Below are 72,089 nucleotides of genomic sequence, written 5' to 3'. Positions count from 1 at the left end.
TTAGTGGTTAGAGCAGGAAAGTAGGCTTTAGCATGCCCAAGGGACTGATTTGCTATGTGACCTTGGGCAAGTAACTTGCACCAAATTTTTCAAACCAGGAGGTCTAAAGTTAGGCATCTAAAACCATATTTAAGCACTTTATTTTCTGAGTTGCTGTGGGTGCTGAGGATCTCTGGAAGTCAGGCCACCTACTGAGGTGTTTAATTTAGAGGGCTAACTTTACTCATTCTTGCTTGAAAATTTTTGGTTATAAACATCTCTTGTCCAACATTTTATCCATATGTCAATGGGCAGAAGAAACGCCTCTGATATTTGTCAAATCCTTGGATGAAGGGAGCTATATACACACAAAATATTAACACTGTATACTACTTAATCTGTAGTTCTTATATAGGCTCAGAGGTATCACACTACATTATATGCAGTCATTTAAGTTAATATCAATTTTCATGGGTGCATTTTAGGGTATGAATTTCATTTCAGGAGCAGCATTAGGTAGCTCTGGCACCAATAGTGTGACAAAAAAATTAAACTGACCCTCTAGTTCTACTGTTAGAGTATTATAAATCATTTAGGTTTTTCGTACCAGGGGATTTTTTTTATTGTCAATATAAAATCATGTCTACTTTGTTTTGGAGAAAATACCCCACTGCAGAAATGTGTAACAGAACATTCCATTAGCACTGACAAACAGTTTTGCTTCACACTAGCCAATCTGCTCTGTGCTGCATTCTGAGACCTTTATTGTCTTGGAGGATGCAGAAAATCTGCCAGCACTGGGAACTGAAGCACACCTTACAGATTTTTACTAAATTGCAGAATCTAAGTTTTCATCTGAAGAAGATAAATTTCTAGTCATCTTGGTTGTGCAGATTAAGTGTCACACTGTACGTGGCTGCAGTGTCTTTCATTTGAGTCTAAAACATTATAGAATAATTGTACTTAGCACTTACATAACCTCTTTATATTCAAAGTATTTTACATAGAGAGAGGGTAAAATTCACCCCTGTGCTTTAAATCCTGTGGGTCCCTTGCAGAGCGGAGACGTTCATCTTAAGTAGTTAATCTATTAGCTCTCCCTCCCCCCCCCCCCCAAAAAAAAAAAAAAAAAAAAAGTATTGCTATCCCTGATTTACAGATGAGGAAACTGAGATACAGAGGAAGATTTTTTCCCAAAACCATAGAAGGATGTAATGTGTCAGACCCAGGATTAAAACTCAGATGTTGTCACTGCTCAGCCCTGTGCTCAAACTACACAATTATCCTTAACACGATTTGATTGTTAGTGTCATGATATTTGGTGTTTTCATTAAAGACCTAGCTCCACGAGTTGTGGTAATGTGATAATCTTTGCTTTCATATATATACAAAGTAAGTTTGTAGTGCTAATGTTGTGAAGAAAAGCTTTAAAACATGACCCAAGTGCTCCATACAGTCTCAAAAGCCCAGCAGGCAAATAAAAAGAACCCAACATTCATTATAAATATCTTTTTTATAAATGTCATGATTTGTATGCAACTCTTGTGAATTTTTGGGGGGAGCCTCACTCGTGATTTTCAAATATTTGGGGTTGGCAATACTGCTAGTATGTAACAGAGAAGTGAGGTTTGTGGTAATTTGATTTTGATGATCAAGTTTCTGTGTTGCACAGTTTATTCTGGGGAATTCTATGTGTAGCAAGATGGGAGAGAAAATGCAAACAATAAACAAAAATCTCTTAACATTTACAATTCCACATTAGCCTTCCACAAAGCTAGGGTTCAGTACTACCATGCACATTTTCCCATTTATTTCAAGGGATTGGATATGCAGGTGAGAGATCTCTGAAGTCTAATGGCAATTGGGCCCTTTTCTTTTTCTTTTTTTTTTTGGCAGCATCCTTAGGCTGCTTTGGTGAGAAGCTGTTGTATGAGGCATATCCACACAGTGTTAGATTTGAACTAACATTATTAATAACAAATAGGAAGAACAGTACATGATAGCATCTTATAACTTACTTTATCTATGAAATCACCATTAGGAGGTGATTATTTCAGTACCTTATTGTTTCCTCAACCAAAAATCTCTAACTTCATGTACATAATATCTGTGTAAGTCTAATGCTGAAATTACTATAAACAACACTAAATACAGTCTAAATTTACTAACTAATAAAATGGTTTGGTGGATGTCTCTCTCTGGTTGGGTAACGTTTGTTTGAAAAATCTCTGAGTGATCTGTTCCTAATTCTTCAGGTACAATCTCTTGATTTTGCTGAGCTGCACTATCTACATTCAGCTCAGGGAATTTCTGTAGTTTGTTCTTGTTTGCCCTCTAAAAACAAATAAACAAATTGAAACCAAAACACACTATTGTACACACTTAAACCCCTAGGGAGAGGATGAGACAACAAAAATGTGTGACAGATGTTAGTCACATTGCTAAACACACTACTAGAAGGTGCTCAGATACTACGGTGAGGAGTGCAATATAAAAACCTATTCAGATCAGAATAAAATTGTTAATGTTAGACCCACACACACACTTAGCCTAGCCATAGAAGGCCAGATGGCATGGATCTGTGGTTTGATGTGTGATTTAATTTAATTTAATCAGTTAATCAATGTTGTGAGGTAAGTACAAAGTATTATCTTTATTTGTGTCCTCATTGGAGTACCTTCCAAAAAAGAGGCTTTCTTTCTTTTGTCACAGAGACCTTCTATATCTGTGGAGGTCTGGATGTGAATTCTTCTGGAGACAACCAGCATAACTCAGCTAGACAAGTTGCTAGAGAGACATGACAAACAATCTTCACCCAGCCTCCTTTGAGTGTCCCATGACCTGATTCATATTAGGAACCATTAGGAAAGGGATAGCTAATAAAACATCATAATGCTGTCATATAAAGCCGTGGTATGCCCACACCTTGAATAATGCGTGCAGTTCTGGTTATCCCATCTCAAAAAAAGATATATTAGAACTGGAAAAGATACAGAAAAGAGCAACAAAAATGATTAAGGGTATGAAACAGCTTCCATATGAGGAGATATTAAAAAGACCTGGATTTTTCAGCTTGGAAAAGAGAGGACCAAGAAAGATATGATAGAGGTCTATAAAATTATAAATGGTGTCGAGAAAGTGAATAAGGAAGTGTTATTTACTCCTTCACATAACACAAGAACCAGAAGTCATTAATAGGCAGCAGGTTTAAAACAAACCAAAGGAAATACATCAGTTGACTGTGTGCTATATGAAGAAGTAACTCATTTTCAGGGTATGTGGTGAAGGCCAAAACCAAAATGGAGTTAAAAAAAGTAGATAATTTCATGGAGGATAGGTCCATCAATGGCTATTAGCCAAGATGGTTAAATATGCAACTCCTGCTCTGGGTGTCCCTAGCCTCTGATTGCCAGACACTGGGAGTAGAGGACAGGGAATGGATCACTTGATGATTGCCAGTTCTGTTCATTCCCTCTAAGCATCTGACAGCAGCCACTGTCAGAAGACAGGATACTGGGTTAGATGGACCCTTGGTCTGACCCACTATGAGCGTTCTTATGTTTTATATCCCAGTGTGTGAGACCAGGCTAAGGAGTGAAATCCAATGATCTCAGGTGATCTCTTGATACACCAGTCACGAGGCCGGTAATCAGATAGTTACATAGTCGAGAGGCTTGTTCTTTTTTTTTAGAACGGCTAAGAGCATTGTTGGCTTTCAGTGAAATATTGGCCATTCAGGCATGGCTTGTGGCATTTCAATACAATTTGCACGAGCTGCGGTAGGGAGTGAGGCCACTTTAATTACCCTAAATACATTCTCAAATGAGGTAGAATTACAAATTCATGTGCACACGGAGGTATCAGATAGTAAAATATGGGGACAGGGCCAGACAGAAAATAGCTTCAATGTATAAATTCATGACTTGGAGGGGAAATTCCTGGAAAATGGAACAAGATGCTCAAATGAATGAATGTTCTTAGCAAATCAAGAGTGCTGTAGAGTGGTGGAGAATTAATCTATGGAGCCCCAGGGCTGATCAGGAAACAATTGTCCAAACAGAAGAAAGTCCTACCTTTGTCGCCACCATGCAAAAGACAGTCTTGGTGCAAGTCTTTGGCCAAGTTCAAGTGCAAGTCTTGGTCTTGGGCCAAGTTCATTGCGGGGGTAACTCCATTTCTCGTCAGCTATGAATTTGGCCCATTTTTCTTATGGGTGGATCCCAGGGAACTGTTTACTAACTCCTACAGATTTTTTTTAATGGTCTTGAGGCAGTTCTTAAGTGCTTTTCAGAATTTGCAAAACACCTTCAATTGCTCAGAAGCTGATGTGAATTAATAGTAATGAGTTTGAACTATTGCTGTAAAATTGCCTGTATTCTGGCTGCTAACAGGTTTCATGCCTGTAGTGTCAGGACTCTTGCAGAACACTACTCACACTTAAAGTATAAAGGGCCTAATTCTCCTTTCACTTACTCTGGTATAAACCAGAAGTAATGCAGTTAGACCAGTTTAAATGAGATCAGGATAGATCCCAATAAGTATGTATCCTTTACAATCACATAGATGGGGTTTCAGGCTGACCCAATCTTCTGCTACTCCGTGAAGATCAAGATCCCACTTAAGCAAACTTCTTCCATAAAGCCTACAAGAAATTAGTCAGCTAAGATCTTTAGTTACCTAATTTCCAAAATGGAAAAAGCAGCATAAATGTTTTTACTCAGTCATTTTACCAGGATGTGGACTAGCCGGAGGTGAGCAACTGCTTAATATTATTGATATTACTCTGTCCTCCCTCTCTTTTATCTCCATCATTTCCAGAATTAGTTTTAAAGTCTTTGGGGGCAGGGAGTATGTCTTTTTTATTTGTATTGTTAGGCATTTAACATGCTTTTGGGGTACTGCAAGAAATATGTAGTAAAAGTAATAAATAATTAAGCTGCACTAGACTATTTCCAGCATAAAAGAAATGGCATTAACGATAGTTCTAAATAAATTATAGAAATCTCTAATTCTTCATGAAAGAGTTGTAATCATTGTATTCCTCTCCAGTGAAGATGTATTTGGCCCAAGAAGAATTCTCCACTTCCCGATGACTAAGTGGCACTCCAGATTATCTATCCCCAGATCATCCTGTTTGCCCCATGCAGGTATCACTGTATACTACAGAAATTCTGGTAAAGGGAATGTGAAAATCACTGGAGCAGGCATTGACACTGATTCCACCAAGGTCACCATTCAGTGCTGCATCAAAACCAGTGCTAAGCTTATTGGTAGAATGGAGGTGTGGGGTACTACCAGTTTCAGAATTTGGCTTTGTTGTGTCAAGTTTAACACAAAAATCTTTGATTCCTCTGGTTGGCAGATAATGTCACCTGATCAATATTTCTTGTTGCTTTCTGGAATCAAAGATTGTCTTTGTTAGCTTTGACATTTTCAAGACTGGAATAGCTGAAGACCTTAACAAGTTGCTTCCAGGACTCAGGTGCAGGTGGATTTAAATGTCCATCGGACCCTTTTGGAAACAGACCTCATATAAAACTTAGGATAAAGCAATGCTCCAAGCAGTGTTCCAATACTATGATGCATCCTGCCAAAAACTTGGAGTGTAAGGTCTAGCTGAGTGCCTTGAGTTAACAAGGAGCAGCTTTGGCACATAATCCTTCATAACAGTTCTGATGTAGGTGGAGTCTCAATACCCAGCTGGCTCATTTGTTTTCCTCTAGGCTTCTGCTTTCCTTGCCTACCCAGCCTGCTTTGCTTTGGGTTTGCAGGAGGTATCAGGAGAGGCCAGAAGATGCTCTGCCTGGGATTTCACAGCCTATGGCAACATTTGTGTGTAAATCCTGGAAATGAGTCAGTCATGGTCCTTCCTGAGGCACATAAAAGAGGGGTTGTGCTTCTCTGGGACAGACATAATAGTATGCCTCTTCTTAGGGCACTCTTTGAAAGATCTTGGGCTCATTTGTTCACCATAAGTTAAATGAGGAAAAAGTTCAGGAGAGAAGAATAGTCACAGTCAACTCCTCCCCTTCCCCCCACCAAAAAGGCTGGAAAAGCTAACAATTTGAGACAGAGAGAGAGCGAGCAAATTTATGAATCTCAATGGGGAAGAGGCCACCTCAGGACTCAAAGTCCAAGTATGTTGTTGACACTAACTACTGAGGAGAATCATACAAAAAAGAATTAAACACACATTGGTAAAAAATGTTGAACCAGCAGTTAGAAGGCACTAGAGGGAAAGATGTGAAACTGCAGTAAATAGGTGAAGGTGCATCAAGCTGAGCCAGGAGGCTCAGGAGCAGAGACAGCTGGACACAGTGACCCTAGGGAGGTTCCTCCATTGATCACTGTCAGAAAGGAATTTGTGGCTGGAGACACTGCAGGGGCACAGATTCCACTGCAGGGCTGATGCAGAATGTTCCCTGATCGAGCCAGTGCCTTAGAATGTTGATCTTCGAGAGAACCTGCCCTGGTCTTGCATGGGAGTGTGAATCTGAGAACCCAGATTTACCATAGCTATCTTTGGAAAACTCAGTGACCACTAATTGAAACAAAAAGGGAAAATAACACACACATTCTGTGTCTACACAGAATACACTTGAGGGTTTTGAATAGCTTTTTATATTTCAATTCCAGATTCCTTGAAGAAAGCTGCTGAACTGCTTGATTGTAATTCTTCTTTATATCCTTTTTGGGTAGAAGGTTTCATGACTGTGTGACTTCTGAAGTTAACAGAAATACCTGTTTCTTCACTTTTCATTCTCTTTCTCTGCAGCCAACCTAGAGACCCCAAATCCATCCTGATAACTTTCCAATAAGAGGGAATGAAAAGAAATATTTAAAATTTAAATTTTGTAGAGAAGAAGATTTTTGGCTGTTCAGCTGGGCAAAGTGGAATCTCTTAAAAGAAAATATTAAAATATTAGTATCCTATTAGGAGACAAGAGGCAGAATCAGACTAGGTTTACTTTGGCTTAACCCATGTAAACCCAGGAACAGGGATCCTGAGATGGAAACTACACAGGAGATTATAGGGGAGGAGATTCAAGATTGCAGTTCTGGAAAATGGCTATGACCTTCCTTTTCCCATGAAGTTGTGCTATTGCCGGTGGAGTTATGGGGCACCAAGCCCTGAAAAACAAGGTGATATACAGAAAGGGTGATAGACAGAAAGCATCTAGGGGATGTACTAAATCAGCAGATGTTGCTGGCAAAGCTGCTATGGGGTTCTGAATGAAAACTAAAACTGCATCTTCTATGCCAGATGATGGCAACACTGCCTTCCCTTAGAGGAATACCTTGATAGGGACCAGGAGGCTGGTACAGGGAGGAGCAATTTATACTTCCCTGTGCCACCTTCATGGAATCTAGCCTGTATATAGAGTATTTTATACAGGTCACTTCCCTCATTGCTGAAATATAGCAATTCTGCACCACCACCATTATGCAACTTTTTAGAAGAAGCCGAGAATTCAACCAATTAAACTTATTAATGTTGTTTTAAACTTTTTCAGCTTTTAAAATAAAGGAACCTTCACAATTTAAAAAATGTTTTATTCACATATCTTATTTTAAATTTTGTTCAAACTAAGGATTACGTTGTGGCCAGTCATTGTCCCCTAAAGATACATCACCTTTTAGAAATATATTTTTTTCAACCTCTTGTACCAATTTTTTAACAATAAAATCAGTATTAAATACTAGCCGCAATATGAACAAATATATGATCATGGCCAACATGATGTGTAAGGTGATCTGCTTTATTTAATGGATTTTTAACCAAGAAAATGGCCAAAAGTGAGTGAGCACACTACAGGTGTCAGCATTTATAAACTCATCTAGCCATAGGATGAATTACTGTCAACTCATTTTTCATATCATACTGTTCACTATGTGGTATTTAAAAAAAACAAACCCTTTATAGTAATAAAATGTGGGGGAATCTGCCAGTAACCTATTCCATTATCACAATAAAATTCTTTTCCTTCTATGGAGTTGGTGATCCTATTAATTTTCATCTTTTGAATGCTAAAATTAACAGGGTATTCTGGAGTTGGAAGGATGTATTTTCTATATAAAGATTAAACTTGGTAGTACAATGACGACTGCTTGAGTGAAAAACAAATGCAGTTGACAAAATGGGATTTACAGGGTTCAAATCTCCTGTTCGGTGTAACATGGAAACAATATGTCTGTTTCCCATTTCACCACACCCTTAGCAGGTAAATAAATCAAGTGTGGTTTCATCTGTCAGCAAAGGTCTAGAGGACACAGCAGTTAAATTTAGTTTCCGGGTTGATACAGATGCTGGGATTCTGAATCAAGCACTGCCTGATATGTCATCACCTCTGTGGCTGTTCTTTTAAGGACTCAGAAGCAAGAAATATAAATCTGTAAGGGATCTCGAGAGGTCATCTAATCCATCCCCCCATGCTGAGGCAGGATCATATAAACTGATACCATTCCTAACAGGTGTTTGTCCAACTTGCTCTTAAAAACCACCAATGATGGGGATTCCACAATTGCCCTTGGTAATATATTCCCATGTTTAACTATCCTAACAATAGTCACAAGGTTTTCCTTATATCTAACCTGAATTTCCCTTGCTGCAGATCAAGATGATTATTTTTTGTCCTACCTTCAATAGACATAGAGAACAACTGATCATTCTCCTTTTTATAACAACCCTTAACATATTTGAAGATTATCAGGTCTCCCCACAGTCTTCCTTTCTCGAGACTAAACACAGCCATTTTTTTTAAACCTTATATGACAGGTTCTCTAAAACTGTTTTCATTTTTGTTGCTGTCCTCTGATTCTGTCCAATTTGTCCACATCTGTCTTAAAATGTTGGACCCAACAGACACAGTATTACAGCTAAGGCCTCACCAGTGCCGAGTAGGGAGGAACAATTACCTCCCATGTCTTACATACAACATTCCTGTTAACACACCCCAGAATGATACCAGCCTTTGTTTGCAACTGCATCACATTTTGGCTCGTATTCAATTTGTGATCCACAATAACCCCCAGACTTTTTTCAGCAGTACAGCTGCCTAGCCAGTCAATCCCCGTTTTGTACTTGTGCCTTTGATTTTTTCTTTTCAAATGTAGTACTTTGCATTTGTCTTTATTAAGAACATAGAAGGTGCCATGTTGGGTCAACCATGGTCCATCTTGCCCAGTGTCCAGAGAATGTACAGAACAGGGCAATTTGGAGTCATCCATTTCTGTCTTCCACTCCCACCTTCCGATAGTCAGATGTTTAGGGTTGCACCTAGCATGGGGTTGCGCCCCAACTGTCTTGGCTAATAGCCATTGATGGATCTATTCTCCATGAACTTATCAATTTCTTTTTTTAACCCAGTTATACCTTTGGCCATCACAACATCCCATGGAAATGAGTTCTACAGGTCAGTGTGCATGGAAAAAAGTATTTCCTTTTGTTTGTATTAAACTTGCTGCCTATTAATTTCATCAGGTGATCCCTGGTTTTTGTGTTGTGTGAAAAGATAAATAACATTTCTGTATTTATTTGTTCCACACCATTCATGATTTTATAGTTCTTTATCATATTGCCCATTACTTGTCTTTCCTAAAATTAACAACCATAAAACTATTGGGTTTTCAACCAGGTTTGCACCTACCTTATAATTTAATCTAGACCACATTTCCCTAGTTTGCTTATGAGAATGTCATGTGGGACTGTGTCAGAAGACTTACTGAAATCAAGATAAAGGATATCTACTGCTTCCCTCCCATTCACTAGGCCAGTAACTCTGTCAAAGAAGAAAATGAGTTTGGTTTAGCATGATTAGGTCTTGACAAATCCATGTTGGCTATGACTTATCAACCATTTATCCTCTAAGTGATTACAAATTGATTGTTTGTTTGAGAGTTCCAATATCTTTTGAGGAACTGAAGTTAGGCTGATTGGTCTATACTTCTCTGGGGCCTCTTTTTTCCTTTTTTGAAGATAGGTACTATGTTTGCCCTTCTCCAGTCTTCTAGGACTTCCTCTGTCCTTCATGAGTTCTTGAAGATAATCGCTCAGCTAGTTCCTTAATCACTCCAGGGTTAATTTCACCAGGTCCTTCTGACCTAAATACATCTAACTTCTCTAAATATTCTTTAACCTATTCTTTCTGTATTCTGGGTTGCAGTCCTACCTCCTCATTGTTAATATAAATTATGTTAATGAGATACTGAATAAAATATTTGACAAACTAGAGATACCGAACCTGCTGCTTTCTGATAAATCAAAGAATCTCAGTCATAATTTATTTGATGACTAATTCGATTTATGTGGGTTTCACTGGAGGGAGAAGCATTCATTTGGCTTTCTGATATCAGAGGCACAAGAAAAGACCACACTCAGGCTTGAATAGTGTTAGGTATGTTAAGCCAAAACCAACTTTCCTGTATTCTTGTTGCTTTCTTTTCTGGGAAAATGAACCCCTTCTCTGTTTCAGACTCAAGTGTTGTTTAAATGAGTTTACCCTGAGCTTTCACAGGGATGTTTTTAAATTCCAGTGAGAAGTCCCAGGGCTCTTCTGCATGTTAAAGGTCCTGATTCTGCAGCCCCTACTTGCATTTAAAAGTACCTTACTGAGCAAGTAGTCCCACTGACATCACCTAGGATGCAATTCCCTCTGATAGAAAAGTTTAGAAGTGAATGATAGAGGGGTACTACTCAAGGTGTCTGAGTGTTGAATCAGGTCCCAAACAATTTTAGGATTCTTTCATTTTCTGACATGGGCTGTGTAATACTGTCTGGAGTGGCTCATGGCCATGCGTGCCTACCTCCGGGCAGACTGTCAAAAACACGGCAGATACTTCAAACTGGTGGTAAGTTCTATCATCAGATTTTACCAAAGCAGTAATAAATGTGAATGCTTGGATGACTATAACAGTCTTACCATGGAGTCATAAATAGACTGGAAAGCCTAAAGCGACTATCTTGCCACACAGGCAAACTGGACTTAATAATAAATGGTCACTTACATCAAAAATCACACATTATTCAGGTTGCTTCTAGTCCCAAGAGACCAGTCACTTATCCCAGATCAATTGGTACCCTAGATCTTACACCAAAGACAGCAACGGTAACAAACTCTCTAAAGATGTATTAACTAGGAAAGAGAAATAAGAGATATATACAGTTTAAAGCAAGCAGACACACACACACATGAATTTCAATCTAAATCTTGAGTGATAGAGTTGTAGTGATCTGTCAATTCAAAGTGTCTTTCAGGGTGGACCCAGGAGGTAACCCCTGGGGATCTCTGGCTTCAGTTTGGTGTATCTGGCCCTGTGAAAGTTCAAATGGCAAAGAGATGAAAAATGTTCCTGGCTTTGCCCAGGCCTACACTACAGACTTGTATTGGTATAACTACCTTGCTCAGGAGTGTGGAAAATCCACACCCCTATGTAATGTAGTTATACTGAACTAATCCCTTGTGCGGCTAGTGCTCTGCTTCTCCCATTGACAATGCTACTGCCTCTTGGGGAAGTGGATTAATGATGTTGATGGCAGAAGCTATCCTGTCGACATAATAATGGCTTCACTAAAGCACTACAGAAGTGCAGCTGCACCACTGCAGAACTGTACATGAAGACAAGCCCTTTGTTTTATTTTCATCATTCAGCCTTCAAGTTCATAGGATGAGCTTCCTTGTGATAAAGCCATTAACCAATCCTTTGTATTGAGATGTTCTTTGATGGCCCATCTGAGTTAGATGGTTCTTCTGGACAGGCATGTGTGAGAAGGGGAACACTCTTCCCATCCAGGACCATAAGTTTAGAGCAAACACTTTCAACGTTAAAGCAAAACTTACATATTTCCTTGTAATAAGGAATACAGACACTACAAATTAGACAAATGCAAATATTACAAATATTCTATAGAGCAGTGGTCCCCAAACTTTTGGGGTTGTGCCCCCCTGATCTGGTCCACACACCCCAGAAGCCACAATCAGGAGCTGAGACCGGGAGTGGGTCCAAAGCCGCAGTTGAGAGCTGAGAGTCAGGACCTGAGCTTTGGCTGGGGAGCTTTGGAGCTGGAGCTGCAGCCATGGGATCCGTGGCCAGGAATGGAGCCAAGGGGCCCAAGGCCAGTAATGGGGCCGCAGAGCAGGGAGCCGGGGCCGGCCAGGAGTGGAACGCAGGGCCTGAGTGCAGTTGGTGGCCAGGAGCAGGGCCGCAGCCGGGAGCCAAGACTCAGACTGCAGCCGGGGGGCAGGGCTAGAGTGGAGCTGGAGGCAGAGCAGGGCTGAGTGGTGCTTCCTCCCTGCCCCTATGGAGGCTACCCCAGGTCCTGCTACGCCCTCCCCAAAGTTTCCTCCATGCCTCCCCTTGGAAGGCACGCCCCACAATTTGGAAACCTCTTTTGTAGAGTCTAAACATGAAATACATTCTGATAAGAACTAATACCTATTTTGAGCAACACAAACACATAAGTGAGCTGGTCTGGTCTCTAGCTATCAGTTCATCAGTTGTTAGATAAAGCTGCAGCCTTGGCAAGAGCGGTCATCTGGCCTGGTAACATCACAGGCTGAATGTAAATCTTCTCTTCCCCCTCTTCCTTTTTGCCTCAAATATCTCATATGCCTGAGTTTTACGACACCATAAGTCCACAGACTTCAGATTTAGATTATTGTAATTGAGATCAGAATTGGGAGTAGGTAGAAAACAATGAAATAGATATAAACAGAGTTTGTACCAGGCATTTCTTAACCATTCATTCTACTGCCAGGAAAACTAGAGGGGAATGTTGATAGATGCAGAATATCTCCTTCTTTTACTATGGTAGTAAGGTGGGAATTGGTTAGGTATGCTCATTTGAAAACATAGCCTTAGAATCAAATCTTCAGATCATTCTTGGGCACATGGTGATTTTACCCTTCATCACTATCAGTTAGCTTTTAATGTGTTAATTATGTAATAGAATTTGGGAAAACAACATAAACACATCTGAAGTAGAATTCATCCACTATTATTTCTCCAGCTGTATTTCCCTTCTTGCCCTCCTTGCAAGTTCTCTAGAACATACTGCTTCTGCTAAATTACAATAGCCAAATAATTTAAATTAGTATGTGATGAGATAGTCATTTTGTACTTGACCTACTTATTAAAATTACATTCTGAGAACTAATGGCATAATTACTCTTATAATTAGTAAAAATAAAAAACCTGTAACTGCTCAGATTGGGAGTGAGTACTGATATGATCAAGCATTACATTTTTTAAAAGAAATATTTCCTTGCACATTGTCATTAGCTCAATATGTTTCAAAGTAAATGGAGATACACACCTGCAGTGACTACAATTAAACAATTATATCTCATCGACACCTTAGCATTTGATTCAGTAATCACTGATAAACCTTTGTCCTTACTTCTCTGTAACTGGGAAAATGTATACTTTAGCCTCCTATAGATACTAAAACATACTTTCTATTACAGTAGTAATGTTTTCCTCAGATAAGAGAGGTATTGTAAGATGAGTGGCAATGAAGTAAGAGGGTAGGTTTTGAGAAGAGATTTATTTTGGTAAAACACCAAGGGCTCAGGCCCAGTCTGCTTCCACGTAAATCTCTAGCATCTCAGTATGTAACACTGGCCTCTGTGCATGCTTAGTAGAGATCACTTTCCTACAACTCCGCCTGCTGTGTGACTTATTGCTAATGAAACAGGTATGACAAGAGTAAGATGTAAAAGTTGGTACTAAAGGAATAATGAGCTTGCTGTAGGTTCCATGGTTCATGTGAGAACTACTCATTTCTTTCTTCTGACTTTTTCTGTCCCACTTCATACAGTATAAAGGATCTAATTCTGCCAATAATACTCACTTTGAATAGTACTTTCCCATGCAAAGAGCCTCCGAGTGATCGTATTAAATGTGACCCATAGTAATAAGAATTGTACTTTTGTTTTCACCTTGTGTCCTTTCATATTATTTCTCTCCTATGAAATATACCTCAGTTGTGTTGTTTGGTTGGTTTGACTGTGGAGCACATAGGAATATTTCTCTCTCACAATAAATAAGCATTCTGGGGAAAAGTATTTTTCAGGTAACATATTGTATATTATACCCATTTCAGTAATATTTCTTTATATTTATTTCTTTGAGCATGTCTAGCATAGAACTAGTTATAGAAAATATTTGTATTACTGAATTAAATGGAGGGGGAAAAAGTCTTTAGATAGATTAGAAAGATAATCCATCTATTTTATCAATCTATATCTGTGTTTTTATATCCTACCTATCACCGTAGTACGTGAGCTCCTGAGAACCTCAAGTGGGTGAGTCAATGTTTTACAGGAATTTTTATTATATTTACAGCCCTGCAATGCCAGAAAATAAATGCATTTTACATGTTTCATATTCAGAGATAACTGAATAAGAGTACTAATTTGCAAAAATGTTTAATTACAGGAGGCAGAAAGTCCTTTCATTTGGCATATTTTTTGCAATCTCAATATTTTGGGCTCCTAGTTCTCTTTTCATGTATGCTTTGTGCACCTTTTGCTTTGAGCACCATTGAAATGGATAGCTCATAACACAGCTCTGTTGTTTCACCTATTCAGAATTGCCATCCAAAAAAGTCCTTGCACATCTTGAACTGTATCCAAGTTACATAAGCTCCAACAAAAAAGGTGGAGATGCCATGCAAAAAGGTGTAACTTATCCAAACAAGCGAGTGACATATTCTGTAAATATAGAGTCTTCTCTTTTAATAACATAGACATTCTCTCCTAAATGGATGTGCATAAGTCAGAATGGGCTCTGAGCAGATTTAATTCATATATTTCTTTGCCTCATGTAATCTAATAATCAAACACATTCCTACTTCGCATTTTCTTTGCAGCCTGTAAATTTGAACAAAACATAAATAGAAAATTATTTTCAATAGCCCAAATTAAGAAGAATAATCTGTTACCTGAATTTATAGTTCAAAATACACATTATATCAAAGATATACAATCAATATTAGAATCATAGAATTATAGAAGCATAGGGTTAAAAGGGACTGCATGGGTCATTCAGTCTAACTGCCTGCCAAGATGCAGGGTTTGTTGTGTCTAAACCATCCAAGACAGATGGCTATCTAGTCTCCTCCTCCAGTGAAGCAGCTTCCACAATCTTTCTAGGGAGTCTTTTCCATTGTCCTACTGTTCTTACATTATGCTGTAGTTTGAACCCTTTATCTCTTATCCTGCCCTCTGTGGCAGGAAAGAACAACTTTTCTCCATCTTATTTATGATAGCCTTTCAAGTATTTGAAGACCACTATCATGTCTTACCTTAATCTCCTATTTTTTAAACTAAACATGACCAATTCCTTCAGCCATCGCGCATATGGCTTGTTTTCCATCTCTTTGATCATCTTTGTCACTCACCTCTGTACCCTGTTCTCTACATCCTTCCTGTATATTGATGAACAAAATTGGACACTGTACTCCTGCTGAATCTTAACCAATGACAAGTAAAGTGGTGCTATCACCTCCTTTGTCTTGCATGCTTTGCCTCTGTTAATGCAACCCAAAATTGTACTTGCTTTTTTTGCAACAGCATTGCATTGATGATTCATGTTGAGGTTGAACAACAAAGATGTTGAACAAAACCGGCCACAGGACCAGCCCCTGGAACACTCCACTTGATACCAGCTGCCAACTAGACAGCAAACCGTTGATCACTACCTATTGAGCCCAATGATCTAGCCAGCTTTCTATCCACCTTTTATTCAACCCATCCTTCTTTAACTTATGGGGAAGAATACTGTGAGAGACCGTATCAAAAGCTTTCCTAAAGTCAAGGTATATCATGTTCACTGCTTTCCCCACATCCACATAGCCAGTCATCTCATCATAGAAGGCAATTAGGCTGGTGAGGCATGACTTGCCTTTGGTGAATTCATGGTATCTTCCTCTCTTCCAAGTGCTTCAAAATGGATTCCTTGAAGACCTACTCCATGATTTTTCCAGGGATTGACATGAGGCTGACTGGTGTATAGTTCCCCAGATTCTGCTTTTTCCTTTTTAAAGATAGGAACTATAATTGCCTTTTTCCAGTCACCTAGAATCTCCCCGTCACCACGAGTTTTCAGAGATAATGGCCAATGACTCTGCAATCACATCAGCCAACTCCCTTAGATGCATTGCATCCAGTCCCATGGACTTGTGCATGTCCAGCTTTTCTAAATAGTCCTGAACCTGCTCTTTCACCACTGAGGGCTGCTCACCTCCTTCCCATATTGTGCTGCCCAGAGCAGTAGTCTGGGAGCTGATCCTGTCTGTGAAGACAGAGGCAAAAAAAACATTGAATACTTCAGTTTTTTCCATATCATCTGTCACTAGGTTACCTCCCCCATTCAGTAAGGGGCCCACACTTTCCATAACCACCTTCTTGTTTTAACATACCTGTAGAAACCTTTCTTGTTACCCTTCATGTCCCTTGCTAGCTGCAACTCCAGTTGTTCTGTGGCCTTCCTGATTTCACCTCTGAGTGCTCGACCAATATTTTTATACTCCTCCCTAGTCATCTGTCCAAGCTTCCACTTCTTATAAGCTTCCTTTCTGTGTTTAAGCTCACTGAAGATTTCTCTGTTAAGCCAAGTTGCCGCCTGCCATATTTGCTATTCTTTCTGCACATTGGGATGGTTTGTTCCTGCGCCCTCAATAAGGTTCTTTAAAATACAGCCAGCTCTCTTGGACTCCTTTCCCCCTCATACTAGCCTCCCAGGAGATCCTGCCCATCAGTTCCCTGAGGGAGTCAAAGTCTGCTCTTCTGAAGTCCAGGATCCATACCCTGCTACTCTCCTTTCTTCCTTTTGTCAAGATTCTGAACTTGACCATCTCATGGTCACTGCTACCCAGGTTGCCATCCACTTCTACTTCCCCTACCAATTCTTCCCTGTTTGTGAGCAGCAGGTAAAGAGAAGCTCGGCCCCTAATTGGTTCCTCCAGCACTTGCACCAACAAGTTGTCCCCAACACTCCCCAATAACTTCCCAGATTGTCTGCACATTTCTGTATTACTCTCCCAGCAGGTGTCAGGTGATTGAAGTTCCCCATGAGAACCAGGGCCTGTGATCTGGAAACTTTCATTAGTTGTCTGAAGAAAGCCTTGTCTACCTCCTCCTCCTAGTCTGGTGGTCTATAACAGTTGCCCACCATGACATCACCCTTGTTGCTCTCGCATCTAAACTTAACCCAGAGACTCTCAACAAGCTTTTCTTCAGTTTCATTCTGGAGCTCTGAGCTAACATACTACTCTCTTACATACAGTGCAACTCCTCCACCTTTTTTCCTCCTGCCTGTCCTTCCTGAACAGTTTATACCCATCCATGACAGTGCTCCAGTCATATGAGTTACTCCACCAAGTTTATTCCAAGATTATTCCAATCACATCAAAGTTCCTGGACTGTGACAGGACTTCCAATTCTTCCTGTTTGTTTCCCAGGCTTCTTGTGTTCATGTATAGGCACCTAACTTAACTAGCCAATTGCCCTATTTTTTCAGTTTGAATCAGGAAGCTTCCCTGTTGCACCCTTCTCCTTGTGTTTCCTCATGGTATCCCACTTCCCCACTTACCTCCGGGCTTAGATGTCCATTCCCCCAGTGAACCTAGCCTAAAGTCCTCCTCACTAGGTTAGCAAGTCTGTCTGTGAAGATACTCTTCCCTCTCTTTGTTAGGTGGATCCCATATCTTCCTACCAATCTTTGTTGGAACAACATTGCATGGTTGAAGAATTCAAAGCCCTCTATCCAACACCACCTGCATAACCATGCATTTTCTTCCACAATTCAATGGTCCCTACCTGGGCCTTTTCCTTCTTGGCAGACTCTCAATCACATCCTGAATTCTAGCTCCAGGCAAGCAGCACACTTCTCGAGTTTCCCAGTCTGGACAGCAAATGGATGACTCTGTCCCCCTTTAGAGGGAGTCCCCAACCACCACTACATCTCCTCCTCTTGGGAGTGATGGTTATGGAACATCCATCCCTAGGACAATGCATCCCATGCTTTCTGATCACTTCTCTCAGATGACTCTTCCAAACCATTCTCCACAGTAGTACCTTTTCAGAGAACATGAAAACAGTTGCTTATCTCTATCTGCATTGGGGATGTATATTCATTCTCCCCTTTCTTCTTCTGGAAGTAACACGCTACCAATTTTCTTCCCCATTTTTCTGTCACATCTGCACTGCCCTCTCTGATTCTTCAGCATGCTGTGCCTTCAGTATCAAATCCTGACTTCTATCCAGAAAACTTTTGTTATGGTCTCCCACAATATTCTTGCCAGCAAGTTAAATAAGTATTGGTTGGATGAATGGACTATAAAGTGGATAGAAAGCTGGCTAGATCATCAGGCTCAATGAGTAGTGAATGGCTCGATGTCTAGTTGGCAGCTGGTACCAAGCAGAGTGCCTCAGGGGTTAGTCCTGGGGCTGGTTTTGTTCAACATCTTCATTAATGATCTGGATGACAGGTTGGATTGCATCCTCAGCAAGTTTATGGAGGACACAAAACTGGGAGTGGGGAGAGTGGTAGATATGTTGGAGGATAGGGATAGGATACAGAGTGACCTAGACAAATTGAAGGATTTGGCCAAAAGAAATCTTATGAGGTTCAACAAGGACAAGTGCAGAGTCCTGCACTTAGGATGGAAGAATCCCATGCACTGCTACAGAGTGGGGACCAACTGACTAGGCAGCAGTTCTGCAGAAAAATACCTGGGGGTTACAGTGGACAAGAAGCTGGATATGAGTCAACAATATGCCCTTGTTGCCAAGAAGGCTAATGACATTATTGGGCTGCATTGGTAAGAGCACTGCCAGCAGATCGAAGGAAGTGATAATTCCCCTCTAATTGGCACTGGTGAAGCCACATCTGGAGTATTGTGTCCAGCTTTGGGCCCCCCACTATAGAAAGGATGTGGACAAATTGAAGAGAGTCCAGTGGAGGACAACAAAAATGGTTAGGGTGCTGACTTGTGACTTAATGACTTATGAGGAAAGGCTGAGGGAACTGGGCTTATTTTGTTTGCAAAAGAGAAGAATGAGGGGGGATTTGAGAGCAGCCTTTAACTACCTGAAGGGGGTTCCAAAGAGGATGGAGCTAGGCTGTTCTTAGTGGTGGCGGATGAGAGAACAAGGAGCAATGGTTTCAAGTTGCAGTGGGGAAGGTCTAGTTTGGATATTAGGAAAACAAATTTCACTAGGAGGGTGGTGAACCCCTGGAATGGGTTACCTAGTGAAGTGGTGGATCTCCATCCTTAGAGGTTTTTAAGGTCTGGCTTGACAAAAACCTGGCTGGGATAATTTAGTTGGGATTGGTCCTGCTTTTGAGCAGGGGATTGGACTAGATGACCTCCTGAGTTCCCTTCCAACCCTAATCTTCTATGATTCTAAGATAAATAATGATAACGTTATGATGAAAAATCTAAAAAATAATCTTGATTTATTCATTAATGTCAATTATTTGAATTAAGTTACTGGTTTGCAAATATTTTTTATTTTCCGGAGTCATATTTTAAATTATATTTGGTACCCTTGTCTATTTATCTCAAACTTTTAGTTTATTGCTGCTGGACATAATTACACCCAATTATATGTAATTATCCAATTATCACCATTACAGAACCAAATCTGTGACATATTTCACTGTAAGATAATTGGTTGTGATACGACATTATTCCACTCTTCCTGTTATCTTCCCATATACTATGGACTCACTAGGTATATGTAACACAGTTATTACCTGACTCTTTTATTAAAAGAATTCCTATTTATATTCTAACATCATTAGAGCCTGTTGTGTGGTTTCTACAGAACTGATGTCTTTACGTTGTAAATAAATTTCTGCAAACTAATAAAACTTCTAAGTAGAAAACACATAATAATTACACATCATTAATAAATAATGAAAATGTGGTATTGAATACCGTTGATGAGTGGCCCACAGTTGTGCCCATTAGTTTTTCTCAAGTTCCACAGTTTTTGTTTTCCAGAGTCCCACTGTGGATTTTCCAGTTTCTCAGTAGATGAAGGATCTGAAATTTGTAGGGTGTACATTAGCCGACTGTATAAGTGGATTTGCTTTTTCTTACAGTTACTGTAGATGTTTAGTAATCCTTTCTTTTTCTATTTAATGAATGGTTGCAATGACTTAATGCTCACATACATACACTTGTTTTCATATTATCGTATCAGAGTCTTATTCTATGTATCACTTCATTTGCTATGACCCATGTTGCTAATAACACCTTCTCACTCATGATAGTATTTTGAGCCCACGTTCAATGAAGTAGTTATCCATGCTCAAATCGCATAAGTTCTTTCAATGTCCATTATTAAGCACAGTGAGTAAAATTACTTGCTACTACCATTTTACTTTGTAGCTAGCAGGAAGATATTCCCCTCACTGTTATATTTATTGTAAATAGTTTCTCACTAACATTACATATAAACTATGAAAATAAGTATCTAAAAAATCACCTCCAGTTTCTCAGGAAGGTTCTTTCATATCTCGGTTCATCACACAAGGGGTCAATTATTGACAATTATTTTCTTTCCATTAATGTTATCTGTAAATGTACATACATATACATATGTTATTGGTAATATGACAATTTCAAAAAAATTATAATGATTTTTCAAAACAATGCATGCAGATATTCTCATTTGTAATGCCTCACTAATAAACACGAGAAAATCATAGTGTGAATTTTTTTTGATGAAACTACTACAGATTATATTCTTTAAATATACATTACCAACATAGTGAGAGTCCTGTGGCACCTTAAAGACTAAAAATGTATTTGTTATTTATTTAGATATCTGACGAAGTGGGTTTCTGCCCATGAAAGCTTATGCCCAAATAAATTTGTTAGTCTTTAAGGTGACACAGGACTCTCGCTGTTTTGCTAAAAACAGACTAACATGGCTACCCCTCGGGAACTCAAATTACCAACATAATAACACGTTCTTCACACTAGTATTTTATTTGTTTAAATTGCACTCCTCAGAATTTCAAGACTTACAATTGAAAATGGAACTTCAATATATCTATAAAACTTGTTGAAAACCCACAATACAGGAAATTATATCACAACTACACAGCTGTATTTGAATCCTATTATGTAGTACTACATTTAGTGCAGACAATCCCAAAGTATAACAATGGAAAACATCTTATCACAAAAACCCAATGACCTAGTGCATTGTAAGGAAGCAATAATATATATCACTTTGCATAATTCCATTCTGTGTTCATTGAAAAGAGAATTAAAAATGCAGTTACACTTGCCAATGAAGCAAACCATGCAATCTATATCATACTGTATTTCCCAATCTCAATACATGCTTACTATTATTTATTCCCCAGCATAGCATTGTGTTTGCTGTTTCTTAAGACTGTGCTTAACTGTTTTTATGAAAATGTACTTTTCCCATGCTGGGCATGAAAGCTTGTTAACATTAACCTTTTTCAGTTTCATTTGTCTTGCTGTGCCTGAAAGAATGCTAGTGGAAATTACTGAAGAGATGGCTTGTATCTGTTGACACACAAGCAAATTTTAATGGATTAATCATTGTGGCACAGAACAAATGTCATGTAGCTCATAAATACATAAATAGAAGGGAATCCTTACTGTAACAAATAAGTTATGTAAAATGGTTTGCAAACCTTTTCTTTTTGAGATCCCATATGCTTTGTGTTACTTTAAAAAAAAAACTGACTAACCAGTTCACATATGGTGTTGAAGTCATGGCCCCACTGAACTGTTTAGCAAAACTAACGTGCCCTTCAACATGTCAGGGATGGTATCTCAGGTATATACCTCAAAATACTTTTGAGTACGTTTGGCAGCAGTAAGTACAGCATAATGCTACAATTAGAGGTTTATATTCACACTTCCAGACTATTTGGACATATTCATCTGATGATTTAATTATTGATATAATTGATATTTCCATGTAGCATCACAATAAATGGCTTACATTTCCGCTTGCTTTCTTGACCTCACAACACAAATACACATCAATAACCTCCAACAGATGATAAAAGAATGGTTCAAATTTGAAAATATTTGATGAATCAATCCAGTCACCATACCTGTTTATTGCTATTTAAATTGACCTCATCACGTAGCCAGCTTCTTGGTTTTAGGCCACGAAATGAAATGTCAGACAAACTGATTTTTCTTACTTTGGCCTCCACTCTCCATGTAATTTGTGGGTCTGTACAAATGTTAGAAAAAAAATATAACACCTATTACATGCATGGTAATCCAATTTTCTTTTCTCTGTTTACCATTTTTACGTTAAAACTTTTAATATACTTCATAAATGGCAGTATGTTAAATTGTTTTTAAAAAAGGTGTGGTAAGCAATTACTTTTGAGAAACCATTCTTTGTCTTCCCCATCCTCCCTAAGCATGTCAGCTACATCACTTGGATCGCTACTTGCATCTTCTTCCACTACACACTCCTCTTCTTCCAAATCTGTGACCTCCATATTTATCACTCTGCTGTCATGAGGCTTCTGAGCTACATCACATTCATTTTTCGAATCTCTTCTGGGGGGGGCTCTTTTTTTCAATGTCACCCACAGCAGTTTCCATTTCCATGTTTTTCTCTGATCTGTTTTCAGCTCCTAATGTTAGTGGCTCTTTAAATGGTTTTAAGTGGGAGATACTGTACATAGGTCCAAAAAGCTTCCCTGAGATGGTTTCGAATTTAACTCTTTTACCTACAGCAATAGTAACTTTGTATGGTCCACAGTAGGTAGGTTGCAGCAGCCCTCCCTTTCTTCTTCTCTTTTTCACATTCAATAACATAATACAGTTCCCAACCTTGAATGTTATTTTTCCATGTTTAGAACTCTTTCTTCTAACATACTGTGTTGTTTTTTCTTGTGCTTTAGATATATTATTAAGAGCCAGTACAGTGTCAACATCCTTTCTAGATTTCAAATTTATGTTGTACTCGTCAAATTTATGCTGTAGTACTGTTCACCAATTTGGTGGACTTTGAAATTTGGTGGCTTTGTAAAAAAAGGAGAGAAGAAGAAATGAAGAATGTATTTGTGAAATGAAGAATCACAGAATAAATTATTTACATGAAAGCTGATGATACTTAAATACACTTACCTTGTAATTTTCTGAGACTTGGCCTGGAATGTTGCTTCAAAGCAATACAGTAGTCAAAAGGTGATTAAAAAATAAAATTTTTTAGTAGTGAGAAAAGGCTTATGTCTGTATAATGTAGACATTATATACTGTACACATCTGGCTTCTTCAGTTGTTGATAACAACATCAGCTCTTCCTTCTTTTCAAAATACCTCGCTGTTGTCATCAAATGCAGCCCTCACAGCAGACGTGCTTGCTCCTGCAGGGAAGAGGAGCCGCTAATTTGACATGGCTGTGTTAAGGAGGGAAATATTATAAATATGTCATCTTGAGACCTGATTGGGTCAGCTGTTAGGTGAATAAACAGGAAATGAGCTGCCAGATGGATTGCCCACAACAAAAACGGTCTATGCAAATAAATAATAAAAAAGCATGTTTAGTAACTGTCAAGCCCTACTTCTGGATGTTTCTGAGGAACTGATAGCCCTGTACTCTGCGCATATGCAGACACATAACATCACAGATTTCTAAGTGAATTGAAAACATCTTTCTTGCAACCTACAAAATGTGTCCTCACATCTTTGGAGCTATCACAACCATCAGCTCATAAATATTGCTACAGTAACTTAAGAAAGTTGTAAGAGACAACAGACTGTAACCCACTAACACTGCTTTGTTGTCCTATGACTGGACAGTTGTTAACAAGACACTGAACATAGAATGGTCTTTTAAAATATGTGTTAACTACTTATAATAAAGAAATCTATTTCATCTTGTATTTAGTTGAGAGACCTCAGACTAACCAGTAGCAATCTGGTGTTGCAAGTTTCCACAGTGCAATCAATCTATGTTTGCTTCTCCACTGTCAGTGCAGCTCTCATTTTGGCGAGTTGAGCACATAGATCCAGGAATGTAGCCTTGTGCATCCAAAAGTTGTGCAGCCACTGCTCATCATCCCAAACCTGCATTATGATGCAATTCTATCAGTTGGAGTTTGTTTCTCAGTCTCAGAACTGGTACTCCACCATCTGCTCCGTGAATGTCACCAAGTTTGAATTGGTTGTTGCTATGACCCACAGAAATCTGTTTTGCATGGAATCATCACCTCTCCCACTTCTATTCTTGCAGCTCTGCAAATACTGCAGAATTTTGCACCCTGCACTTGCAACACTCATGACAATAGTGCAGAGCCATGCAGGCACCATGCTTCTGTCAGAGATGGCAGATAGTGAGGAGGGCCATGTGGGTTTGTGGGATTTAGGAAAAAAGTGGCAAAAATCATGTATAATTTTACATATGGGATACATATAAAATTAGGGGATGCTGAACACTGCATGATCACAGTCACCCTTGTGCAATCCATTTGGGCCCCAACACACATTGCACAAACTTCCCAAAATACAGTGCGGTGGACGATAGCAAGTAGCACAGTGGGATACCTATCCATGGTGCATCACAGTCTGAATTGATACAAGTGCTTCTTGTGAGTGTGATGAGTGTGACTTCTTGTTGACACAAGCAGTCAAGTTGGCATATGCACAGGTGACAAATGTACTGTGGTGACTCTATGTGGACATAACTTGAGTTAACGTAAGTTGGTAGCATAGATATGGCCTTAGATATATTAAATGTTTGGGATAGGTAACAGGAAATGTATGGGGGTAGGCCAAGAATTGTTCAGGTGTTTAGGCTCCTTCTTTTGTGGAACTGGGACTATTGCATCCTAAGGGCTCAGGAACAAAGAGACACACACAAAGAACAAAATAGGATTTATTTCTTTTTTAAAAATGTCATGACTTGAGAGTGTATAGTTCATGATTTTTGAATTCTTATGATTGTCAAATTATCTTGGGGTTGTAGATGTGTGTTCATTATGTTGTGAAGGCCAAAACTATAAATGGGTTCAAAAAAGAATTAGGTCAGTTTCTCAGGACAAGTCCATCAATGGTTATTAGCCAAGATGGTCAGGGATGCAACCCCATGCTCTGTGTCCCCCGTAAACCTCTGACTGTCGGATGCTGGGAGTGGACGACAGAGGATGGATCAGTCGATGATTGCCTGTTCTGTTCATTCTCTCTGAAGCACCTGGCACTGGCTACTGTCAGAACACAGGATACCGAGCTAGATGGACCATTGGTCTGACCCAGTATGGCCGTTCTTATGTTCATCAAAAATTACAGTAGATTTTTACCTTTGAAAAGGATTTGACAGGAGATAGCATACTGCCCACATTCAGTATTTGAGAATCAAATTATACACACAAGCAATGACATGCAAAAAAGCATTAAGAGCTGGACTGAGAGGCAAAATAGCAGTTGCAGAAGCCAGTCCCCACTGGTGGATCAAATAAAAATGAAGTTTTGACACCAGCCCAGGAAATCAGACAGACTGGAAATCACATGATCCAACAGAATAAACTTGTGCTATAAAAATAAGAAAAAAGAGTTAGAATTAAAAATTCCAAATTAAAAATCACAGTAAAAAACATAGCAAGTGCTACACTAGAAACAAAGATTCCCTTGCTTAGGCTACTAGCAACTATTTACTTAAATATTTTCTATGAATATTTGCTATTAAAATATAAATTAAATAGCGCAATGACATGCATTTGCACAATGATAACAAAGATAAATGATGAAGTGCTAAGAGTAATGAATAATAAAAATAACATTTTAAAAAGTAAACAATTAAAAGGAACAAAACTATATTTAAAGTGGATTACATGTAAAAAAGTGCAATTCAGGGAATCACAGCAGCAGATAAGACACATTTGTGAGCCTTTTATGCAGACAAATAAACTGATAAGGGATTATTTTAAATACTCAATGCGGTCTAGGCATAGGAATGCCTGTGTCTTTAAGAACCCAGCCCTGGGAAGCCTGTGCTGTAACATACTGTCCTGTGAGAGGGGAAATAAAAAATTTCCTCTGACCCCCCTCTTCCCATTTTTGCAAACTAGCTAGTTTACCCCATCTGGATAACCATTATCCCCTCTGCCCCTCCCTGTGCCAGGATTTTGCCCTCTTCCATCATCTGGCAGCATTTCACCTCTGGGTTTAACCCAGCTCCTACCCCCCATCTCTGATTTTGCCCCTCAGCCCCTCTCCTGCCTCTAACTCCAGCTGTTTGACCCCTCCCTGCCTGTTAATTTCCAGCCTCTGCTCAGACTCTGCCCATCCCCTCTCTGATTCGCCCCCTTCTAGCCCCTGTAACGAGCAGGCAGCAGAATCTGATTCCAAGTAAGGGCACAGTGAAGGTAGGGTGTCAGGGCCATTCAAGCAATTACTGATAGAGAACCTGTGGGTCCCCCCTAGGCTTGATTCCCAAGAAAGCTCCAGGAGAATATTGATTAATTCATCACTTGTCATACCATGAGGTACCTTGGGTTTCTCTTTTGAAAGAAAATTTTGTTTTGACCAAGCTATATCCATGGCTGTTCAGCATTAGAAAAATTTAGCACAAGGTAGCAGTGGACAGTGATGTGGGCAGCTGGACTATGCCAAATAGTGCATTACTTGGATGATTTTTTGTTGCGGGATGGACAGAGTCAGAGGAGTGTGTTCACCTATTAGACATGTTTCAGGCCCTTGCTAAACAGTTGGGGGTAACCTTAGCAGATGAAAAAACAGAGGGACCTTCCACCACATTGACCTACCTGGGGATCAAGCTAGAAACAATAGGTGGCATATTGCAGCTCCTTCAGGATAAGTTGCAGGAGCTACTGGGTTTGCTTAGGAGAACAATAAGTGCCAAGAAACTCACGTACAAGAGCTGCAGTCTATTATTGGGCGCCTTAACTTTGCCTGCCAGGTGGTTGCCCTGGGGCAGAGATTCTGCACCTGGCTGGTGGTTGCCCAAGTAGGCATATCAAGGCTGCACCATTTCATAAAAATTACTAGAGAGATAAGGGAGGATTTGGAGATTTGGGAACAGTTTCTGAGTCAATTTGATGGTGTGTCTTTATGGAGGGAGGAATGATTACTGGATGCTTCAGGATGTACAAGTTTTGGGTATTTTACCAGGGCAGATGGTGTGCCCAGAAATGGACTCAAAAATGGACAGTGCATGACATGACATTCCTGGAATTTTCCCCCCATTTTGGTTGCAGTGGTTATTTGGGGAACAGAGTTGGCTTAATAAAAGGGGGTGTTTCTGATGTGACAACGTGGCGGTGGTGATACGTGTTATCAGTCACCAGACTTCCAGGTCACACAGGATTACAAGGTTGGTAAGGGCATTTGTGCTGCAGTTTTTAAGCCTTAACATCTGTTTTTCTTCTAAATATGTGCCCGGACTTGATAATGGCATAGCAGATATCTTGGCTCATTTTCACATGGACAGATTTTGGAAACTGGCACCAGAAGCCAGCCAGGAACCTGAGCAGATGCCGTTAGGGCTATGGAAGGTTGGCCTTTGATGGTTGTCAGTGTAGCATGGAAATCAGTGACTTCATGCACATGGCAGAGCTATGAGAGAAGTTTTAAAGATTTCATGCAATTTCAAGACTGAGAAAGCCAGTCACCAATATGGCCCACTACAGTGGAGCTTGTGTTGTGGTACATGGTGTTGTTTATAACTTGCCTTAACAATGTCAAATCACCTATCAGCCATTATGTTCATGTGGGAAGACCGGTCATACAGAAGATAGTGTGGATCTGTGGGACCAGTATTGTTTATTGGGTACATAGTCAGGCATCCAAGTTGCCTGAGAGTTCACAAACTGGGGTTCAGTGATGGAGCAATCCTGAGCTGGCACGGAAAGAGGCCCATGCTATGGGACCAGCTGATGCCACTGCTGTACACTGTAGGGGTCTGTCAGCAGTCGCTAGTTATAATTGTGATGCACTTTGGAGAAAATGATTTGGGAATGTGGAAAGGGGTGGACTTAATATTCAAAGCATAGAGGGTCTTGAGGCAGATCCCAGCATTTTTTCCAGAAGTAAAAATTGGGTGGTTTGGATACGCTTCCATGCAGGGTCTGCCCTTACTGTACCTCTGAGTGGACAAGGCTAGGAGGCATGTGAACAGAGAGGTAGCCAAATTCATGGGCGCCATAAGGTGGTTGGTAATTTTGCATCCTGGCATAGTGTATGGGGCACTAGAGTTATTTCAGGAGGATGAGGTTCACCTGTCAGACTTGGGCTCAGACACATTTTTGGTTAATATAAAAGAGGGTATTAGAGGTGTCTGGAGACCCAACTGGGTTTGGGAGGAGGCAGCAAGCTAATTGCTGGTGCCTACTCGTGGCAGATGTCCAATGCAGGTACTCCATAGAGAAGAGATACAGCTCATGGTCACTGGCAAGAATGAGGAGGATTACCTTAAGAACTTGGAGGCTGCCCTACAAAAACTGCAAGAGTATGGCCTCTGAGTCCACAAAGACAAATGTGAATTCTTCCAGCCCACTGTTGAATATTTGGGACATAGCATAGATGCTACTAGCCTTCATAAGGCTCCTGCAAAAGTCAAGGTTATTGTGGAAACTCCACCTCCTCAAAACGTAAGCCAACTTCGCTCTTTTTTAGGGCTATTGAACTATTATGGAAAGTTTATTCCACAGTTAGCAACACTACTAAAACCACTACATGAACTCTTTGGCCAGAACAAGCTCTGGAGGTGGACTGAAGCCTGTGATGTTGCATTTAACAAGGCTAAGTGCATTAATAAATTCAGAGGTTCTGACACATTTTGATCCATCCTTACCTCTATAGTTGGCCTGCGATGTCTCCCCTTATGGAGTGGGAGTGGTCATGTCACACATTATGCTTTCGGGAGGGGAGGGACACATTGCTTTTGCCTCATGCACTTTAAGCAGAGCAGAAACTAACTATGCCCAAATTGAAAGTGTAGCACTGGGAATCGTTTTTGGAATTCAGAAATTTCACCAGTACCTGTTTGGATGGAAGGTCACACTTCTCACCGACCATCGACCTCTAACATCAATTTTTGGACCACACTTAGGCATTCCACTATTGGCTGCTAGCCATATGCAACGATGGGCATTGTTGCTTTCCGCACACACGTACGAGATCAAATATCAGAAATCCACTCTGCACTGCAATGCAGATGGTCTCTCAAGGCTGCCTTTACCAGTTAAATATCAAGATATTGGTCAGAAGGAAATCTTCTACTTTGAACAGGTAGAGAACACACCCATCACTGCTACTCAAGTAAAGAAGGCAACTCACTTTTACCCAGTACTGTCCCAGGTTATGGACCCAGTGATGCATGGAACATTTCTATGGGACTCTCAGGCCTCACTCAACTGTCTTTACTACATGTCCAGAAGGATGGAGTTATTAATCCATTCTGGTTGCTTGTTGTGGAGGATGCGCATCATTATTCCACCATAATTGAGATCACAGATGTTAGAACACTTACATTCATGTCACTGTGGAATAGTGCGCATGAAAGAAATTGCACGAAGCTACTTTTGGTGGTCTGGCCTGGACAGTGCCATTGAAGAGAAGGTAAGAACTTGTACTTCATGTCAGAGTGTCAGAAGCGTGCCTCAGCTGGCACCCCTACACCCATGGGACTGGCCTAAAAACCCATGGCAGCGTATTCACATTGATTTTGTTGGCTCATTTAAAGGAAGCATGTTCCTGGTTGTTGTAGACACCAACTCTAAATGGCCAGAAGTCTCTGTAATGTTGTCCACTACTGCTGAAAGTACTACCCAGAAACTGTGTGAAAACTTTAGTCATTTCAGTCTGCCAGAACAACTTGTGAATGACAACGAACTGCAGTTCATCTCTCAGGAGTTTGAAAATTTTATGAAAGCAAATGGGATACATCACATCACTTCAGCACCGTGTCGTCCATCCACCAATGGATTAGATGAAAGGGTCATGCAGACCATGAAACAAGCTTTAAGATCTGCAAGGGGACATTCGTCCATTCAAAAGCATCTGGACACCTTCTTACTATCCTACAGAAACACACCTCATACTATGACCAAAGTGTCCCTGGCCTTTGTACTGATGAGACAACAGCTGTACACTTGCTTTGATCTGCCGTAACCCGCTAAAGCACAACAAACTGTGCAACATCAACAGCAAAACCAAGTCATCAGATATGCACACAGAGCAAAATACCTCACCTTTAGTCGTGGACTCCCGTCCTAGCTCGGAAGTATGCTTCTGGAGCTAAATGGGTCCAAAACGGACCCGTTTCCTACACTGTCCAGACTGCAGATGATCTCACCTGGCGGCAGCATGTAGATCAGTTGTTGCCAGGTCATACATGTCCCAAGGACACATCTCCAGTTGAACTGTCTAACCCCACCATTACAGGTGGGATATCATCGAGTCAAGAATCACCCATTCCTAACTCCCCTTCTCCATTCACTTCTGCAGCAGATACAGCCCCCTCCCCTGTTTGAGCAGATACAACATCCTCACCTGTTTGAGTTACGAGTCCTGAGCTCATTGTTAGACCTGCACAAATAACACCTTCCAGTGCAGGAACACTAGAACTCCGTCGTAATCCACCTAGAGAGAAAAGGCCTCCTCAACAGCTGGATCTTTAGCTAGGGCAAACCCACGTTATGGGGCAGAATAATCCCTGGGGTTTAGCTGGGAAATGAGGTAGTCTATCCTCATTCCCTAGTTTAGTGATTGTTCTGTTAAATGGGTGTTTTCGTTAAGGGGGGAGGAATATGTTGTGTATTTTGTGTCTTGCCTAATTGCCTAGGTTGCTGTAGCAACTGAGCTTAGCTTGCTGCCATAGCAATAGAGTTAGAGTATTAGGGATAGCTCAGCCAGTCCTGGCTGGTTTTAATGTTAGTTCAATAAAGACACTCCCTGTGTTGCATCTCTCTGTGTTCCTGTGCTGATTTCTCTCTCTGAATACAAGCAATTAAAAGGATTCAATATCACCCCAGATAAGTTAAAATCTTCCATTAATACTAACTCATGTGTGTTAGCTAATCTTGTTATCTGCTAGTGGAATGACTCCTCCACTTCCTCTTCCTGATTTGGTTGTCTAAATAGACCCGGACCATAACATTGCTGTTGTTCTTTTCCCTTTTTATCCTCACCCAGAAACTCTCAGTAGGTATGTCACTCACTTCCTGTTGGACCTCAAAGCAAGTGTATGCATTCTTGATGTACAGCACAATGCCTTCTCCTTTTTTTCCAATCCCTATCCTTTTGGAACAAGCTCTATCCCTCAATGCTGGTACTCATCATCATCATCATCATCATCATCATCAGTTCACCTAGACAGCAAAGATCCATTGTAACAATCCACTATGGCCTCTACCAACGGCTTTCTTCCATTCACATCTGATGCTAGAAGATGAGCCATTGCCGATTTGTTGCAACCAGGCTAGCCATGGGTGACCAGGTAATCTCTTCTAGTTTAGGCGTGGCTGATGACCAGAGCGTATGTTCAGGGTGCACTTAATTGCTCTGTGGGCTGGAATTGAGCTGTCCATGAGAGCCACGTGTCCAAATAGTGAGTACCAACGACGGCAAATGATTTCTTTGATGCTGGGGAGTTGAGTTCTGAAAGCAACTTCGCTGTGTCTGACAAAGTTGAACCAGTTTATGCGTAATAGTTGCCTTTGATAGCACGTGTGGAATGCCTCTAGATGCCGGATATCATCTATTAGTAGAGTCCAGGTTTCGCAGCCGTACAGAAGAATGGACATGATACTTGACTGGTAAAGCCAGAGTTTGCTGCTGTCAGAGAGTTTTTGCTAGTGTCAAGCCTTCTGGAAAGATTGCCTTGCGGAGGTCGCAAGTCCTATCCTCCACATGATGTTGGCCTGGCACTGTCCACTAAAAGACTGCTTGCAGCCCAAGTAAATTAATTCTTTGATGGCATCAACTGTGTTTCCATTTACTGTTATGTTGGTCGTACCATTACCAGTACCCAGATTTTGGATCCTGGTCTTTGCCCAGGATATCTGTAGGCCACATGCCACAAACTCGTGTTAGAAGCTTCCAAGTGATGACTGAAGGTTCGAGGTGAGTTCGTCCAGCAGGGCGATGTCATTGGTGTAGTCCAAGCCTGAAAGACATCCTGCACCTAACTGGATGCCATTGTGTTGCACGACTTGTTCTAAGATCCAGTTGATTGCTTGACAAAACAGTGCTGGTGCAAGTATGCATCCTTGATGAACACCTAAGTTAGTGCTGAGCCATTCAGTGTAGCCACTTCAGATCCTTATCTTGACTCTAGTTTCGGTGTGGAGGTCCTTTATGAGGTTGAGCATAAGTGATGAAACTCCTAACCCTTTCAATGTCTTCCACAGTGTATTTCGGTCAACAGAGTTGAATGCTGCCTTCATGCCCACATAAGTGACATGGAGTGGCCGATTGAACTCTCTATGCAGCTCGGACAGCAATCTGAATGCCTGTATTGCGTCCTTTGTTGATCAACCGGATGTGAACCTGAACAGTTCAGGACGGCGTTTGCCTGAGAGCAGTGGCTGAAGTCTAGCCAGCAGCACATGAGAAAATACCTTTCCCGGTACTGAGAGCAAAGTTATAGGACGGAAACTGCTGCTGGCAATGCTGGTACTCCAATCATGGAATTGTCCCACCAAGTCTCTGTAATGTCAACTAAGTCACTGTTTTCTTCATATACCATGGCTTCTAGTTCATCTTACTTGTTCTTCATACGCCTTGCAATATCTTTGATGCCTGCAGCCATTATTACTGGGTTGCAATTTTATCAGATATAAAAGCTAGGAGGGGATGTGGCCTAACATTGCACAGCATGTCAGTAGTTAAATCACAAGTACAGCCCAGATTTCCTGGACCTCCCTTTTCTATACCCTAGCCATGGGCCCAATCTAGGCTAAACCAATGCTTCAGCATGGTGTTAGTGGCAGCACTGTACTGCTGGAGATGCCATATTATTGAATAGAGATGAAACTGAGGTCTTGGCCACATGTGGCCATTAAAATGCGTATGCAGCTTTTTGTACAGGTGGAGTGGTTAAGTCCATTGTGCCCAGGTTCTTTGTTTTATGAGAAATGGGAATAATTATGTGTTGGCAGACTTGTATTGCAGAACTCCACAGAGGGCAGAATTTTACCCATTGTCTTGAAATTGCATGCTCCTGAGACTGAAGGACAGGGCTTAGAAATCACAAACTCTCAAACCCAATCTACTGAGATTTTATGTATATTGGATTTATCCTGGGTTAGCGTTATGGCTGAGCACTCGTCACATGGTGTAAATGTTGGAGTTCTGTGAATGATATCAATATTAGAATGTTTTGGACTGTGGAACGTGTAGCATTTAGTGAAAAATAGTTGCAAAGATAGTAAGAAATTCTCTGTTTGTCCTTGTAGTTATTACAATAGCGAACTTCTTGAGGTACATTAAACTACTACAAAAATGTTACAAGAATCAGTAATCAGATGATGGTTTTAGACACACTAAATTTGTGCTGTAGTTGTTCATTTTTGTTGCATGATTTTTAAAATGTCAACCATCGGGATTATTTCTTCTTATTATTAGACAGTAATACATTATTGGGCCCATGCAAAATAAACACATGGAAAAATAGGTGGTTTCTCTAAGAAAGACACTTATAAAACTGGAAAAAGAAAAATGAACACAATAAACAAGGAGCTATGTAATGCAAAACAAACAAAAATTAAAGCAAATTACATTTAAAAAAAAATCAAGGTAGCCTTATTAAGAAAAATGATGCATGAACTTATGCAAAACTGCAAAGATACATGTATCCCTTTTAACACTATCACTGAACTTCAAACTTTACATTGAAATCAGTTTTACTGATTGTCTTCCTTTTTCAGTCCCAAACAGCATTTAGACAATATTGCTTCTTAATAATGAGTTGGATAATAAATACCTGTAAATTACATATCAAAAAGTTAGTTTACTGGAGCAGTGTGTTTATTTTAGATAGCACTTCATCTGTGGAAATACCATTGCTGAGATTAATAATGCTCTTATCTCCTGCTCTGTTCCTACTTTACTTCTCAGCCTCTGATGACAGCTGCTACTCTACACATGTTCAATATCAAGTACCGTCTTTCTCTTCTCTACTGATTCAATATTTAGACTGCATGTGCCTAAAGTTAAGCATATGCCTAAGTGCTTTGCTGAATAGGGATCGACTGCTCAACTAGGACTTTAATCCTGAAACAATTTTAAAACAATTTTTGCAACTAAACCATTTGGATACCAAGGTAATAGGGTTCCTTAGATAGATAGAATAGATGGACACATGTAGATAAAATTATATTTTCTATCTTATATGGTACATACATTGCTCCTTTCCCTTAGTGTTGGAGCCTCTCCCAACTATTTAAAAGTAGAAATAACCATCTCTTTCTTACTTCCTTCTTTTCCAGTCTGTAGAAGAACTAGTTTGATTAATGTATAGGTTATTTCTTTGCTTGTTTATATTTGCATCTGAGTGAATGGATGTGTTGTGTGGGTTCTGTGCCTCAGGGAATTCAGAAATTATTGAGGAAAAGCTAAGTCATAGAGATGAGTTTTGCATTTAGATCAGAAAGTGGAGGAGTCTGTGGTCATGCCTGTCAGAAGTGAATTCCACCGCTTAGGACCAGCTCCTGTGAAAGCACTCAGGAGCCTCCTGCAATTGGCTGGCAATTTCATTATTCCAGTAGAACATAGCTGTCATGGGAGGTCATGGTCAGAGAGGGAAAGGTGATTTCTCAATAGCTAGGGCCAGTCCCAGGGACAGCTTTAATATCTGCCGAGTGACACCACAGATTAAATACCATAGCTTCTCTGCATTTATGGTCAGACTGTGCCTGAGTCCGGTGAGGATAGTACCCCACATGAAGTGGCCATATGCAATAGGGGTCCTTGCCTTCAGGAAGCAGGGCTCCATAGATCTGCTGCTGCCAGCATGAGTCTCTCTAGTTGCATGGATTGGCAAGTCAGAGAGGTCATATCAGGTTGAGAGGGGAAATAATGCTGCCCTCTCTCCCCTCCCAGGCTGTACCTTCCATTTGTACTCCTTGGAGCTCCAGGAGACCTGTGGCTTGTTTTAGACACAATACCTCTGAGACCATCTGCATGGGCCGTGCACTATGCGGCTGTAGCTGCATTCCACAATCAACCCCAGAACAACATTTCTGGTTGGATTGCTACTTCCCTAATGAAGTCCACTGAACCGTGGTTTAGATGGTAAATCCAGCACCAGAAAACTACTCTAGCTATAGGTCAGCTTTTCAAAAAATCAGTCTTCAAGCCTCTCTCTCTTTGATATGCTTGTGACACCTTGTGTCTGAAAACAACACCCAACAATATTCACCAAGTTTATATAATTGTGATATGTTCTGTACAAAGTATGCCCTGTATGGTATTATTTTAAAAGTCTTGATCTGCTAACCATTAATATCCTGTTGTATGTGCTACAATAGTATGTGAAGTTATAAAATATTGTTGTAAATGCTACTAGAACATGCTGTGAGGTGGGAACTACCTAAATCAGCTTTTCAGATACAACAATTAAGTAGCCAAACATGCTAATAGCCATTAAGGAAGGCATCCACTACCAGGGATTGCTTATAGGGATTGCTCACTGTAGGATGCACATTCCAATGGGGTTGCTTGACCAATGGGAAACAGCTTTCAAATCACCTGCAAGGACTGTTCTAGCAAGTTGAAACAGATTATAAAAGGGGGTGAATGACATCATCTCTTGGCTTCTCTCTCCTCCCAACTCAACACCAGAAGGAGCGTCTGGAAGACAAAGAACTTCGGACTGAGGGAGGGAAGTCCCAGATGGGGAAAGCAGTGTCTTCCTGTAAACTGTTTGTACCAGCTAACGAGGGTGAGACATTGCAAATTCAAATCCTGTTAGTGTGTAGAACTTAGACTGCTATTTTATGTTTATTTCTTTTGGTAACTACTTTTAATCTCTTTACACTTGCCACTTATAATCACTTAAAATCTATTTTCCTGTAGTTAACAAACTTGTTTAATGTTTTATCTTAACCGGTATGTTTTTTGAGTGAAGATTTGGACAAACTCTGCTCAATAACAAAAGCTGGTGCACGTTCTTTCCACTTTGAGGGAAGGGCAGATTGGATAATAATCTCCACTGGTCAGCTTTTTGACCAGGGCAAGACAGTATACTCCTGAGGTCCTGGGCTGAGGAGCCAGCTAGAGCTTCCCTCCTTTTCGTTTGTGAGTGGCTGGAAAGCATTCATTGAACTAAGCTGGGTGTGGTCCCTGCCTGTGGACGGCTGTATAAATGCAATACCTGCCAGAAGTCTGTAGCTTGTCACAGCATCACAGTGTGTGAGAGAGCCCAAGCTGATCAGACAGAGGGCTCAGTGGTACCCCAGCTTCCAGGTGGTACGCCAGTGGTTCTGCATTCCATCAGAGTGCTACATAAACAATACAGAGGTTTGTCAATTTTAAATGTCGTCTGTTTCAGTCTCTATAGGAGAAAGAGACTCTTTACATAATTCAATGTGGCAAGTAAATAATATGGTGCAAAAACAGACTACAAGTCTAATGGCCACCCTGGTCTTCCACAAGTGGAGGCGAGCAAAGAGCAGTGGATTTGGGTGGAGGGGGACATACTGGCTCTGATATGCTCTTCTTTTCCCCGTGTCCTATGGGGATCTGGGACTGCAAATGGAAGGGATGGGGTTGAGGACACAGTTGCTGTCTTTGGCCTTGTCCCCCCATGCTACCCATTCAATCCTGTAGACTGGGATTTGTATTGTAACTTAATGCTCACTTCCTCAGCATTTACTTATGTCTTTGCTCTCTTATCCCTCCAGAAGGGCTGTTTGAGGCCAGGGACACCATGGGAGCATGACACCTATAGCTTCCAAGGGACTGGGGATGGTTATGCCAAGAAAGAAAGATTTTCTTGGCACTGTGTCGTGTAAAGGACTAGGATAGTATTCCGTAAAATAGTTTGTGAGCACTCTAGTGGTAGTCACTGTATTTGTATGTTTTAGAAGCTGCCAGAATCCAGCCAGAGCTGCAGGATCTGTGCAGCTAGGCCTTGAATGTTTGTGCATTGTTAATAACCCAGCTGTGGCCTTGTGGTTTCTTCATATAATTGTTTTGTAAAGCTCAAAAGAGAGAGAACTTTCTTTGCCAGAAGAAGAAAGGTGTGTATTAAACACAAGACAACTAACCTGTTTTAAAATCCTAGTGTACAGGGAAATTTCACTTCCATGAGCTAACATGTCAAAATTATAACTTGCCCTGCCTTCACTAAGATTTTGACACCTGTTGACTATTGTATATTTAAAACATACTTTTTTTCCTATACTGCATATAACCCATCTAGCTGGCTATGGCCTCCAGTAAATATTCCAGGATCTGAAGGTTTGTGTGGGGAGTTAAACTTTCCTCCCATTCCACCTGGGGAGAAAATCCTAGCTTTCCAATGGAACAATCAGGCAAAAACTCGCCAAGCACAAAACTCACCGAGTTTCTCATACCCTATGAAAAATTAATCCACAGAGGGGATAATCTGGCTCTTATTGCGTTCTTAGTTGGCCTATCATAATTGCACGAATGATTTCTTACCAACTCTTAATACACCTCTCTGACACAGCTTCTTTCACATAATTTATTATTTTCTCTTATCTTAAAAAAACAAACAAACAAAAAAAAAAAAAAAACCAACAACCCCGGAAGGAAAGTCACAGGGAAAAAAGCTAGATTTATTTAAATAACATTAAAGCTGGGCTGGAAAATACCAAGCCTGGTCATAAATGCAATCCAGGCAAGTACCTGCTTAAGGTAAAGTATCCAAGGAAGCCTCAGTAGTTCTCTGTCCCACTTCCCATTATGGATTTCCCTCCATGGTCCATAGCACCCTACCACAAAAGACCGATGTGTGAATGGTAGCAAGAAGGGGGCTACACTGTTTTATAACCATATTTATATAAATTTGCTTTTTTATTATTATTCTAAGTTGATCAAGTAAGAGGCAACTATCCCTATAGATCCTCTACTTAGCCACCTTTAATTGTTTGCTGTTTCAGTGCTCAATCCATGTTTGCAGGTCATCTCTGTCATCCAGAATCTGACAGAAAAAAACACCAGTTCAAAGCATTTCTTCTAGTGTTTTAGGGCTTGATTTCCCTCACATATATTCTTGTAAATCAGTAATAACTCTACTGAAGCCAAAGGAATTAAACCTGGTTTATGCTGGTGAGTGTGAGCTCAGGCGTCTGATGTCCAGAGCTCTCCTCTCTTTCACTAGCAAGGTAGTCCGACCTCAGGTTTTTCTTCACCTTAAGGGATCCTGTCCTTCAGATTTAGGTAGTAAAACAATTTCAACCAGTGAGGCCACTCATATTTGGTATTGCTATCTTAGAGTTGTGCAGACTGAAATGTTATACTCCAAGAAAGGCTACTCTGGATCCAAGGAGATGCGTTCTGTGATGTTGGAATACGCAGATGCTATGATGATGAGGCTAGAAAGAATGGGACGTAAAGATGTGATCAGCGCTCATACACATATGCTGATCTGGCCCCAATCCATGAAAATGATTCTTGCTGCTGAAATGAATAATCCTTTCATTGTAGCAGAGCATGGTATAGCAGAGAAGGGGAGGTGAAGTTGGGCGTGTTGTCTGGGCTAGCCAGGATATGGGATCACAATAAAGCTGATTTTGCAGCATTAACCTGGCCAGTCCTGAAGAGTTCCAGAATTTGTCCCTAAATGTTTAATGAAACCACTCTCAGAAAAAAGCAAAAAGAGAATTCAACAAAATGGACAAAAGATGTCCAGTGAAATAGCTGATAATTATTTATATTGTTCCATTCTGAGCCAATACCACATTTCAAAATAAAAAATGAGATTGTTTTGTTAATAATTTTAATCAGCTGACTTTTCACAAAGGATCAGAGAAGCCTACTAAATGGCTTTCCAAAATACAGAGGATTTTTAACACCATCAGCTCAGTAATGAAAACAAGATACTGTCATCTTTCTTACATTTAGTTTGAAGCAACTGGTTCCTCTGGAGAAGGAACAATGGATAGAGATAGTAGGGTTTGATCTGCCCTAAATGATAGATGTTCTTCTCTAGCAGATGCCTTTTCATTTTTAGTTTTTCCCCTCTCTTCCTTCCCCCACTTAACAACATGTTGTCCTGTTTGTTTTCAATCTTTATTTTCTTTTCCTGATACCAGGTTGAAGTCTGACTAGCCTAAGCAGTTAAGTGTATTCTTTGAAAGGAATTTGTACAAGTTTCCCGGGCAGCAAGAAGTGCACAAAACTCAGCAAGCCACATTTCATCTCTAAGTGGACTTTTTCTTTTCATTTTTATCAGGTTTCACAGAGATATCAAGGAGAGAGGTACTGGTTAGGTACAAATTAATCAGTTAAAATGAAGCGAAAGGAATGGTGACAGTGTTTGGTTCATTTCTCAACAGTACTAGGCTGTCCCTGCTTTCAGTATTGTTATTAGATGTTTGCCTCTCTAATATCATTAATATTTATATCTAAGGAGACCTGGAAAGAGATTAATTCAAGCACAGGCATAGCATAACCTCCAGTATTTGATTCACTTTCATATAGAAACTAATGTTTGTAATTTGTAAAAGGCCTTTCAATATAATTTCCGCCTGCCACTGTTTTTTTTTTTTTTTTTTTTTTTTTTTTTTTTTTTTGGTTTTTATTGTGAAAGGTCATGTAGTGCAGCTGCAAATCTTCTACTGGCTTGTAATAAACAGAGTTAATAAACATGATGCTCTAAATCATGCATAGCACAATAAATCACATGCCTCCCATTTGAATGCACTGCAAATCTGTACAGTAAGAGTTTAATATCTTTGGCATTGGGGGAAACATGGTAGGTGATGGTGATGAGAGCTCCTGAAGAATTTTACTGTTAGGGTAATTATTTTTTCCCCATCTTTTTTTTTTTAATTTCATCAAAAAATTCCATGAAAAATTTCAGGTTCACTGAATACCTGAGAACTGACAACTTTTAGTTTTTGGCAACTGAAAAGCCCCAAAATTTCTCTTTTCTCATGAAAAGTAGGAAAAGTAGTTCAACGTATTGTTTTCATTTTTTAAAAACAAAGCCCCAATTTTGAATGGACTATAAAATGAATGGACTATAAAATGGATAGAGAACTGGCTAGAGCATAGGGCTCAACGAGTAGTGATCAATGGCTCCATGTCTAGCTGGCAACCGGTCACAAGCGGAGTTCCCCAGGGGTCGGTCCTGGGGCCGGTTTTGTTCAACATCTTTATTAATGATCTGGAGGATGGGGTAGATTGCAACCTCAGCAAGTTTGCGGACGACACTAAGCTGGGGGGAGTGGTAGATACCCTGCAAGGTAGGGATAGGATACAGAGTGACCTAAACAAACTGGAGGATTGGGCCAAAAGAAACCTAATGAGGTTCAACCAAGAAAAGTGCAGAGTCCTCCACTTAGGAAGGAAGAATCCCATGCACAGCTATAGACTGGGGATCGACGAGCGGGGCAGCAGCTCTGCAGAAAAGGACCTGGGGGTAACAGTGGATAAAAAGCTGGATATGAGTCAGCAGTGTGCCCTGGTTGTCAAGAAGGCTAATAGCATATTGGGCTGCATTAGGAGGGGCATTGCCAGCAGGTCACGGGAAGTGATTATTCCCCTCTATTCGGCATTGGTGAGGCCGCATTTAGAATATTGTGTCCAGTTTTGGGCCCCCCGCTACAAAGAGGATGTGGACAAGTTGGAGAGAGTCCAGCGGAGGGCAACCAAAATGATTAGGGGGCTGGAGCACAGGACTTATGAGGAGAGGCTGAGGGAACTGGGCTTGTTTAGTCTGCAAAAGAGAAGAGTGAGGCGGGATTTGATAGCAGCCTTTAACTACCTGAAAGGGGGTTCCAGGGAGGATGGGGCTAGGCTGTTCTCGGTGGTGGCATATGATAGAACAAGGAGCAACGGTCTCAAGTTGCAGGGCGGGAGGTGTAGGTTGGACATTAGGAAAAAGTTTTTCACTAGGAGAATGGTGAAGCACTGGAATGGGTTACCTAGGGAGGTGGTGGAATCTCCATCCTTAGAGATTTTTAAGCTGAGGCTTGACAAAGCCCTGGCTGGGATGATATAGCTGAGGTTAGTCCTGCTTTGAGCAGGGGGTTGGACTAGATGACCTCCTGAGGTCCCTTCCAACTCTAATATTCTGTGATTCTATGATTGATTTTTCTACAAAAAAATGTTGTTGAAAAAACTTCAGTCAATTCTAATGGTTATTCTCCAAGCAAGTATCCTTTACAGTGTTCCCTGTCAACGCTGTTGCCACTTCAGTTTAAGTCTTCTACTGTCTGCTGTGGCAAAGTCCAGAAAATCATTCCAGATACTGAAGAAAGGGTTATAGCTTCTGTGGTAGCTATATGAAAGATTTATTTCCAGCATCCAACATATAACCCTTCCTCTTGTTGGCAATTTATAATTTTCTGAACCAAATTCCTTTTTTGTCTGTACATTTTTCATTTTTGGTCTCAGCTTAGAGGCTAACTTTTTTAATGTTTGCGCAAAATTGGATTTTAATTTTTTTAGAGTTCATTGTGTGAAAACACAACTTCCCCCTTTATCTTCTGATCAGAAATTTTGTTTATGACACTGATGAAAACTTCTGCTCTTACAGAATGCAGCATGGGCTCTCAGACTTCCAGACATTAATAGCTGGATGGAGCCACAATAGGAGAAGTAGGTGAATGGGTAGCAAAATATCCACCTTCTCCTCAAGTTGAAGAAGCTGCTCTTGATCAAAGATACCCTGATGGTTTCCAGGTGGCTTTGACTTCTCTTTAGTTACAAGGTTCTTTCTAACATAAGCTTACTGTATATCAGACACACCAAGGAAAGGATCAGCTCTCAGTAGTTGCTAGGTAACTGTGTCTTCACCTCATGGAATTGTCCATCAAGGCGTTTTGTTCTGATGATGTAATGCTTCATGGTTGAGTGTGTTGTCACTCACTCTCTTGTTGCAGGGACCTGGGTTTTGTGAATCATAGAGAGTCTCTCTCAGGAACAGCTGAATTTAGTGTCTAACAAAAGGCACTTACTTTTTTTCTAAATGTCTCCCTGTATCTTACCAACTGTTTAACCAAACACAACAATTAGGGTCCATTGAAGTTCTTTAGAAATATCTCTTGTGTCTAATTCACAACTTAGTCAATAATGGACATTTCTACCATCCTACAACTGCACACTATATATATTTTAATTATGCTTCACTTTCTCCCTGGTACTCTATGCAGAACTCAAAAAACTACCTCCTCATCAGAACTGTTTTGAGTTTCAGAGCCCAGCATATTCTATTAAGGACACTTGACTACAGAGAACTCTTCTTCTAGCTGACACGGGAGTTTAACAGACTAATGAATTAGACTGTAATGCCTTCTCCCTCTAATGACTGGTTCAAGTTTTGCTGCCGTTACTTCGATTAGCACTATCTTCTCTGGGGCTGAGCTCAGCAATTCCTTATATTGACTGCACTGGTATTTGCTACTGTCAGAGAGGTAAAAAGAAAAATTATCCTATAAAGTTTGCATCGATCTAAAAGTAAAAAAAAAGGTGCCATGTATTCTGACAGGAAAAATAGGGCTGTTAACTATATGAAACAGCTTTAATGCTCTAGGCAACATCTCGTTCTTTCTTTAAAAATATAATACTGCTAGTAAAGTTGTTGAATATAGTTTATACTAGCAGTAGTTCTCTGAAACTCAGTAGTTTCATACAGTCACTGACATTATAAACCACAGTGGTTTGTTACAGTATTAACTTCCCTGTGTTTTACCTCAGGCGGTTAATCAATGAACCGGCCATTAAGTGCTGGCAACATATGATTTTTTCTAGGATTACTGCTGAGGTTTCTGCTGCAGTCAGGAGTGTTTTTCTGGCCATGGGGAAGTCTCTGGCTGATCAGATTTGCTCTCCTATGCAAGTGTCACTGCAGCTGATGGGATTTAATATGAAAGGCAAGATTTACTTACAGGAACCATTATTTTAAACCAGCTAGCCAGAAAATATTCATCTAAATATTGAAAAAGGAATGCAGAGTTTGGGATAAATATGTTTTGCCTGTAACTGACCTAGTTTGTATGTAACAATGGTAAAAGGCAAGCTGGAAGCTGTATCCTGATTTTCTCCTTAAATTTATTATAGTTTTTTTAAATAAAACAGTCCTGTGTCATGGAAAACTTTCCTCAAAGAAATGACCACAGGAATCTTGGGGTGGCAGGAAGAAGAGGGGGAGTCTGTATTTTAATCTGTATATTAGCCAATTTTTCCATGCAGTTTTGGACTGGTCTTTATAAAAACATCTAGGAATTGGCACAATTAAGTATTAAAAGGTGCTGAGCACCTCCCATGAGGTGTTGACTGCTCCAAACTGCCATTGACAGCAAAAAGAGTTCAGGAAGCATGTTTCCACTCATGAGATACTTGGTGCCTTGCAGTACTGGACCAAAAGACCTTCACTTATGGAAAGGTTGCTTACTTTCATTTACTTATTCCCAAAACCAAACAAATGCCCAGACCCTGAAAATGGGATTTTTACCCTTTCTATTTCAGGTACCTTTATGATTCCCACTACCACAGTATCTGAGTATCTCATGGTGTTTAATATATGTATCCTAACAACATCCCTCAGAGGCAGGAAACAATTACTCCCATTTTATTGTGCTGGGTAGGGGAGAAGGAAATTTAAGCACAGAAAGGCTAGGTGACTTGACCAAGGTCACACAGGAAGTCAGCGGCAGAGCAGGGAATTAAAGCTAGGTATCCTGAGTCCCAAATTAGCATGCAAACCACTGGACCATCCTTCTTAACTATTATGAATTCGAAAATGTACCTTGTTTCTGTGTTGAACCTAACTGCATCCTCCATGCTCCACTGGCAAGCCCACATGACCAAAATTTTAGTTTAATAGGAGGGTAGGCCATGTCTGAAGCAAAGTGATGGGAACATACAGCTCATGGCTATATTCTTCAATATTTTTATAATATCATAAAAAGTATACCATTCAGTGATGATGGATGTCAACTCATTCAAATAAGATACGCAATTTATATTAGCACGAGATCTGCCTGCAAGGATTGCTTTGCAGGATCCTGGCCTTAACCCATAAATTGTTCAAGAAAGAGATTCTGTTGGACTGTCAAGAAATCTCAGCCTTCGACTAACTTTGCAGTCAGTGAAGTCAGACGGAGCTTTTAAAAATTCCACTCCGCATGTTCTTTCAAGAGCCTAGACACCTACTGGTGCTGTCAGATAATATTGATACACTTTGGTGCTGTAAAATAATTATATTTTATATATGATAGTTTTCCTCAGGGAAGTTATAAATATCAACTTCTACGTAACTATCCAAGTACCTAAAATGTTAACCTTATTTTTCTTTAGGATTAACTAAAACAAAAGTCCCTGAAATTATTTCATTATTTCATCTGATTCTTTTTTAACCGAGTTCCTAATAAATAAAAAACACAAAACTTCCCTTTTAAAAATACTTTCTCTTATACTTGTCTTCAGCTCTCACCTTCTTCTCAGACCTCTGATTGACATGACTGTAACGTACATGATTCTTCATTGAGGGCCTCATATGGATGGACCCTCGTGCTCACCTACGTGTGTAGATTTCATTGCAGGATGGGGAGTCCCAGTGAGCACAGCCTTTCACCATGAGTTGAGCAGGGAAACTTCTTTCATATCCATGAGCATCAGAGCTGAATCGACTAAACTATTTAGTGTAGATCTGGCCTAAAAGTTTTCTCCCTCCAGTCAGAGGGCAGTACAGGTGATACAGAGCCAATGCATAGGCATAGGGCCTCTCTATGTTTGGCCTTGTTCTGCTGCTATTTCACATGGGTTTCAGATGATCTATTGAGTTTAGTGGTTAGCACCGCAGCCTCTTCTTCATAGAAAGCAAACCCCATCCTCTCTGATGGAACGAGTGGAGAGAAAATTCTGTAAGGAGAATTTGCTGAGGTTTCTTTCCTCCTCCTCCCACCCCAATGGGAAGGGCAATCGAGCCTTGAATAAGGAACTTGGAAATAGGCCCACAGCGTATTGATAATGAGGCTTCATTTTCTCCATTTAATTAATCTCTTCCTGTGCTCACAGGATTGGAGAGCATTTTAGAACCAAGAGAGAGCTTCTTTCACAGCTGGACAGGTTTCCCAGAATTTCTCAGCTGTAGCTCAATCCCTTTCTGGATTTTACTGTCCTGCCCTTGTCTCTGTCTCATCTGTTCTTTTTTGTTCTTTCAACTGCTGTATAAATATATTTCTCATCCCTCTTACCATACAGTCAACCTACACCACCATTTCATATCACAGTTCTCCTGCCTCTCTTAGTTCTCATCATATTTTCTACCTTCTGCCATCAATATCTGAATGCTTCTGACTTCTCTATCTCAAGTGGATTAGACACTCAGAGAAGGTTTTGACTACATTTTCACTTATCCTTTCAAAGTATATTAAATCTTTTATTATACTCTGATATATTTTCAAATGTTCTTGTACTAAACCAAACTGCTACAAACGCTTGTCTTATATTCAGAAATAAATAAATAATTCCCATTTAAATTGTTTTATTGTTTAATAAAAAATATCAGGCAAAACTGGACAACAATATTACTATACAACTCAGTGTTTCTGTAAAAGAATCACACAGAGAACAGGGGAATATTTCTAATTTCATTTTGTTTTTTACTCTATGCCTAATAATATCTCTTAATAAAAGTTTTAAAGCCAGTGAAACGATAGGTTTCTGATTATTGATGCTCTAAAAACGTCAGTGGACTTTCTACTTGAATTTGAGACCATGATTAACAAAATCAAAGAATCTCTTTCTAGGTTACACGAGCATCAGCTAAAATACAGATGTTTAATTAAGAAATTACATTTCATACTAATACAATTCTCCCTTTTTAGCATCTGCTCTTTTAAGCTTTCTACATGTTGTTACTTTTTCCTATCTGCTTTTACTCAGATGCCCTTTCTGGTCTGTGATCTTTCCCAGGATATGTCTAATTTAGAGCTTCATCCTGCAAATGCCACTTCATGTAGACCCCAACTTGGCAAAACACTTCTGCATGAGTTTAACTCCCATTAAAGTCAATGGTATTTACACATGGGCTTAAAGATAAGTATGTCTTTAAGTGCTTTGCCTGCGTAGGGATGGTTTGCAAAATTGAGACTGCAGTGCTTACTACCTAGAATGGATCCCTATGTGTTTCTCACCCTCCAGATCAGATCCATATGCATTATCATGCTCACAGAACCAGTTCATCAAACCACTATGTATCTTTAAACTCCTCTATAAAATGCACTTCTGTTATATCACACACTCAGAGCAAGTTAATACACTTGAACACACAACAAATATCTTCTGCACCATCAAGATATGGAGATGTTTTATGTAAATCTAAATATGGAAGTGTTTGAGTTACTTATTTTAACCTTTGTACTACCTCTTTCCTTCCCCACCTTTTGTGTATTAACCTAACTTATATTATGTCTGAATTTAACAAACTTTTGTTCACTTCACATAGCAAGATATTCTTATGATGTTTAAAAGTTTTACTGTATGTAGAAATTTTTCCATTTAAACTGGTGCATTATGTGTTGGGTGACTGACTTAATGGATAGGAGGAAGCGGTAGCCATGATGTATCTTCATTTAGTAAGGCTTTCACCACAGTCTCGCATGACATTCTCATGAGCAAACTAGGGAAATGTGGTCTAAATTAAATTACTATAAAATGGGTGGATGTTGAAAAAACATACTCAGAGAGTAGTTATTAATGATGTGCTGTCAAACTGAGAGAACATATCTAGTGGGGACTGGTACTAGTTAATATATTAATTAAGGACATGGATAATGGACTGGAGAGTATGCAAATAAAATGTACAGATGACACCAATCCAGGAGGGTTTGCTAGCATTTTGAAAGACAAGATTAGATTTGAAAATGACCTTGACAAACTTAAGAATTGATCTGAAATCAAGATGAAGTTGAATAAGGAGAAGTGCAAAGTATGACACTTAGGAAAGAAAAATCAAATGCAGAGCTATAAAACGGAATAACTGGCTAGGTAGTAGTACAGCTGAAAAGGATCTGGGGGTTATAGTGAATCACAAATTGAACATGAACCAACAATGTGATGCGGTTGTGAAAAAGACTGATCTCATTCTGGGGTATGTGATGGGGTGTATAAACCCTGCATTGCAACTGAAGGGGTTAAGAAGCAACTCTGGGCCCAGGTGACCCCACCCAGCCACACCTGAAGAACTTGGTCTAGCTGGAGGTGGAACTTAAAAGGGAGCCAGAGAGCTCAGAAGGGGTCTGCCAGGGCAGGGAAATGGACCTACCCAGAGATCTCCTGGAGAAGGGCTCTGCAGAAAGTTCCTTCTGGAGAGAAAGAACTGCCTGCTGAGCCCAGAGGAACTGAAGGTTCAATTATTGTCTTTTCTTTTACTATCGTGAGGGAAAATGTAAGACTTTGTCAAGAGAGTGGGTGGTACGAAGGTAGTCTTAAGGCACTGGTGCTGGACATTAGTACCTCTTTACAGGGCCCTAAGCTGATGCCCGGGCTCCCTTCCAACCCTCCTTGTTAAGAAAGGCACCAGAACTCTCATTTCTAGACTCTCCCTGAGGGCCGTAAGGAAATGATGACATCTGGAAATGCCCATCTGGGACTGGGTGCCTGCAGGGATCAGTAGATGGACCCTGTATCTTCCTTGGAACCATGTCACACTGGTGAGTGATAAGATCTGACAAGAGGGTTGGGTTGAGTCAACCTTCATTAAAAGACACCATCGCAGGGTGTGACAGTGGCCCCAGAGAAAGATCAGAGTAGTGATGAGCAAAGGTCTAATCCCCTAATGACTAGGCAATGTCACCAGCGAACACCACCCATCACAGGGTGTATTAACAGAAGTCTCAGATATAAGACATAGTAGGTAACTGTAAGTGGCCCAGGAAGGATCACTCCAATGCAAAGGTGATCCTGAAGTGGAATGTTAAGAGCTGATGTAAAGAGCAACCAGAGGAAGCCATTTTCAGTGCACAACACATTTGACTGGGCCTACAAAATCTAGCAATTATGCTATATATTCTTGAGTGCCATCTAGTAACCCTTTATTTATTGACGGTTTACATAAAAAGACATGAGCACTTTTGTAACATGAGCAGAACTGATAAAGAAGCTTGTATCCCACATACCCTCTCACTTGCTGGCATAGTGAGGAAAAGTAGGCATAGGCATAGATAAAAGGAGGCCTGGAAATAACTGTGCCCTACCAGTTCTGATTTGGTTTTGGCCCCTTGCAGCCATTGTATCCTGGCATAAGTTAGAGAGCCCCTATGTTTCTTCAACACAATACAGGGAGAATGGTATGTACAAAACAGTACTAGAATCAAGACAGTGAAAAGGACATCTTTACCTTAATGCTCTGAGTTGTACTCTATGCTTTTTAACTGTATCTGAGGATATGGCCCAGTGTTATAAACCAATGGTTCTTACCACGGACATTCGGACCTTCAAAGCAGGGATAGAATTAAGATCCTGATGCTTCAAAATAACATAGATTCCTGCTGTTCTATTTGAACTAATGTAGAATCTCCATGAGTTGTTCATAGTATCGGGTCTGTGAAATAAATTGAACTGTTCTGGTTCAGTCCAGTAATGGGCAGTGTCACACACATACACTAGCCATTCCATTATAATTAGGGCCCTACCAAATTCACGGCAGTGAAAAATGCATCATGGACCGTGAAATCTGGTTTCCCCCAGAAAATCTGGCTACTGTAGGGAAAACCAGATTTCACAGAGATGGGAGTCCAGCTCTGAATACAACACAGCCGCCAGCAGCAGCACAGAGGTGAGGGTGGCATGGTATGGGTCGCTATCACTTTTTGGGAGTGGGCAGAATCTGCCTTATGTGTGGGTGAGTGGGTGACCACCCAAGGCCCCATGGTCAGGGGGGTGCTGTGGTCCCTGCCCCTCCCACAGCCAGACCAAGGCCCTTTTAACTCCCAAGCATTGGTCCTGGAACTAGGGGTTCCTATTGTGCGCCAGGCTCCAACTACTAGTCCTGGCAGGCTGGGGAGGGACAGGACTTCCTCTTCTGCTGCACGGGCTACTCCCAGAGCTGGGTCAGACCACTTCCAGGAACCTCCCCGGCTGCAGGAAGCTCCCCGGCTGCTGGCTGGGATCCCAGTTCTGAAGGCAGACTTGCCACCAGCAGTGGCGCAGAAGTGAGGGTGGCAAGGTATGGTATTGCCATTTTTACTTCTGTGCTGCTGCTGGCATTGGTGCTGCCTTTAGAGCTGGGCGCCCAGCCAGAAGCTGCCCTCCAGCTGCTTGGCTCTGAAGGCAGCAGTTCAGAAGTAAAGATGGCAATACAATAGTCTTGCGACTGCCCCCAGAACCTCCTTTTGGGTTCGGGCGCCCGCGGTTACAACACTGTGAATTTTCAGATTTAAATATCTGAAACTGAAATTTATTATTTTTAAAATCCTGTGACTCTGAAATTGACCAAAATGGACCATGAATTTGGTAGGCCCCTAATTATAATATGAACAAACACATGTAAACCTACACTCCTCTTTTTTTTTTAAAATGAGATTAGAGGTTTGGCTATTAAAGGTGATAGTGTGATGTAATATACTGAGACTTCTGTAAGATGTTTCATTTGGTACTGCAAGACATTTTGATTAAAAAACTTGAATGACACAAAATTCACATGGCACACATTAAATGGACTAAAAATTGGCTGATAGGTGTCAAAATGTAATTATCAATGGGGAATCATCATCGAGTGGGTATATTTTTAGTGGGATCCCCAGGGGTCAGTTCTGGCTCTACGCTATTTAACATTTTTCTCAATGACTTGGAAGAAAACATAAAATCATCACTGATAAAGTTTGCAGGTCACACAAAAATGGAGTGGTAAATAATGAAGAGGGCAGGTCACTAATATAGAGTAATCTCAATTGTGTGATAAACTGGGCACTAGCAAATAATGTGTGTTTTAATACAACTAAATGCAAATGTATACTTCTAGGAACAAAAGATGGAGGACTCTATCCTGGGAAGCAGTGACTCTGAAAAAGCAGCTGAACATGAACTCATAATGCAATACTGTGGTCAAAAGGACTAATGCAATCCTTGAGCAATCTCAGCTAGGAGAATAGAGATGATTTTTTTTCTGCCTTTGGCACTAGTGCAACTGCTTCTGGAATATTATGTCCAGTTCTGGAGTCCACAATTCAAGAAGAATGTTCATAAATTGTTGAGGGTTCAGAGAAGAGCTAAGAGAATGATTAAAGGATTTGAAAGGCTTAGCGTGATAAACTCTAGAAGCTCAATCTATTTATCTTAATTTAGGGAAGCTTAAGAAGTGACTTGATCACGTCTATCCCCTTTGGAGTCTGTTCCTGTAATGCTGGACTGAGCCTCTAGGCGACTTACCTTATGGACTACAACACACACAGTTTTCCAGCCAGCTTACAGTCCAGTGCAGGGACAGAATAGATTAGTAACTCTGAAAAAGCCAAAAGGCAGGCTTCTGATGGGGTGATTTACATAGATAGGTTGCTGGGCCAATGAGGAACCAGGACTGCTCAATCCTTTAGAGCGAGGAGACAGCCTGACTCAGAGATAAGGAGACGAATCTTAGTTTAATTTGGGGCTGTTTGAGTTTGGACAGAGCGGAGAGAAAATCAAATCATCTCAGAGTGTGTCTGATTAACTCCCTTTCCCCACAAAGGGAGTCTCTGAATTGCCATGGATCTGATGCATGCTCAGATAGTTCCAGTCTTGCAGAGACCAGAGTGGCAGAGAACTATCTGGGCCCTGGCTACCTAAAGCCAAATGAGACCTCCACAGGACTCTAGATGAGGAAGTCAGCACAGGGCCCTGCCTCACCCAGTGATGAAAATGCTCAGGGCCCCTTTCGTTTTCTGTAAGCCAGCCAACATTTGCAGTACTGCAACGCTCATCTCCAGACTCACCCAAAGTAATCCATCTTCCTGGGAAACGGCCAGGGAGGGAGATAGGGTTTGTGGGGCAGTTGTGAATAATGGCAGGTGGAGAGTTGATTGTATGATGAACGTTTTAGCATTTATTAATTGACTTCAATCCTTTCCTTCCCTAGAACCTCTGTTTCCTGTCCCTAGTAAAGTTCCCCTTTGTTACATTATTTTTGAATGTGGCATTTCATTTGCTGAAATTTGCATTACTGTATTTTGTCTCTTGTGTACTGGGTCATATTCCTAATATTCATTATTTTCACAAGGGAGAGTGCCCCTTTTTCCCAGGCACAGAGAGGAATCACCTTGGCGGGTGGCACCAGGCACCACAACAAAGAACCCAGGACTCAATCCACGTGAGGAGGGAGGAGAAGCCACTCTGATTAGCAAGTGTCTGGGAGGAAGCATGAGCTATGCCTCTGGGGAGGGGCTACAACAGTTTATAAGTATTTCTTCGGCATCCTGTGTGCCCTCATCCTTCCTCTGTTCATCATCCCTTGCTGTAATAAATCCAATTTATATTGCAGGATTCTCAGTGCAAGGACCTCTTACTGGTTGTAAAGTGCCACCAGCACTGCTAGAGTAACATCCGCTGCTGATTACTGAAGTGACTCCTTGGGGCAATTTGTGAGAGTTAGGATTAGGGTGACCAGATAGCAAGTGTGAAAAATTGGGACAGAAGGTGGGGGTAATAGGCACCCCTCACTCTATATAAGACAAAGCTACTAATATCAGAATTGTCCCTATAAAATCGGGACATCTAGTCATTCTAGTTAAGACAGTGGGTGAAATCCTGATCCCTTTGAAATTAGTGGGAGTTTTTCCAGGGACTTTGGCGGACAAGATTTTAGCCAATGTGTGTGAGTGTTGCAGAATTGCTCCATATAAATAATAATATATGTTCATCATTATTCAAATTCAGGATTATTTAGCCTGCATTGTATTCCGGTACAATTAATATACAATGCAAGATAAAATACTAAGCTTGCTATAGATAAGTTAAGGACTTCAGTCTTGTTCATTATTAATAATTAGTTTCACAGCACCCAAAAGTGTGCTTGATGCTTTCACAGAAATATGTAAAAAGGCAACATCCCTGTCCAGCAGAGTTTGCAATCTGTTATTATACATGGTTTAGTGACAGGGTGACAAAGCAGGGGCAGTGGATGAGGTTGGTGATAATCTGATCACATGACGACTCACATCAGTAACATGCATCTTGAACTTTCTTTGTAAGTAAGGTGTTTTAATTAGTGCACTTCATTTTAGCAGTATAGCAGAAGTGAGATTTAAGAGCAATCAGGTTCTGGAAGACCGTTCCATGCATAGGAGTAGCACAGGAAAAAATACAGGTGGAGCAGAAAACCAATGGAATGGCAGCAATGGCATTAATTGCAGAATAGAGAGGGAAAAACGAGGAGAGATCTGTAGCACTTTAAAGACTAACCAATGTAATTTCAGCAGGCATAAGCTTTTGTGAGCTTCAGCTCACTTCCTCAGATGCAGTTGGTAGAAATGCATCTGAGGAAGTGAGCTGAAGCTCATGAAAGCTTATGCCTGCTGAAAATTAAATGTTAGTCTTTAAAGTGCTACAGAACTCTCGTTGTTTTTGCTGTGTACAGACTAACACGGCTATCCCTCTGGAACTCTTCAGAATAGAGTAGGTAATGGGAAGGTGTTAGGAAATAAGGTCAGATATATGTACCAGGGTCTTGTCTATCCAGTTAATCCAGCTCATCATAGACAGTGGACCACACACACAGTTTAAATGCAAATCCTGATCTGAGCTTTTGCAAAGTTCAGCAGCATTTGGATCCTTGGTTTTAGCTGTGTCCACTTTAATTAAGGATGAATTGTCACTTTGTTTTGAATTCCCTGGCATTTGCTGTGTCTTAATTTTAATGTTATTTAAATAACCAAAGTTTTGTTGTTTTAGTATTTTTGTAATTTTTTTTTACTGTGAATACACTGCGGTCACTGCTGATCAATCTTTAGAATTCTGAAGACGCATGCAAAGCCTAGCCTGTACACAGATCTGCCTTTGTATGAAATGGGTAATATGTACTTTAGTATTTAAAATAGAAATGAGTCAAGCAAATCATATGTTTGCTATTTGCAGAAACTTCTAAAAGGTTTGGGTTTTTTTTTTTGTTTGTTCCTTCTAAAGTTATATCAGAAAGAATGTCCATAGTGCTAATGCAGATATGAATAAACCATATCAATCAAAATTCCTACCTAAGTTTCTCATGAATATTAACTGTTTCTGACAAGTATGGATTTCTGTTATTTAACAGTGGGTAGAACTAGATGATGATTTGGCATTAAGATTTTTTTTAAAGATATAAACAGAGTGTTCATTAATTCAAGATAATCAAGATATTGGGTTGGTCAAAGTGCTGCCATTAACCAAGTGCCTCTGAAGTTCTCCACTGTGGCTCCCCCATGTTCATAATACGGAGTTTTGTCATGTGGAGATCATAGGTCGCTTCATACAGCGTGCTCCAATCCTGATCTGAGCAACTTGGCATTTTGTAGCAACATTGGGCATTACATAGTGTCTACAGGTCACATCTACACATGAGAGATTAGGGCAGCTGCAGTCTGATCCATTTTTTCTAAATTCAGTGCTGCCCTTGGGCTTTTGGCATCTCTCCAACATGTCATACTGTTGAGCCAAGTCAGGGTGCCCCTGATTTAAGTGGTGACAGGCTGCAAAATGGTGTAACAAGCCTTGCGGGCCCCTAATAATCACAACATTGGTTTCAGAGGGCAAGTGCTATTGGGTTTTTTATTATTATTATTTTGCTTGGATTTTTTCTCTCCCGAGTGTGTGTGTGTATCTTGTGCGTGTGCCTGTTTCGAGTGGGAATGGAAAAACAATAATAATCTCGACTAACAAGTTGAGATCTGGAAACATGTTCCAGGAACAGTATTTTGGATCACAAACCTAGCATTTAAAATGAAGAGGTCCATCAACTGCTGTACATTCTACACATTCATTTGCCCTGTGGTTTTAGTGGCAATACATGTAGAATCATAGAATATTAGTGTTGGAAGGGACCTCAGGAGGTCATCTAGTCCAACCCCCAAATGCTTTCTTCATATTTATCAGGTAAGTTTTCTTAATCTACTGAAATTGCCCTGTCATCCCTGATATTAGTGGAGCATATCTGAGAACAATAAAGCTGGCAATCTGTGTTTACACAGTAACAAATTACACTACAAGATAACACTGTGGAGTGGGAAGGGTACAGCATGCCTGAGTTAAATTTATACCTATCCATGCCTCCTCATTGTCTTGTGTATATGTTTGGATGCATCCAGTTTTGGAATCTCCATCCTCTCCATGTTATGTTGTGAATTTATTTGTTTCAAGGAGATGGCTTTGATTTCTAAATCTTGGAAGACAAATACAGAATTCAGGTTTTTACATGTAAGAAAAATCTTAATATGTTTATTTGTATTTTTTAAAATAAACATAGTTTGGTTAATCTTCTGGGATCTTTTTGTGTTTATAAAATTTGTGAACTTGAATCTGCACATACAAATGAAAAAGTGATCTAATATTTTGAAATTTATGAGCTTTATTTGACTCCATAAAGCTTTGTTATAAACTTTATTAACTAATGTTTTTATTAGCAGAGATAAAAATAAGCAAGTTACATAACTATGGAAGGCTCCTGCAGCCTTCACCTTTTCCACACAAATGACACTCACAACATTCTTGGCTAGAGTTTTATTCAAAACACATTTTAAGGACACAACTGTCAAACATTAGGTCTCTCCAAAGAGCAAGTGTTGTTATAGAAAATTGACAAATAGGGAGAAACTAGGCAGACCTGCTGTGCAACCCAGGACAATTCTCCACCTGACCCAAATCCTAGTTTCCTATGAGGACACCAGCCCTGTAAGTCAGAAAGGGACAATGCCCCTTCCAAATTCACTTACTAACTTGAAATGACCACAAATGACATTACAAAATCTGTAATCTCCGTATTGATCTCCTTCCTGCTGTTACTTGTTGCTTTCATCTCTTGAGTACCTCTATTCCGATGTCTTCTCTTGGGAAGCTTTAGATTATAGGCAACCTATAGTTCAAATCCTGAATAAAGACTATGTCTCGTCACATTCTGAAGACTAGGTTCACTCCCAGGAAGACTCACAAACTGATGGTTTCTCTCCAGGTGGAGCACCAGTCTTTGACTACTTCTTTCCTATATTAAGTCTGAGATCAAATGTTGCCAAGCACTATGGTCATCTCTGAGTCTGTACACCCAGCTGTGATCCAAAGCTCTAATGATACGTAGTCCATCTTCCTTTCCGCCTAATGCCAAAGAACAACCACCTTTTGTCCAAACATCTTGTTATCTTTTAACATTCATTTGGCAAACCTGACAAAATATTAGGGGAAAAATGCTACACACAGATCATCCAGTTTAATGTAATGCTGAAACTTCCTTTCCAATTCTTCCTCTGATTGATTAACTTTAATATGTATACTACAGCCGTACTCTTGGTGCTATCTGACCCTGTTAGATCTCATGATATAAGCATGGTTGGGATAAGTCCATATTTGCCTGGAGAACCTGGGCACTACAGGAAGTGATGCTAGTGATTTAATTGGTAGCACTCTTCTCATTGAGTCAGGGCTTAACTAGTGCCCTAAAATGGCACTGGAGGAGGGGTGTGGAGGGGGTGGCTGTGCTGCTCGAGATGCTGTCTTTTAGAATTAGATTAAAATCAAGGCCATGATCACTTATGGTGATTGAAGTTGGCCTGCACCTTCGCGTAAGCATTGAGATGAGTTAACCCCAATGTTCTGGCCAAATTCCTGCCTGATATTTGCATTTGGTCCACCTAGCTTTTTCCTGCATTTTCAATGAGTTATAATTGTTCTTAATTTTCTCCCCTAAACAATTGTGTAGCAATGCTGTGTAAAATATTAAAAAGTTGCTGGGTTTAACCTTCAAGATAGCTGCATTTCATTAATGGAAGGAAATCCCTATATTTGTGAAGTGCTTTACAATCTTTTAGCATACCTTGTACAGTCTAAATGTAGGTGTGATGAGGTGTCCACCCCACACAAGGCCTGAAGTGGTAAATTAGTCCACTTAGCCCTATGCTGCAGCTGGAAGAAACCTAGGGAGTGCTAAGGCCTAATTGCTGATGAAGTCCAGCTGCAGGAGGGACTGGGTGGGATCTATAAAGAGGTCCCCTTGCAGCCTACCTGGATGGACCATGTTGTAACTTTCTTCCTCCATGCTAATCACGGACTTTCTGTGCTGTGTTCCAGTTGACTAATAAACCCTTCTGTTTTGTCGACGCTGTGTGAAGGTCACTGCAGACGTTGTCAGAGGTGCATTGCTCCCTAAGATTGTATAAGGCTCCCTCAGGGGTCTCTTTCATTGGGGCTCACTGAATGGAGCTTCTGGTGGGAAGCAGGAGTGCTGAAGGATCAGAGATCCAGTCTAAGGAGGTGGTGAAGCTGCAGGGCGAGAGTAAGACCTCTTGGGAGTCCTGTGACTCCATGACAGCAGGATACCACATCATCCATACAAGATCTTTTTCTGCCTTGTATTCTTCTGCCATCAACTTTCCCTTCCAGTGTCTATAAACATGCATCACTTGCTGATCCTCTTAAATGTGCCCTGCAAATGGAATCTTTCTTTTTAGAAGATCTCTGACTTGTGTTTGCTGAGTTCCAACTGTCTCCAGTGACTTTTCATTGGTTACACAGTCAATCCATGATATTTTCAGATTTCTTTCACAGCACCATAATTCCAAGGATTGTAGTTTCTCTATTTTCTGTTTGTTTGAATGTCTGTGTTTCACAGCAATAATTTAACACAGACCAAATGTAAGTTTTTAAACTTTTAGATTTACTCTTCAGATTGATGTCCCTTCTCATTAGATGTTTACTCTTTTAGAATGTTTCTTTTGCTCCTGCTAGTCTGCTGCTGATTACAATATCCAAGCTTCCATCTTCTGTAATGAAGCTTCCGAGGTGGCAATAGTATCTCACTTGTTGTACAGGTGTGTCATTCACTGGAATCTTGGTAGTTTTCCCAGGATCCTTGCATGTCACCATAGTTTTTGTGTTGTCCAGATTCCACTGTAGACCATCTTCTTTGCCATATTCATATATAATCTCCACTAACTTTATCAGACCGTCTTCTAAATCAGCCAACAGCATTGTCATCTGAATAACGAATGTTATTCATCCATTTTCCATTCATCTTAATATCTTCTTTCGTCTCTTTGATTGATTTAATCAAACATTCACTATAAATGTTGAATGAAATCAGGCTTCAGCAACTCATAATCTGCTCAGCACTGGAAATATACAATGATGCAGAGTCACAGACTGTGCCTGCCCTGCAGCAATCCTTCCTGACTTAGTGTGTTGCTGCAGGCATTCCCTTCCTCAGTTACTTTTCTTTCAGAGCTTTTTACAAGCATCACACCGTCCAAAATGTTTTAAGAGAAAATTCCCCTGCTGGTGTTTTACTTCATTAAATACAAACAACCTGAAATAAAGTCTCTCCTCTTGGGCTCAGGAATTATGCAGCCATCCTCTTTGGATCTGGGTTTCTCAGCCCTGGCTTGTAGTCTTTCCCCTTGGGCTCAGGGGTTGCACAGCTCTCCATTTTGGGGCCTGTGGTCTCTGGGATATCCTTTCCCTTAGGAGAACTTCTCTCTCTCTGAGCACCTCCCTGCAATTGAACCACGAGGGACTTTTATGAGGCCCAGCTGCTCATTATTCAATTAACTGCCTGGATGTGCTCAATCCCCTGAAATTAGCTTATCACATGTAGCCTGAGCCTGGACTCCTATAAAAGGGGCCAGCAACAGCAGTGTTGCCAACTCTCATGATTTTGTCTCATGATAATTATTGTTTTCCTTAAAGCCCCAGCTCCTGGAGTCAAGTGGATATGTGATGTTTTCAGCCTTCATTCTTAAAGAAAAAGTAAGTTTCTTGCACTTGTGGCTGTGGGGGAAGCTTCAAAATGTGACCCTAGTGCACCCTAAAGGCTCAAAAAGCAGAAAGCAAATAAAAAGAGCACTAAAGCCATTACTCTTACATAGTCTCATGATTTGAAAGCCAATCTCTTGATTTTTGGTGAGCCTGACTCATGATTTTTGAACATTTGGGGTTGGCAGTACTGTGACATTCAGCCTTTCCCTCAGCAGAGCTCCAGGACACAAGCTATCCCAGGATTACCTTTTTATTTTAATGATTAGGTTCACTCCAAGGGAGACTGCTAAATTTTTCCTACACATGTAGAGGACTTGAATGTTGGGTACCAGAGGACTACACCTTGTGCAACACTGTCTTGAGCAGAGGGATGGATGGAATAGTGCTGCAGGAATTTCCAGAAGCCATAAGAATGGTTGTTGGGTTTTGTTTTTTCTGGGGGGAGAGGACGGGGAAGTGAATTTTGGGGGGAGGGAAATTTTCATTATATCCAGCTCTATAAATGTGCATGAAACCTACCTAACACACAGGATTTTTGCTCAGGCAGGAAAGGCTATTTTTGAAGTAAAATGTCTTGCCTTTGCTTTTTTCCCCACAAAACAAAAATACTGAGAATAACCTTTAAAAAGTTTTTTGTCGTTGTTGTTGTAGTGGGTGTGTGAAACTATGAGAACAAGAAATGAACATGAGCAACAACTTTCACATCCATATTAGAATTTCCCTCCAAGTTTCGGATGTTTATATCAGGGAAGATGGTTTAGGCCCATCTCTATTTCCCCAGTGGTGAGAATCTTTAGAATATGACTCTGATTGCTAAGTAGCAGATGACCTGGCCTCCTTTAATCCACCATGTTTTATAAAATGCTGAGCATAAGCAGGAAGGTTGGAGCTGCCTCACAGCCTGTAGAATAGTACTGTGTGCAGCACCACACTTCATGTTAACTCTCAGGGTATGGCTATGCTGCAAAAAAAGAAGAAAGAAATGTTAAAAAAAACAACAACAAAAAAACTGTGCCAATGTGTCTCAGGGCCCAGGTCAACTGACTTGGGCTCATGGGGTTTTTGCTGCGGGGCTAAAAATAGCAGTGTAGATGTTCCTACTCAAGCTGGAGCCCTGGCTCTGAAAGCTGGTGAGTGGGGAGGGTCTCAGAGTTTGGACTCCAGCCTGAGTGGGAACATCTACACTGGTTTTTTTTGTCCCTATCACCAGCCCTGCAAGCCCAAGTCAGTTGCCCCAGACTCTGAGACTTGCTGCTGCATCTGTTTTGTTTTGTTTTTGCAGTATAGATACCGCCTCACAGACGGTTTCACAAAAAGGGACAGGAACTAGTTGCAAAAAGTGGGAGAGAGAATACATCCATGGTAGATTACAGCAGCATCAATACTTCATTTCACTTCTGATTGATAATAAAATCAGTTTCACAAAACCTTGCCTCAGTCACTACTGAAATAGTACATGGGTCACCAAACCTCCTGCCCTGTTGTAGATGATGCTGGACTGTCAAAAGCTCTGTTTTTTTCTCATCTTGTTCCTTTTCCTCTTTGAATCCTTGCAGAATTTGCTTTATATTTACAAGATTTTCACAAACACATACATAATATATGATTGGGTGGGGAATAGTAAAAATAAAAAGCATCCTCTTTGCAACTGTACTTTTAACTATACTGTCTCTTATGTCTAAGCCTTGCTTTCATTTTATTAAAGCAAATAAAAAGGGTAAATCGCACAAAGACTTAGTGAAATCACCTAATTTAAGATTAAGAATAATTGGTATTCACAGACAAGATGTGCATTTTCATCCACCTAATAATGAGCAAGTTAACAAGACACCTAGTGAGCTGTCTTAACATAATTACCAAATATAAAAAGAACTAATTATCATTTGCTTCCTCCAGAATACAAAGTTGCATTAGTAATGGTCTGTCTAGGTGATGTTATGTAGACCATGGAGAAAAAAAACTGAGCCAGTGCCCTGTGATAAACGCCCTGTCTTTACTGATGGCTTTGACAGTGGTGTGCCCTCATGGTTAATGGGGGACTTTTAAGTATAGTCTGCATAGGTTCTTACTGCACGCTCTTTGCTGTCTTCCAGTAGTGCATTAAACAATGTGACTAATATCTGTCGTGTCTGTTTTCTCCTCTTTTCTCGAGGTGTGACACACTGCACCCCCCAAGTTCACCCTTACAGTGTAATTGTGTATTGTTTGATGTAAAGTATGTAATGTAAGAAGTTTTTGCAATATTCATGAAGTACTGAATATTGTTGTTATAGTAATATGTATGTTGCAATATCATGTGTATGGTTATGAGGGTTTGCTATGTAATATTCCCAAGTAAGTGTCTCCTGACTTGAGAAAGATCTAAGCAAAACTCTACAGAGCTGAAGGGCCATTCACACCTCATTAAGGCATGCATAAAACAAACCCAGCTCTTCTAGAAACCAAAGGACTAGCTGGAGCATGAACAAAGGAATCACTCACAAACACTATTTGTCACCTGACTCTGAAAAGGGGGGGTGGTGAGACCTCGGGAGGGGGGGGTGAAGGAACATGTTAAAAAGGAGAGACAATTTACTGTTATCGCTCTCTGTCTTCCACCTCCATCTACAAACACCACCAAGCAACTGAAATGCTGACCCGGGGAGAGCCTGGCTGGGAAGATCAGCCAGCCTGTGGTGAGACTCATCTCAGACTGTAAGGGTTCAGCTTAGTTTAGAATGCGATTTGCCTTTTATTTACTTTTAATCAAATCTCACCTGCTTTCCTCTGACTTACAATCACTTAACATTTTTCTGTATTTAATAAAGTTGTTTGTTTTATCTAAAGCAGTGCATGTGGTTTAAAGTATGTCAGGGACTCCATTTGAAGTGACAAGGCTGGTGCATATCAATTTCTTTAATAAATTGAAGAACCAAGGAGCTTGCAGTGGGCAGCACTGAACATTGTAAGACATCAGATCCTAGGGTAGCATCTGGGACTGGGGCGTTCTGGCTGGGGTCATGCCATTGCTTAATACCGTGAATGGCTAGCTAGAGGCACTCACTGAGTTAGGAGCAGCTTGCTTGCTGTATGCTGTGTGTGGGCTGACCTAGGAATGGGGGTTCAAACAGCACAGCAACTGCAAGACAGGCTCCAAGAATGAGGAATTGGGGTGACACAGCAATACACCAGTCCAGATGGCCGAGGGGAACATCATACCATGGAAAGAGGTATAGATGAATAAAAAAATAAAAAAGAATCTAGACACAAAGGACATGTCTACACTGCATTTGGGAGCTAGCCTCCAAGCTTGGGTTCACAGCTTTTGAAACCTACCACATCGCCATCCCAGGCTTCAGAACCCAAGCTCATATACTGAGGGACACATTCAGGCCTGGAATAAGAAAGTATGACTCCACTGAAGTCAAGAGATCTGCTCCTGCTGTGCTACATTTGAATCTGGAGCAGAAAGTAATATTGTTCTCTCTAAAATAAAAAGCATCAGATATTAAACATTTCCAAACATGTAAATAATACTATACAGGACAAGTTCTGCCCTCAGTCACAGTTATGCAACTCACTGAGGACAGCAGGGATTGCACACCTATAAAGGAAAGCAGAATTTGGGTCTTGCAGACTCTTTTCAAAATATAAAGTTTTATCTGTGATTGTGACTATTGAGCACATATATTTAAAGGTACATTGGCAAACATGCATGCAGAAAAATAGGGGAGAGAGCAAGTTAGACTGGCCTTCTGCATACTGAATTCTAAAACTTTAACAGATAATAGGGTGCAATCCCAGTTCACCACTTAGGACAAAACCTGCTCAGGTTCTATGGGGCTTCTTTTGAAAGTGGTGGTCTAGGGTTTATTTATGAAGCATGGAGTAGCTAAGAATGGGGTGCCCCCCTCCCAAAGGGGATTTGTGGAAGAACAGCAGAAATTGTCTTAATAGATGTGCACAGATAATCTAAAAATTATCAGCTTTGTGAAATCAGGATTTCATACTAAAATATTAAAATGTAGGATTTTATCCACAGCTGCCAAAATACTCTGACTACCTTCCCACAAATAACCTTGGTGTTCTAAGCTAAACACACCCCCCTTTGAAGTCCTGGAACTACATAGGTGTGGGTCTGCATGTTGTGAGGAAATGGTGAATGTGACTGGCTGATGTACTTAGTACAGATCAAAACAAACTGTGTTGTTTTACTGTCCCCATTTCTGTGATTTTTTTTCTTCTGTCCAGGTTAGCACAGTTTTAGGCTGTGGATAGATGCATTTGGTAAATAAATAAAATTAATATTGTTGTATCTTTGGCCCATGTGGTTAGCTATGCTCGGGGTCTTGCAGGTCTTTTTGAAGAAATCAATCATACAACTCAAGTATATTCTCAGAGTAATCTTGTTTATTTAGAAAAAAATTACATAAAGTCCCTTTTCCCTGGAACACAGAAGAAATAAAAAGCAGGTGGTTTCCTTGCTCTGAAGGCCCCAAATATACTACTCTAGTGATCTCTGTGTCTAAGAAGCTCTGTCTTTTAGTGTCATCTGAGGTTCCACTCACAACTGCTTCTCCAGGCTTTCTGTTGCTCTTTATTTCTCAGGGTATGTCTACACTGGACCTGGAGATGAAATTTCCAACTTGGGCAAATGTACCCCTCCTAGCTTGCTAAAAATAGTAGCGTAAGTGCAGCTGCACAGGCGTCAGGACGGGCTAGCCACCGCAAGTGTAATCCCATCTGAAACCCTCATTCATACACAGAGTGGTTATCCCAGCATGACACCCAGGCAGTCACAGCTATGCTGCTATTTTTAGCCTGCTAGCTCGATCAGTGCTAACACAGGTATGTCTATGAGATCTGGAAATTACACCTTCAGCTCCAGTGTGGACTCACACTCTTAATCCCTACCTTTGCTACCAGGCAAACACCAAGGATCACACTAATTATTATTATTGTTGGTTTAGCTATTGTTATTCAAAGCCTTGACCCTGGGGCCACTCATAAATTGTGCGTTTCAGTAAGCCATGTCTCTGGATTCTTCCAGGATAGGTTACTCCCTTTCAGGGTCAATGTCATGATGTCATCTTTAAGAGAATCTTGTCACACTCTTCGCTTCTTTGTTGCAGGGCCATGCCCTTCTCTCCTGGGCATGTTCAGAAATCAGAATAAATTCTTCTGCCCCATATGTTTTCACTTATTTATCGCTGAAGAATTCCTTGTATCCTATGTTGAATTTGATCATAAGGTGTGGTCCTTTCTCTGGATCCTGGTTGTTGCCCTCTTAGCTGGGAATCGGGTTTAATAATAATGACACAAATAATATCTTATGTCTACTTAGCACTTTTAGTCTTGAATTCCAAAACACTTTAAAACTAAGAATGAATTAGTCTACTACTGAAATGTCAGTTACCCCTGGGGTGGAACACAGATTTTTCATTTTCAGAGTGCTGAAGCATCTGTTTAACAGTGCATAGCAACAGTATGCTACAGGTTAAGCATGAAGTGGAGAATAATTCTGTATCCTAACCAAATATAGATGAGGTCCAACACTTTGTAGTTTGTGAGGCCATAAAGAACTGAATACAATCCATGAAGTCGTTTCACATAACAGCTGTTCATCGGCTAGTAACAGCTTTCCATCATTAATAATCTATACTGGATTTGGATCAGTGCTCTAGATTTGAAAGGTTTTCTATCCTATTACCAGTGTCCTGAGCCTTCTAGTCCAATGGGTTTTGTTAGTTTATATGTTGGTTCACTTACTACATTAGACTCAAGTTATCGAAAAGGGCCATTTTTTTTTAAAAGACCTTAAACCATGTTGTGATTGCCTTGCATACTGACCATTAACAATGCTGATCCAAAGCCCACTAAGTCTATGGAAGAACTTCTGCTGACTTCAGAGGGAGTTGTCAGTCCCAAAATACCCAGTGGCATAGAAGCTTCACTAGACACTAACCTAGGGAAACACGTATCTGAAGATTCCTCATGTGAAGTTCCCCGCACTGCACTCTGGACTGGTGTGTAGCTGTGTCACCCCGATCCCTCAGTCCTGGGCTCTGACTTACTCTGCTTTGTTGTGTGGACCACCCACTCCTGGGTCAGCCCACACCCAGCCTCCGCAAGTAATCAGTCCCTGAGCTAGTGAAGGAGAGCTTTTGGCCAGCCGCTCATAGGATTGACCCCTAGCAAACACCCCCAGTCCCAGATGCAACCCCGGGAACTGCCGTCTTACAGGGTTCAGTGTTGTACACTGCACTCTGCAAGCTCATTACATTTGTCCATCAATTTATCAAAGAAATTGATATACACCAGCTCTGTCACTCCAAGTGAAGTCTCTACACACACTCATCCACATGCACTGTTGTAGATAAAGCAAACAAATAAGTGTATTGACTGCAGCAAGATTTTAAGTGATTATAAGTCAGATAATATGAATCAAGGATTTGATCACAATTAACTAAAAGAATAAATCCCATACTAAATTGAAATTAACATTTCAGTAGCTTTTTAGTCTGTGATGTTAGCTTACCCACAGGCTGGCTGAGATGATGCCTGCAGCCATGCCCCCCACCGTGGGCAGTCAGTCAGTGTCTGTTGCATTGCAGATGGATTCCAAGGGACAGCTCCAGAGACAAAGATGCTTCTGTCTTTAACAAACGTCCTTCTGAACACCCCTCTCCACCCTGTTACCTTCTTTAATGCCAATCTGCGTATAGATTTTGATGGACAGGTGTGGGTTCTTATGGATCCCACCCCCCATTCAGCAGGGTGCATCTGCTTTATTTTTTTCCCTATGAATTTAATTGGAGGTGCCTCCACCCCCTCACTCCTTCCTGGCAGGGTTACCAGGGCAGCTTCGGAAGAAAATTCTAACCACAGGATAACTCCTGCTTACTTGCCAGATAGTTGGAGACTCCCAAGGAATAACACAAACACATACAATATACTTCACACAGCCATTATATTAAACAGGAGATAAATATAACACAACAGGGTAAAACACTATTCTTAGGATCACCAGTCAGATTACCTGATGTAACAATTGTAAAATTAATGTCCCGTTGGTATGCATATTTTCTTGAGGCCCTTGATGATCTGTGATCACAATATCTTCTGGGCCGCGGTTTAGCAGTGTGGCTGACTGGGTTCAGCACATTCCAAAAGGCTCACAATTAGGATAAGGTGGTCAGTCCCTCTGCAGGTTTAATAGACTGCAGATGATCAAAATCCCCAAAATCCTTACTCCCTGGATTGAGGACGCCATTCATGGAGTAGGGGTTCCCCAGACAATTTCCCTAACTAGCTAACTGAAAGACGGTGCACTCCCACGCTCCGGTAATGATCCTCAGGGTCAGAGATGACTCTGGACTCAGTCACTGCAGAAGGGATGGTCTCTGCTGGCAGGGATCCTCGTCATGCAGGCATCAGGCTGCTTCAGGACTTCCCCTCAATACCAAGGGGTACAGTGCTCCAGATGCAGATTATAAAACTACACCAAAAATCCAAACTTCCGTCTCCCACCCCAGCGCCCTGGCACTCACAAAGGGCCACAGTCCAAGACTAACAGCCAGAGCAGAGTTTGCCATGTAGTGCCTCTCCCACTAGGGAGCTGGAAGTCTAGCTCAGCTTGCTGGGGGAAGTTTTCCCAACAATGCTCTACAAACTGGGAGACACCTTGGAGTGGGAAGGGCTAAAACTGAGGGATCTTGCTTTCTGGTTCCCAGAGACCAGTTCTCAGGAAGAACCCTGCATGCAGGCCTGGGCTCACAAGCTCCCCACACAGCCAGTCCTGCCCCTTTCCTCCCCGGCTCCAGACTGCTCCCAAAATGGTCTCTCCCCTCTTCTGAGCTCCCTAGGAGGGGCATCTCCATCCCTGTTGGTTGCTGGGCAGACTCTGAGTCTGCCTTGACTCCCCCTCCCTGAGCTACCAACACACAGAGCCCCAGGAATCTAGGTATTCTCCTTCGGGGTTATATTTGACACCCCCTGGGGTCATGTGATTGGCCATGTCTGGTAATGGGCATGATTTCCCTCACTTGAGTCAAATGAGCATCGCCTTATCAGGTGGTAAGGCCAGTCCATTGTTTCTGTATACATGCCTTTGCAAGCCATGAACCCTCACTTTGTTTGGTGTTTGCCTGGATCTATTCAAACCATGTGAGACACACCTTTGGGGATATTACATAGCAGAGTTTCATATCTACATATGTGGCATTGCAGGAAACATACTACCATAACAATAATGTTCAGTATGTCATGAGCATTCCAAAAACAGCTTACATGATATACTTTGCATTAGACAACACACAGTTACATTATAAGGGTGAACATGAATGATACACAAAGCACAGCATAATGGTGTACCTGGGTTACTGCATGTCACACATCAGATCTCTTGCTCTCTAAAAACCTGACCCAAATCCTACTGAAGTCAATGGAAATCTAGTTTTCAGTGGCTTTAATGAGCTCTAAATTAGTGGTTCTGTAGAAAACTGAGTAGCAGGAGTTCTCAGAAAGAGGGTGACTAGTTCTTATGTGATTCCATCTGGTCGGTTGGAACAATCCCAATGCTATCCTAGTAGACTGCAGAGAATCGTTTTTTAAAACCACTGTTCCCATCAGCAGAAAGAAGAGCATCAGGTCAGAATGATTAGACAAAGGACAAAATGATCGAAAGGAGTGATATCATACAGAACCCCACAACAGCAATCTGTCCAAATTGCTTTTGGTTAGGCTGGATGTGCGGATGCCCTTGTACTGAAACCGAACTAAATCACATTATATATGTAAAGCCTATACCAACATAGCAAAACATTTTAGATGTTATAAAGACTAAACAAACATTGCCTTGTTTGGCTGAATTTTCAAATACATATCGCTTCTTTTATATTTTTTATTACAATACAAATGTGTTTTGTGTTAAATCTATTGTTATGAAGAAATTAAGCCCCAAATCTGCCAGCATGGTTTTTCCATAAAGTGAAAAATAAATCTCCTGTATTAGATACATGAAAACATTAAAAATCTGAAAATGAAAAGAACAGCCTCTCTATAGCAAATTAATCCACAAAAATAAAAAGAATTCTTCTGTGTGAACTTAAATGGTTTGAAAGCAGAACACACCAGAAGAGGATAGCGTGCAGGCTCAGAAAGGGAAAACAGATAATGTTTATTCAACTTTACAAATGCATCAGAGCTGTTCATAATTAAAAAAAATATATATAAGGCCATTAACCAGAGTTTTGATCCTTGTCCTGTGCCTGAAATAAGAATTGCTGGATTGATTCCCTCATTTGTAAAGGAGGATTTCCTTGGCTTCCCCCAACAACATAACCTCTTTTCAAATGATTTATTCCTTGGCTTTTAACTTTCAGGCCAAAATTTTCTACTTTGGGTGCTGATAATTAGGCACCTAAATACATATTTCGGCATGTGAGTTAGCAAATTTCAGCCTCAAACCTTTCCTAATCAGGGAATGTATCTTTTTCTATGGTTTACAATATCATTTGCTAAATATATCGCATCTCGCTATTTACATCTGTCATTGAGACCATTGTTGTTGTTGTTAATTATTATTTGTATGACATAAGCACCCAGAGACCTCAACTGAGATTGGGAGCTTGGCACTGTACAAACACATAGTGAGAGACAGTCCCCACCCCAAATAACTTGCATTCTGAATAGAAAAGACAGATACAGGGTAGGAGGGAAAACATAATCATAGAGAAGTGACTTGCCCAAGGTCACATACCAAGCCAGTGGCAGAGCCAGGGATAGCACACTGTTCTCACAGTCCAGCACCCTAAATACTGGACCACTCTATCTCTCAGTGTATCATTTCCCCTTTCTCCCCTCTAGGAGTTTCATGGAGAAACCACTCTAGGTACTTTCAAACAGCCAGACAGGCAGTCAAAAATAGGAGTGCATGTGTAACCATGTGGGTCATTTATTAAGGAAGATAAGGTGCAATGTTCAGAGCAAAAGTGGATATTGAGCAAGTGCCAGATAGAAATAAATCTTGTAAGGCTTGTCTGAGAAGAATAAATAAGCTGACAAAGAAAGGACGACAGATTGACATAATTTATCTTGATTTTTAGGAAAATGTTTGACAATGTGTCACAGGGAGCTGGTAAGGTCAAATATTATGGCATCAATAGCAAACAGGTAAAAAGATCTGATAATGAGTCACGTGACAGCATAGAAAGGATGCTGATCAGCGTGAAAAGCATCTTGTGGAAGAAGGTAACAAATGAAGTACCTCGTGGCTCAGTATTGGGAAGAGTTTTGTTTAAGATTTATGTATGGCATTAATGCCGATTTACCTTTGGATCTGAGCTGAATCACTGTGTTGTCTGATTTAGTCACTATACAACTGGCCCCAAATCTAATCCCTTCCAGTGGATTAAGATCAGTCACAGGAAGAGAGAAGTTATAAATAAATAAATAAATAAATCAAATTACGCCAGCCACATTTAAGCTAGAAGTCTGTGTACTATTATGCTCCTGGCTTCTTTTCCAGGAATGTTCCGGTGGCATCACTTTAAACCAGAGCACACAGTGTTGCCATATGGCCCTTTTACACTGGCTCTGCTGATGTAAAGGGGCTATAAACTCTGCCGAGTGTTGGAGGCAATTCAAGCATGGCATAGAGCTGGGGTAGAGGCTCTATGCCAGTCCCTTGAATCCCCTTGTGTAGAGATTATGTAGGGTGGTGTCCAGGGAAAAGGGGACATGGTCAGTGTGCTGCTGCACTCTGGCCATTCCTGGCTGCCACAATGGTCCCTTGGGGCTTTGGACCAGCCCAAGGCCTATGCACCACGTAAGCCTTCCTGCTAGGTACCACTAAATATTGCTTATTGTAAGCAGTTGAGTACAGATTCAGGTAAGCCTGTGGCTGCTCTAACCTGTACTGGGATTGAAGTGTAGCAGGATTGTAGAGGATATGGTAACTAGGATACAGTGATGAAGGAAATAAATGAAAAGCAAAACAAAATATACCCTCCACCTGGTGCAATTTCTGAAGACTGAAGAGCTGGAAAATAGACAGTACATTAAGAACTTAAGACTGGTTACTATTCGTGAAGAATTTAAGGCTTGTTGCTACTCCTTTACTGCTGAACTATTCGGATTGGATCCAGATAACAGTGGTATTATTATCCTTTGCCTGGAGATTACGAAATTTGTTTTAAAAATAGCCCTCCACATCAGCAATTCCACACGTCATTTTGGAAGTGTCACAGGCAAACAGAATTACTGCCCGTTAGGAATATGATGTTTACTGGCCAGGAAAACAACAGACTGTGAGTAACAGCAATTTCAGTTAGAATATTTCTGGAGTACACTGGTGCCTTCATCAAAAAGAAAGAAACAAATTGCTTTGTGGGAATTTTTTTGAAACAAAGAAGAAACAGAACAAAAGGCTTTAAATGTTAATGTGCAGTTTCCTCTTTTGTGTTCTAGCTCAACTTGATTAGGCTGAGTAAACATTTATCGGACAGGAGTCAAACATTTATAATCAGACAGACATTTACATTCTGGAAGAATATGAGACTTTTAGAAAAGAGGATTCAAACCTGAAGATGATGTAATAAATGACATTAGTGACAACGTGATGATTTTTGGACTTGCAAAAATGTTTAACTTATCAAATTCAAAGTTTTATAGTGTTTTATGGTGCTGTCTGTCCTTGGGTCTCCTAATGCTTTTATCTATAATTTTTTCCTGTTGTTAATAGGCTGTATGTCTTTGCCTTGATATTATACATCATGTGTATGAAACATTCAAAAGAGATCAGGGTCAGATTTTCAGGTGCTTAGCACGCAGAACTGTGCTCTGATTTGCATAAGTGCGCTGCTTCTCTTGTGACACTTGTGACACAATTGGAGCTGTTCTGTAGTAATTTATGAATAGTGTATGTTGACTTGGTTATTGAAATGTTTACTGTATGAATATATTGGTTTAGTTTTAATAGTGAGATATAAGGAAAAACAAGCAGGAAGGGAAAAAAAATAGCTCAGAATAAGCCTACCTTCAGCAAACACTTGAGGTTCGTTAGAAGTCAATGGCAGAGCAATTGGCTCTGAGGGTGCGGAATTTGTCTAGACTTCCTGCTCTGTGCACCAAAGCCAGGAACTGACAGGAACAAAGAAACTCTGACTGCATTGTAAGGGACTCTCTTTCTTGAGAGAGAGGAGGAAGTTGTCAGGGAGCTGTTTGGGGAAACCAGACTGACACAGGCACCCACTGAGATGTCTGAAAAATCTGAGGCACCATCACAGGTTGGTAGGGCTTTAGATAAGATGGACAAGCATGTAGACTGTTCATTGATTTAAAATCTTTTTTCTCTAAATGCTTTGTTCCTACTGTTAAAATAAAACAATGCTTCGGTTTTAAGAAGCCTGTTTTGACACTGTACAACATCGATCACAGACTCCTGAAGATAAGAACCATAGGTGCCAAATCCAGTAAGAACAGGTAGATATATGGGGTACTGTAGCCCAAGGCCCAGTTTAAGAGTGGGGGAATTATGTAATTCCACCCCAAGTTAAGTAAAGGCACAGGGCCTGGCACCGGAGAGACCAGAGAGGGGACAGAGGTGAAGCTAGCCGTATAACTGTGACAACACTTACGACCACATTTTCAAAAGAGCTCCGTACACAATGTGCTGAGCACTTTTGAAAATCTGGCTATTTATTTAAGTGATAGCTGAGGTCTTTTGTAAATCTGGCCCTGATTATGAATGCTGATGACTTTTGTAAATTTTGGCTGTACTGTCTTTCGTAGAACCACACTGTGGCCCAAAGCTAATGTAAATGGCTGGAACTCAATTGTAGTCAGTGGTAAACTTGGGCTCAGTGTCTGAGAATCAGAGGGGAGTTCTATGCCCTTGCCTTAGAGCTTGTCTGCACAATGGGGTAATGAGCACTGTCGGGGTGGTGATTTCTAAAGCGCACTAATGTGTTGCACATTAATTGGCCCATATCGACCCTGTTGGTATGCACTAAAGGTACTCCTGTGCTTTAATGTAACACTGTTTCAAACAGGGTGTAAATGGACCAATTAATGTGCAACACATTAGTGTGCTTTAGAAATCACATTTCCATAAAGTGCATTACCCCACTGTGTAGAAAAGCCCTGAATCTCTTAGAGGAGGAAGGGAGGTTCTTGTTGCACTCTGTTCAAGTGGATATTTTCAGCCTTATGTCTCTGTTTGCCTTGGACCCAAGGACACAAATAAAGGCTTGCTATAATTAACATACAGTGTTTCTATTTGACTAAAATAGCCATTTTTTTCTTGTTTTATGATGGAATACAGTTCCTCAGTGGTTAGGCAAATGTAACAAAGTGTCTTATTATATCTAACTTTGCTTACAGGATCAAATAAAATATACATTATTAAGTGATTCTGCATCTGTCCATAAGTATTGCCTCCCACACATGTATCTCTTATGGCTAATAGCTAGTACCACAATGGAGAGTAATTCTCTTCATATGCATAAAAGATTAGTTTCTGAACAGGGATAAAACAGGTAGAGGATCTCCACTGAAAAGTTTGGCCATATATTATAAAGCAGGCAAGGTCTGTAGATATTCTGTATTTTACTCATGAATTTTAAATATTCTGCCTTCTCATGAAAGTTAAATATGTTGATTTTATCGCTTTCTTTTATTTTTTTAAATCACACAAGGAACTAAAATTTGTGGACACTAACTGAACCATTGAACTCAGAATAATTGAACCATTTTATTGAGAGTACCTAGCTAGCCAATTAAGACAATGCTACTAATTGGTGGCACTGTAAAAAAAAATCTAGCTAGAATAAAAAATATTTATTTGCTGATTGAAATTAAATGCTTGACTGTTTTTGTATATTCTAACCATCTGCAACCTGAAGAGAAGCAATATGTCATTTTGTGGGGTTACATCATATTGGAAAGTCAGTTTAGAAGTAGTTTGTCTGATTACCTTCTGCTGAAAGCTGAGATGAGAATGTGGTGGGTGATTTTGTTTCTTTAGCATTACAAGTTTTGT

The sequence above is a fragment of the Emydura macquarii genome, unplaced genomic scaffold (assembly GCF_026122565.2).
Source record: "Emydura macquarii macquarii isolate MOO-44397 ecotype Brisbane River unplaced genomic scaffold, CSIRO-AGI_Emac_v2 contig_369, whole genome shotgun sequence".
Taxonomy (NCBI): Eukaryota; Metazoa; Chordata; order Testudines; family Chelidae; genus Emydura; species Emydura macquarii.
Note: the sequence above shows the minus strand (reverse complement) of the source record.